General features: G+C 47.5%; 4 pseudogenes; all 4 read right to left on the bottom strand.

The window, feature by feature from the left end:
- Positions 1 to 15,943: 15,943 nt before the first annotated feature.
- Positions 15,944 to 16,062, bottom strand: LOC138659218 (5S ribosomal RNA; annotated as a pseudogene).
- Positions 16,063 to 16,529: 467 nt separating this feature from the next.
- On the bottom strand, positions 16,530 to 16,648 carry LOC138659385 (5S ribosomal RNA; annotated as a pseudogene).
- Positions 16,649 to 18,090: 1,442 nt separating this feature from the next.
- LOC138659217 (5S ribosomal RNA) lies at positions 18,091 to 18,209 on the bottom strand (annotated as a pseudogene).
- A 1,061-nt stretch (positions 18,210 to 19,270) lies between these two features.
- Positions 19,271 to 19,389, bottom strand: LOC138659175 (5S ribosomal RNA; annotated as a pseudogene).
- Positions 19,390 to 60,948: the final 41,559 nt, after the last annotated feature.

Below are 60,948 nucleotides of genomic sequence, written 5' to 3'. Positions count from 1 at the left end.
GTCAAGGCTGGTTCTGTAGTGCCAGTAGGCCCAGCTCCCCCTGTAGGACTGTTGGGGTTCGGTAACTGCGGCTGCCTCGCGGCCTAGCTGTTCTCTCCTCTCCTGTGGACCTTCGGGTCCACCACCTGGTTCCAGCACCGTCAGCTGGTTCCGGGCCGAGCCTTTGGCTTAGGTGCCTCCTCCTGGGTATCCGAGTTCCGCCAACGTCAGGCGGTCCTTGGTAGTGCTTTTAAGCGCGGGCACCTACAGCTTAGTAACCGGGTTCCAGCACCGTCAGCTGGTCCTCGGTCGTGCCATTGGCTCTTGCACACTGGGGCAACGCATCTGGGTTCCAGCACCGCCAGCTGGTTCTCGGCAGTGTTTTTGTCACGGGTACTCCCTCGTGCCCAGCCTGGTTCCAGCACCGTCAGCTGTTTCCGGGTACTGTCAAACTCACTGAGACACCTATGCGTTGCCCCGTCGTGTTGCGGTCGAGTTAGCCAACTCCAGGGTGCCTCCAGTTTAGGAGCTTCCTATGTGGGCTGCATGAATTGGTAGTCAAGGCTGGTTCTGTAGTGCCAGTAGGCCCAGCTCCCCCTGTAGGACTGTTGGGGTTCGGTAACTGCGGCTGCCTCGCGGCCTAGCTGTTCTCTCCTCTCCTGTGGGCCTTCGGGTCCACCACCTGGTTCCAGCACCGTCAGCTGGTTCCGGGCCGAGCCTTTGGCTTAGGTGCCTCCTCCTGGGTATCCGAGTTCCGCCAATGCCAGGCGGTCCTTGGTAGTGCTTTTAAGCGCGGGCACCTACAGCTTAGTAACCGGGTTCCAGCACCGTCAGCTGGTCCTCGGTCGTGCCATTGGCTCTTGTACACTGGGGCAACGCATCTGGGTTCCAGCACCGCCAGCTGGTTCTTGGCAGTGTTTTTGTCACGGGTACTCCCTCGTGCCCAGCCTGGTTCCAGCACCGTCAGCTGTTTCCGGGTACTGTCAAACTCACTGAGACACCTATGCGTTGCCCCGTCGTGTTGCGGTCGAGTTAGCCAACTCCAGGGTGCCTCCAGTTTAGGAGCTTCCTATGTGGGCTGCATGAATTGGTAGTCAAGGCTGGTTCTGTAGTGCCAGTAGGCCCAGCTCCCCCTGTAGGACTGTTGGGGTTCGGTAACTGCGGCTGCCTCGCGGCCTAGCTGTTCTCTCCTCTCCTGTGGGCCTTCGGGTCCACCACCTGGTTCCAGCACCGTCAGCTGGTTCCGGGCCGAGCCTTTGGCTTAGGTGCCTCCTCCTGGGTATCCGAGTTCCGCCAACGTCAGGCGGTCCTTGGTAGTGCTTTTAAGCGCGGGCACCTACAGCTTAGTAACCGGGTTCCAGCACCGTCAGCTGGTCCTCGGTCGTGCCATTGGCTCTTGCACACTGGGGCAACGCATCTGGGTTCCAGCACCGCCAGTTGGTTCTCGGCAGTGTTTTTGTCACGGGTACTCCCTCATGCCCAGCCTGGTTCCAGCACCGTCAGCTGTTTCCGGGTACTGTCAAACTCACTGAGACACCTATGCGTTGCCCCGTCGTGTTGCGGTCGAGTTAGCCAACTCCAGGGTGCCTCCAGTTTAGGAGCTTCCTATGTGGGCTGCATGAATTGGTAGTCAAGGCTGGTTCTGTAGTGCCAGTAGGCCCAGCTCCCCCTGTAGGACTGTTGGGGTTCGGTAACTGCGGCTGCCTCGCGGCCTAGCTGTTCTCTCCTCTCCTGTGGACCTTCGGTCCACCACCTGATTCCAGCACCGTCAGCTGTTTCCGGGCCGAGCCTTTGGCTTAGGTGCCTCCTGCTGGGTATCCGAGTGTTGTGAATTCTGTGGCTGAGTTCACTTCTGTGGTCACAAGTGGTATTGCAGTCTCTGGGCTTCCTCCCTCAGGTGTTTTGGTGAGCTCGTTGGCTGCCTTGCTATTTAGCTCCACCTGAGTCTGTCTTCCTTGCTCCTTGTCAATGTTCCAGTGTTGGATCTGAGCTACTGCATCTTTCCTTGGGCCTGCTGCTCTGCTAGATAAGTGCTTCTAGTTTGTTTTCTGTTTTTTCTGTCCAGCTTGCTATTAACTTTTGCTGGAAGCTCTGAGAAGCAAAGGGGTGCACCGCCGTGCTGTTAGTTCGGCACGGTGGGTCTTTTTGCCCCTTTGCGTGGTTTTCGTTTTAGGGTTTTTTGTAGACTGCATAGTTCTCTTTGCTATCCTCGCTCTGTCTAGAATATCGGGCCTCACTTTGCTGAATCTATTTCATTCCTACGTTTGTCTTTTCATCTTGCTAACAGTCATTATATGTGGGGGGCTGCCTATTCCTTTGGGGTATTTCTCTGAGGTAAGTCAGGCTTGTATTTCTATCTTCAGGCTAGTCAGCTCCTCAGGCAGTGCCGCGTTGCATAGGTAGTTGATAGGCGCAATCCACTGCTGCTTATAGTTGTGTGAGGATAGATCAGGTACTGCAGTCTACAGAGATTCCACGTCTCAGAGCTCGTCCTATTGTTTTTGGTTATTGCCAGATCTCTGTATGTGCGCTGATTACTGCACGCTGTGTTGCCTGATTGCCAGCCATAACAGTACAAGGAGCCCTCCTATGATTTCCAATAGAGGGAAAAAAGAAATCCTGACATCATTTTTTTTTCTTAGCTCTGTCTTCAGTCTTTTTTTTCCCCTAGACATTAGAGTGCTTCAGGACACAGCTGTGGACATGGATATTCAGGCTCTGTGCTCCTCAATGGATAATCTCGTTGTAAATGTACAAAAGATTCAAGATACTATTGATCAGAAATCGATGCTAGAACCAAGAATTCCGATTCCTGATTTGTTTTTTGGTGACAGAACTAAGTTCCTGAGCTTCAGAAATAATTGTAAGCTATTTTTGGCCTTGAAACCTCATTCTTCTGGTAATCCTATTCAACAGGTTTTGATTATTATTTCTTTTTTGCGCGGCGACCCACAGGACTGGGCGTTTTCTCTTGCACCAGGAGATTCTGCATTGAGTAATGTTGATGCATTTTTCCAGGCGCTGGGATTGCTTTACGATGAGCCTAATTCAGTGGATCAAGCTGAGAAAAATCTGCTGGCTTTATGCCAGGGTCAGGATGATGTAGAAGTATATTGTCAGAAATTTAGGAAATGGTCAGTACTCACTCTGTGGAATGAATCTGCACTAGCGGCTTTGTTCAGAAAGGGTCTCTCTGAAGCTCTTAAGGATGTAATGGTGGGATTTCCTATGCCTGCTGGTTTGAATGAGTCTATGTCCTTGGCCATTCAGATCGGTCGTCGCTTGCGCGAGCGTAAATCTGTGCACCATCTGGCGGTATTGTCTGAGAGTAAGCCTGAGCCTATGCAGTGCGACAGGACTATGACTAAAGTAGAACGGCACGAACACAGACGTCTGAACAGACTGTGTTTCTATTGTGGTGATTCTACTCATGCTATTTCTAATTGTCCTAAACGCACTAGGCGGTTCGATAGCTCTGCCGTTATTGGTACTGTACAGTCCAAATTCCTTTTGTCCATTACCTTAATGTGCTCTTTGTCATCATATTCTGTCATGGCGTTTGTGGATTCAGGCGCTGCCCTGAATCTGATGGATTTGGATTATGCTAAACGTTGTGGATTTTTCTTGGAGCCTTTGCGGTGTCCTATTCCGTTGAGAGGAATTGATGCTACACCTTTGGCCAAGAATAAGCCTCAGTACTGGGCCCAGCTGACCATGTGCATGGCTCCTGCACATCAGGAAGTTATTCGCTTTTTGGTACTGCATAATTTGCATGATGTGGTCGTGTTGGGGTTGCCATGGCTACAAACCCATAATCCAGTATTGGATTGGAACTCTATGTCGGTAACCAGCTGGGGTTGTCAGGGAGTACATGGTGATGTTCCATTTTTGTCTATTTCGTCATCCATTCCTTCTGACATCCCAGAGTTCTTGTCGGACTTTCAGGATGTATTTGAAGAGTCCAAGTCTGATGCCCTACCTCCGCATAGGAATTGTGATTGTGCTATCGATTTGATTCCTGGTAGTAAATTCCCTAAGGGTCGTTTATTTAATTTGTCCGTACCTGAACACACCGCTATGCGCAGTTATGTGAAGGAGTCCCTGGAGAAGGGACATATTCGCCCATCGTCGTCACCATTGGGAGCAGGGTTCTTTTTTGTAGCCAAGAAGGATGGTTCGCTAAGACCGTGTATTGATTACCGCCTTCTTAATAAGATCACTGTTAAGTTTCAGTATCCCTTGCCATTGATTTCTGACTTGTTTGCTCGGATTAAGGGGGCTAGTTGGTTTACTAAGATTGATCTTCGTGGTGCGTATAATCTGGTGAGAATCAGGCAGGGAGATGAATGGAAAACGGCATTTAATACGCCCGAGGGTCATTTTGAGTATCTGGTGATGCCGTTCGGACTTGCCAATGCTCCATCTGTTTTTCAGTCTTTTATGCATGACATTTTCCGTGAGTATCTGGATATATTCTTGATTGTTTACTTGGATGACATTTTGATCTTCTCAGATGATTGGGAGTCTCATGTGAAGCAAGTCAGAATGGTTTTCCAGGTACTGCGTGCTAATTCCTTGTTCGTGAAGGGATCAAAGTGTCTCTTCGGTGTGCAGAAAGTTTCATTTTTGGGGTTCATCTTTTCCCCTTCTACTATCGAGATGGATCCGGTTAAGGTTCAGGCCATCCAGGATTGGACTCAGCCGACATCTCTAAAAAGTCTGCAGAAATTCCTGGGCTTTGCTAATTTTTATCGTCGCTTCATCTGTAATTTTTCTAGCATTGCCAGACCATTGACCGATTTGACCAAGAAGGGTGCTGATTTGGTTAATTGGTCTTCTGCTGCCGTGGAAGCTTTTCAGGAGTTGAAGCGTCGTTTTTGCTGTGCCCCTGTGTTGTGTCAACCTGATGTTTCTCTTCCGTTCCAGGTCGAGGTTGATGCTTCTGAGATTGGTGCAGGGGCGGTTTTGTCACAGAGAGGTTCTGGTTGCTCAGTGTTCAAACCATGTGCTTTCTTTTCCAGGAAATTTTCTGCTGCTGAGCGTAATTATGATGTGGGCAACCGAGAGTTGCTGGCCATGAAGTGGGCATTCGAGGAGTGGCGTCATTGGCTTGAGGGTGCTAAGCATCGCGTGGTGGTTTTGACTGATCATAAGAACCTTACTTATCTTGAGTCTGCCAAGCGCTTGAATCCTAGACAGGCCCGTTGGTCGTTATTTTTTGCTCGTTTTGATTTTGTGATTTCATACCTTCCGGGCTCTAAAAATGTGAAGGCGGATGCTCTGTCTAGGAGTTTTGTGCCCGACTCTCCGGGGTTATCTGAGCCGGCGAGTATCCTCAAGGAAGGAGTCATTGTGTCTGCCATCTCCCCTGATTTGCGGAGAGTGTTGCAGAAATTTCAGGCTAATAAACCTGATCGTTGTCCGGCCGAGAAACTGTTCGTCCCTGATAGGTGGACTAGTAAAGTTATCTCTGAAATTCATTGTTCGGTGCTGGCCGGTCATCCAGGAATCTTTGGTACCAGGGAGTTGGTTGCTAGATCCTTTTGGTGGCCATCTCTGTCACGGGATGTGCGTGCTTTTGTGCAGTCCTGTGGAATTTGTGCTAGGGCTAAGCCCTGCTGTTCACGTGCCAGTGGGTTGCTTTTGCCCTTGCCAGTCCCGAAGAGGCCTTGGACACATATTTCGATGGATTTCATTTCTGACCTTCCCGTTTCTCAAAAAATGTCGGTCATTTGGGTGGTCTGTGATCGCTTTTCTAAAATGGTCCATCTGGTGCCCTTGGTTAAATTGCCTTCCTCCTCTGATTTGGTGCCTTTGTTCTTCCAGCATGTGGTTCGTTTACATGGCATTCCTGAGAATATTGTTTCTGACAGAGGTTCCCAGTTTGTCTCGAGGTTCTGGCGAGCCTTTTGTGGTAGGATGGGCACTGACCTATCTTTTTCCTCGGCCTTCCATCCTCAGACTAATGGCCAGACCGAACGAACCAATCAGACCTTGGAAACATATCTGAGATGTTTTGTTTCCGCTGACCAGGATGATTGGGTGTCATTTTTGCCGTTGGCTGAGTTCGCCCTTAATAATCGGGCCAGCTCGGCTACCTTGGTCTCTCCATTTTTCTGCAATTCTGGGTTCCATCCTCGTTTCTCTTCAGGACAGGTTGAGTCTTCGGACTGTCCTGGTGTGGATTATGTGGTGGACAGGTTGCAGCAGATCTGGACTCAGGTAGTGGACAATTTGACCTTGTCCCAGGAGAAGGCTCAGCTTTTCGCTAATCGCAGACGCCGTGTGGGACCCCGACTTCGTGTTGGGGATCTGGTTTGGTTATCTTCTCGTCATATTCCTATGAAGGTTTCCTCTCCTAAATTTAAACCTCGTTTTATTGGTCCGTATAGGATTTCTGAGATTCTCAATCCGGTGTCTTTTCGTCTGACCCTCCCAGACTCCTTTTCCATACATAATGTATTCCATAGGTCGTTGTTGAGGAGATACGTGGCACCTATGGTTCCATCTGTGGAGCCTCCTGCCCCTGTTTTGGTGGAGGGGGAATTGGAGTATATTGTGGAGAAGATTTTGGATTCTCGTGTCTCTAGACGGAAACTCCAGTATCTGGTCAAATGGAAGGGTTATGCTCAGGAAGATAATTCCTGGGTTTTTGCCTCTGATGTCCATGCCCCAGATCTTGTTCGTGCCTTTCATGTGGCTCATCCTGGTCGGCCTGGGGGTTCTGGTGAGGGTTCGGTGACCCCTCCTCAAGGGGAGGGTACTGTTGTGAATTCTGTGGCTGAGTTCACTTCTGTGGTCACAAGTGGTATTGCAGTCTCTGGGCTTCCTCCCTCAGGTGTTTTGGTGAGCTCGTTGGCTGCCTTGCTATTTAGCTCCACCTGAGTCTGTCTTCCTTGCTCCTTGTCAATGTTCCAGTGTTGGATCTGAGCTACTGCATCTTTCCTTGGGCCTGCTGCTCTGCTAGATAAGTGCTTCTAGTTTGTTTTCTGTTTTTTCTGTCCAGCTTGCTATTAACTTTTGCTGGAAGCTCTGAGAAGCAAAGGGGTGCACCGCCGTGCTGTTAGTTCGGCACGGTGGGTCTTTTTGCCCCTTTGCGTGGTTTTCGTTTTAGGGTTTTTTGTAGACTGCATAGTTCTCTTTGCTATCCTCGCTCTGTCTAGAATATCGGGCCTCACTTTGCTGAATCTATTTCATTCCTACGTTTGTCTTTTCATCTTGCTAACAGTCATTATATGTGGGGGGCTGCCTATTCCTTTGGGGTATTTCTCTGAGGTAAGTTAGGCTTGTATTTCTATCTTCAGGCTAGTCAGCTCCTCAGGCAGTGCCGAGTTGCATAGGTAGTTGATAGGCGCAATCCACTGCTGCTTATAGTTGTGTGAGGATAGATCAGGTACTGCAGTCTACAGAGATTCCACGTCTCAGAGCTCGTCCTATTGTTTTTGGTTATTGCCAGATCTCTGTATGTGCGCTGATTACTGCACGCTGTGTTGCCTGATTGCCAGCCATAACATCCGAGTTCCGCCAATGCCAGGCGGTCCTTGGTAGTGCTTTTAAGCGCGGGCACCTACAGCTTAGTAACCGGGTTCCAGCACCGTCAGCTGGTCCTCGGTCGTGCCATTGGCTCTTGCACACTGGGGCAACGCATCTGGGTTCCAGCACCGCCAGCTGGTTCTCGGCAGTGTTTTTGTCATGGGTACTCCCTCATGCCCAGCCTGGTTCCAGCACCGTCAGCTGTTTCCGGGTACTGTCAAACTCACTGAGACACCTATGCGTTGTCCCGTCGTGTTGCGGTCGAGTTAGCCAACTCCAGGGTGCCTCCAGTTTAGGAGCTTCCTTTGTGGGCTGCATGAATTGGTAGTCAAGGCTGGTTCTGTAGTGCCAGTAGGCCCAGCTCCCCCTGTAGGACTGTTGGGGTTCGGTAACTGCGGCTGCCTCGCGGCCTAGCTGTTCTCTCCTCTCCTGTGGGCCTTCGGGTCCACCACCTGGTTCCAGCACCGTCAGCTGGTTCCGGGCCGAGCCTTTGGCTTAGGTGCCTCCTCCTGGGTATCCGAGTTCCGCCAACATCAGGCGGTCCTTGGTAGTGCTTTTAAGCGCAGGCACCTACAGCTTAGTAACCGGGTTCCAGCACCGTCAGCTGGTCCTCGGTCGTGCCATTGGCTCTTGCACACTGGGGCAACGCATTTGGGTTCCAGCACCGCCAGCTGGTTCTCGGCAGTGTTTTTGTCACGGGTACTCCCTCGTGCCCAGCCTGGTTCCAGCACCGTCAGCTGTTTCCGGGTACTGTCAAACTCACTGAGACACCTATGCGTTGCCCCGTCGTGTTGCGGTCGAGTTAGCAAACTCCAGTGTGCCTCCAGTTTAGGAGCTTCCTATGTGGGCTGCATGAATTGGTAGTCAAGGCTGGTTCTGTAGTGCCAGTAGGCCCAGCTCCCCCTGTAGGACTGTTGGGGTTCGGTAACTGCGGCTGCCTCGCGGCCTAGCTGTTCTCTCCTCTCCTGTGGGCCTTCGGGTCCACCACCTGGTTCCAGCACCGTCAGCTGGTTCCGGGCCGAGCTTTTGGCTTAGGTGCCTCCTCCTGGGTATCCGAGTTCCGCCAACGCCAGGCGGTCCTTGGTAGTGCTTTTAAGCGCGGGCACCTACAGCTTAGTAACCGGGTTCCAGCACCGTCAGCTGGTCCTCGGTCGTGCCATTGGCTCTTGCACACTGGGGCAACGCATCTGGGTTCCAGCACCGCCAGCTGGTTCTTGGCAGTGTTTTTGTCACAGGTACTCCCTCGTGCCAAACCTGGTTTCAGCACCGTCAGCTGTTTCCGGGTTGTGTCAAGCTCGCTGAGACGCCTATGCTTGCCCCGTCGTGTTGCGGTCGGGTTAGCCAACTCCAGGGTGCCTCCAGTTTAGGAGCTTCCTATGTGGGCTGCTTGAATTGGTAGTCAAGGCTGGTTCTGTAGTGCCAGTAGGCCCAGCTCCCCCTGTAGGACTGTTGGGGTTCGGTAACTGCGGCTGCCTCGCGGCCTAGCTGTTCTCTCCTCTCCTGTGGGCCTTCGGGTCCACCACCTGGTTCCAGCACCGTCAGCTGTTTCTCGGCAGTGTCTTTTGCTCTTGTACCTTCTGCTCCCCATCCTGGTTCCAGTACCGTCAGCTGGTTCCGGGCAGAGCCTTTGGCTTAGGTGCCTCCTTCTGGGTATCCAAGTTCCACCAACGTCAGGTGGTCCTTGGTAGTGCTTTCAGGCACGGGTACCTCCTGCTTAGTAACCGGGTTCCAGTAACGTCAGCTGGTCCTCGGTAGTTCCATTGGCTCTTGGACCTTCGGCTACCCATCCGGGTTCCAGTACCGTCAGCTGGTTCTCGGCAGTGTCTTTTGCTCTTGTACCTTCTGCTCCCCATCCTGGTTCCAGTACCGTCAGCTGGTTCCGGGCAGAGCCTTTGGCTTAGGTGCCTCCTTCTGGGTATCCGAGTTCCGCCAACGTCAGGCGGTCCTTGGTAGTGCTTTTTAGCACGGGTACCTCCTGCTTAGTAACCGGGTTCCAGTAACGTCAGCTGGTCCTTGGTAGTTCCATAGGCTCTTGAACCTTCGGGTAGCCATCCGAGTTCCAGTTCCATCAGCTGGTTCTTGGCATTTTCTCAGCCTTCTTGTACCTTCTGCTACATTTCCAAGTTGAAGACCCTAACGTCGACGACCCTGAAGACCACCCCGATGACGACGACGACGACGGCGGAGACGACGACGGCGGAGATGACAACACTGGAGACGACGACCCTGGAGACGACGACATGGAAGACCGAGAAGCAGAAGAACAAGAGGCTGCAGAACAAAGAGCAGAAGAACATTAAGCATAACACTTAATATCAGAGCAAAAGATATTATCTAAATTATATGCAGAAGAAGACTAAGCAGTGTATGGGGGTGAGTCCGTTCCTCCTCGTGGTGCCCCTGGATAAAGCCTGATGCTGCAGGCCAAACTGAACTCGGACAAATGTAACTTTTGTGACTGGCAGAACGGAAGGTGTAATCTTCCAACTTTTATAGATAACAACTACGGGAATGCCTGTCACAAATGAGAATATGATGAAGAAGTAGAATAGGAAGAATAATAACAGTTGAATAAAATGAATATGTAGAATAGGAAGAATAATAATAGTTGAATAAAATGAATATGAAGAATGTATTAAAAAAAAAAAAAAGGTAAAGGATGAAGAAGAAGATGAATAAGGTGAAGAAGAAGTTGATGTCAAAGATGCTGATGATAATGAAGATGAAAGTGTGGGAAAAGTAAAAAAAAAAGAAGGGGAAGGGCGTGGAATAGTGAAACATCAATAGCTGACAAAATAAAAAAAAAATTTACATAGTCAATATGTCACTCCGAACGTCTTTAAAAAAAAAACAAAAACATACTATTCTATTTGATTGGGCTAAACCTCTATGACTTTAATGTCTCCGCCACCTCCCCAAATACATCCTGCATTATTCTTAGTTGTTTTCCTTCATGTAGAATGAACTTACAAGGAAAGAAAGGGTTTATTTTAATTCCGATATTTTGGTCCCATTGACTTGCATTGGGATCGGGAATCGGTATCGGCGATATCCGATATTTTTTGAATATCGGCCGATCCTATCCGATACCGATACTTTACGATATCGGAAGGTATCGCTCAACACTAATGAAAACTAAAAAGCATGGTAACGGTACCAGGAATTCCCAGCCAGTCTCCCATGCTGGTACTTGCCCAGTCTCAAGTAGCTTAGCATTTGCGATCTGACGAGGGAAGGCCCATTCAGCATAAAGAAGTAATTGACAGATAGGTCTGTAGCACAAATTTGGGTCTTTTCAAGCGGAAAAAAAATTGTAAGGGTAAGCTTTGATAAAAACAAAAAGCACGTCAATGGTACCAGGGATTCCCAGCTAGTCTCCCATGCTGGTACTTGCCCAGCCTCAAGCTGCTTTGCATTTGCGATCTGAGGAGGGCGGGCACATTCAGCTTAGAGTGACCATTGACAGATAGTTAGCACCAGTGCGGGTCTTTTCAAGCGGCAAAAAATCGTAAGGGTAAGCTTTGATAAAAACAAAAAGCACGTCAACGGTACCAGGGATTCCCAGCCAGTCTCCCATGCTGGTACTTGCCCAGCCTCAAGCTGCTTTGCATTTGCGATCTGATGAGGGCAGGCCCATTCAGCATGAAGAAGTAATTGACAGATAGTTCTGTAGCACAAATTTGGGTCTTTTCAAGCGGGAAAAAATTGTAAGGGTAAGCTTTGATAAAAACAAAATGCACGTCAGCGGTACTAGGGATTCCCAGCCAGTCTCCCATGCTGGTACTTGCCCAGCCTCAAGCTGCTTTGCATTTGCGATCTGACGAGGGCAGGCACATTCAGCTTAGAGTGACCATTGACAGATAGTTAGCACCAGTGCGGGTCTTTTCAAGAGGAAAAAAATCGTAAGGGTAAGCTTTGACAAAAACAAAAAGGCACGTCAATGGTACAAGGGATTCCCAGCCAGTCTCCCATGCTGGTACATGCCCAGCCTCAAGCTGCTTAGCATTTGCGATCTGACGAGAGAAAGCACATTCAGCTTAGAGTGGCCATTGACAGACAGTTAGCAACTCTGCGGGCCTTTTCAAGAGGAATAGAATCGTACGGGAAAGCTTTGATAAAAACAAAAAAAATGTCAATGGTACCAGGGATTCCCAGCCAGTCTCCCATGCTGGTACTTGCCCAGCCTCAAGCTGCTTTGCATTTGCGATCTGACGAGGGCAGGAACATTCAGCTTAGAGTGGCCATTGACAAACAGTTAGCAACTCTGCGGGCCTTTTCAAGAGGAATAGAATCGTAAGAGAAAGCTTTGATGAAAAAAAAAGAAATGTCAATGGCACCAGGAATTCCCAGCCAGTGTCCCACGCTTGTAATTGCCCAGCTTCAAGCTGCTTTGCATTTGCTATCTGACGAGGGTAATCACGTTCAGCTTAGAGTGGCCATTGACAGACAGTTAGCACCTGTGCGGGTCTTTTCAAGCAGAAAAAATCGTAAGGGTAAGCTTTGATAACAACAAAACATTGTGTGAACCGTGCCAGGGATTCCCTGCCAGTCTACCAAGCTGATACCTGCTCAGCCTCAAGCTGCTTTGCATTTGTGATCTGACAAAGGTAGGAACATTGAGCATAGTGCGGCCATTGATGAATTGTTAGCAACTCCGCAAGTTTTTTCAAGAGGAAGAGAATCGTAATGGAAAGCTTTGATGAAAACAAAAAAGCATGTCAACGGTACCAGGAATTCCCAGCCAGTCTCCCATGCTGATACTTGCCCAGTCTCAAGTAGCTTAGCATTTGCGATCTGACGAGGGCAGGCCCATTTAGCATAAAGAAGTAATTGACAGATAGGTCTGTAGAACAAATTTGGGTCTTTTCAAGCGGAAAAAAAATTGTAAGGGTAAGCTTTGATAAAAACAAAAAGCACGTCAACGGTACCAGGGATTCCCAGCTAGTCTCCCATGCTGGTACTTGCCCACCCTCAAGCTGCTTTGCATTTGCGATCTGAGGAGGGCAGGTACATTCAGTTTAGAGTGACCATTGACAGATAGTTAGCACCAGTGCGGGTCTTTTCAAGCGGAAAAAAATTGTAAGGGTAAGCTTTGATAAAAACAAAAAGCACGTCAACGGTACCAGGGATTCCCAGCCAGTCTTCCATGCTGGTACTTGCCCAGCCCGAGGCTGCTTTGCATTTGCGAGCTGACAAGGGAAGGCACATTCAGCTTAGAGTGACCATTGACAGATAGTTAGCACCAGTGCGGGTCTTTTCAAGCGGAAAAAAATCGTAAGGGTAAGCATTGACAAAAACAAAAAAGTACGTCAACGGTACCAGGGATTCCCAGCCAGTCTCCCATGCTGGTACTTGCCCAGTCTCAAGCTGCTTAGTATTTGCGATCTGACGAGGGTAATGACATTCAGCTTAGAGTGACCATTGATGGACAGTTAGCAACTCTGCGGGCCTTTAAAAGAGAAATAGAATCGTACGGGAAAGCTTTGATAAAAACAAAAAAATTGTCAATGGTACCAGGGATCCCCAGCCAGTCTCCCATGATGGTACTTGCCCAGACTCAAGCTGCTTTGCATTTGCGATCTGACAAGGGCAGGAACATTCAGCTTAGAGTGGCCATTGACAGATAGACAGCACCAGTGCGGGTCATTTCAAGCGGAAAAAAATTGTAAGGGTAAGCTTTGATAAAAAAAAAGCATGTCAACGGTACCAGGGATTCCCAGCCAGTCTCCCATGCTGGTACTTGCCCAGCCTGAGACTGCTTTGCATTTGCGAGCTGACGAGGGAAAGAACATACAGCTTAGAGTGACCATTGACAGATAGTTAGCACCAGTGTGGGTCTTTTCAAGCGGAAAAAAATCGTAAGGGTAAGCATTGACAAAAACAAAAAGGCACGTCAACGGTACCAGGGATTCCCAGCCAGTCTCCCATGCTGGTACTTGCCCAGCCTCAAGCTGCTTAGTATTTGCTATCTGACGAGGGTAATGACATTCAGCTTAGAGTTGCCATTGATGGACAGTTAGCAACTCTGCGGGCCTTTAAAAGAGAAATAGAATCGTACAGGAAAGCTTTGATAAAAGCAAAAAATTTGTCAATGGTAACAGGGATTCCCAGCCACTCTCCCATGATGGTACTTGCCCAGACTCAAGCTGCTTTGCATTTGCGATCTGACAAGGGCAGGCACATTCAGTTTAGAGTGGCCATTGACAGATAGTTAGCACCAGTGCTGGTCTTTTCAAGCGGAAAAAAATTGTAAGGGTAAGCTTTGATAAAAAAAAAAGCACATCAACGGTACCAGGGATTCCCATCCAGTCTACCAAGCTGATACCTGCTCAGCCTCAAGCTGCTTTGCATTTGTGATCTGACAAAGGTAGGAACATTGAGCATAGTGCGGCCATTGATGAATTGTTAGCAACTCCGCAAGTTTTTTCAAGAGGAAGAGAATCGTAATGGAAAGCTTTGATGAAAACAAAAAAGCATGTCAACGGTACCAGGAATTCCCAGCCAGTCTCCCATGCTGATACTTGCCCAGTCTCAAGTAGCTTAGCATTTGCGATCTGACGAGGGCAGGCCCATTTAGCATAAAGAAGTAATTGACAGATAGGTCTGTAGAACAAATTTGGGTCTTTTCAAGCGGAAAAAAAATTGTAAGGGTAAGCTTTGATAAAAACAAAAAGCACGTCAACGGTACCAGGGATTCCCAGCTAGTCTCCCATGCTGGTACTTGCCCAGACTCAAGCTGCTTTGCATTTGCGATCTGAGGAGGGCAGGTACATTCAGTTTAGAGTGACCATTGACAGATAGTTAGCACCAGTGCGGGTCTTTTCAAGCGGAAAAAAATTGTAAGGGTAAGCTTTGATAAAAACAAAAAGCACGTCAACGGTACCAGGGATTCCCAGCCAGTCTTCCATGCTGGTACTTGCCCACCCCGAGGCTGCTTTGCATTTGCGAGCTGACGAGGGAAGGCACATTCAGCTTAGAGTGACCATTGACAGATAGTTAGCACCAGTGCGGGTCTTTTCAAGCGGAAAAAAATCGTAAGGGTAAGCATTGACAAAAACAAAAAAGTACGTCAACGGTACCAGGGATTCCCAGCCAGTCTCCCATGCTGGTACTTGCCCAGTCTCAAGCTGCTTAGTATTTGCGATCTGACGAGGGTAATGACATTCAGCTTAGAGTGGCCATTGATGGACAGTTAGCAATTCTGCGGGCCTTTAAAAGAGAAATAGAATCGTACGGGAAAGCTTTGATAAAAACAAAAAAATTGTCAATGGTACCAGGGATCCCCAGCCAGTCTCCCATGATGGTACTTGCCCAGACTCAAGCTGCTTTGCATTTGCGATCTGACAAGGGCAGGCACATTCAGCTTAGAGTGGCCATTGACAGATAGACAGCACCAGTGCGGGTCATTTCAAGCGGAAAAAAATTGTAAGGGTAAGCTTTGATAAAAAAAAAGCATGTCAACGGTACCAGGGATTCCCAGCCAGTCTCCCATGCTGGTACTTGCCCAGCCTGAGACTGCTTTGCGTTTGCGAGCTGACGAGGGAAAGAACATACAGCTTAGAGTGACCATTGACAGATAGTTAGCACCAGTGTGGGTCTTTTCAAGCGGAAAAAAATCGTAAGGGTAAGCATTGACAAAAACAAAAAGGCCCGTCAACGGTACCAGGGATTCCCAGCCAGTCTCCCATGCTGGTACTTGCCCAGCCTCAAGCTGCTTAGTATTTGCTATCTGACGAGGGTAATGACATTCAGCTTAGAGTGGCCATTGATGGACAGTTAGCAACTCTGCGGGCCTTTAAAAAAGAAATAGAATCGTACAGGAAAGCTTTGATAAAAGCAAAAAATTTGTCAATGGTAACAGGGATTCCCAGCCACTCTCCCATGATGGTACTTGCCCAGACTCAAGCTGCTTTGCATTTGCGATCTGACAAGGGCAGGCACATTCAGCTTAGAGTGGCCATTGACAGATAGTTAGCACCAGTGCTGGTCTTTTCAAGCGGAAAAAAATTGTAAGGGTAAGCTTTGATAAAAAAAAAAGCATATCAACGGTACCAGGGATTCCCATCCAGTCTCCCATGCTGGTACTTGCCCAGCCTCAAGCTGCTTTGCATTTGCGATCTGACGAGGGCAGGCAGATTGAGCTTAGAGTGACCATTGACAGATAGTTAGCACCAGTGCGGGTCTTTTCAAGCGGAAAAAAATCGTAAGGGTAAGCTTTGATAAAAACAGAAAGGCACGTCTACTATACCAGGGATTCCCAGCCAGTCTCCCATGCTGGTACTTGCCCAGCCTCAAGCTGCTTTGCATTTGCGATCTGACGAGGGCAGGCACATTCAGCTTAGAGTGACCATTGACAGATAGTTGGCACCAGTGCGGGTCTTTTCAAGCGGAAAAAAATTGTAAGGGTAAGCTTTGATAAAAACAAAAAGCACGTCAACGGTACCAGGGATTCCCAGCCAGTCTCCCATGCTGGTACTTGCCCAGCCTCAAGCTGCTTTGCATTTGCGATCTGACGAGGGCAGGCACATTCAGCTTAGAGTGACCATTGACAGATAGTTAGCACCAGTGCGGGTCTTTTCAAGCGGAAAAAAATCGTAAGGGTAAGCTTTGATAAAGACAAAACAATGTGTGAACCGTGCCAGGGATTCCCTGCCAGTCTACCAAGCTGATACTTGCCCAGCCTCAAGCTGCTTAGCATTTGCGATCTGACGAGAGCAGACACATTCAGCTTAGAGTGGCCATTGACAGATAGTAAGCAACTCTGCGGGCCTTTTCAAGAGGAATAGAATCGTAAGGGTAAGCTTTGATGAAAAAAAAAGAAATGTCAATGGCACCAGGGATTCCCAACCAGTCTCCCATGCTGGTACTTGCCCAGCCTCAAGACGCTTTGCATTTGCGATCTGACGAGTGCAGGCACATTCAGCTTAGAGTGACCATTGACGGATAGTTAGCACCAGTGCGGGTCTTTTCAAACGGAAAAAAATTGTAAGGGTAAGCTTTGATAAAAACAAAAAGCACGTCAACGGTACCAGGGATTCCCAGGCAGTCTCCCATGCTGGTACTTGCCCAGCCTCAAGCTGCTTTGCATTTGCGATCTCACGAGGGCAGGCACATTCAGCTTAGAGTGACCATTGACAGATAGTTAGCACCCGTGCAGGTCTTTTCAAGCGGAAAAAAATCGTAAGGGTTAGCTTTCATAAAAACAAAAAGGCACGTCAACGGTACCAGGGATTTCCAGACAGTCTCCCATGCTGGTACTTGCCCAGCCTCAAACTGATTAGCATTTGCGATCTGACGAGTGCAGGAACATTCAGCTTAGAGTGGCCATTGACGGGCAGCTAGCAACTCTGCGGGTCTTTAAAAGAGAAATAGAATCGTACAGGAAAGCTTTGATAAAAACAAAAAAATTGTTAATGGTACCAGGGATTCCCAGCCAGTCTCCCATGATGGTACTTGCCCAGACTCAAGCTGCTTTGCATTTGAGATCTGATGAAGGCAGGCACATTCAGCTTAGAGTGGCCATTGACAGATAGTTAGCACCAGTGCGGGCCTTTTCAAGCGGAAAAAAAATGTAAGGGTAAGATTTGATAAAAAAAAAAGCACGTCAACGGTACCAGGGATTCCTAGCCAGTCTCCCATGCTGGTACTTGCCCAGCCTCAAGCTGCTTTGCATTTGCGATCTGACGAGGGCAGGCACATTCAGCTTAGAGTGACCATTGACTGATAGTTAGCACCAGTGCGGTTCTTTTCAAGCGGAAAAAAATCATAAGGGTAAGCTTTGATAAAAACAGAAAGGCACGTCAACGGTACCAGGGATTCCCAGACAGTCTCCCATGCTGGTACTTGCCCAGCCTCAAACTGATTAGCATTTGCAATCTGACGAGTGCAGGCACATTCAGCTTAGAGTGGCCATTGACGGGCAGTTAGCAACTCTGCGGGCCTTTAAAAGAGAAATAGAATCGTACAGGAAAGCTTTGATAAAAACAAAAAAATTGTCAATGGTACCAGCGATTCCCAGCCAGTCTCCCATGATGGTACTTGCCCAGACTCAATCTGCTTTGCATTTGCGATCTGACGAGGGCAGGCACATTCTGCTTAGAGTGGCCATTGACAGATAGTTAGCACCAGTGCGGGTCTTTTCAAGCGGAAAAAAAATGTAAGGGTAAGATTTGATAAAAAAAAAAGCACGTCAACGGTACCAGGGATTCCTAGCCAGTCTCCCATGCTGGTACTTGCCCAGCCTCAAGCTGCTTTGCATTTGCGATCTAACGAGGGCAGGCACATTCATCTTAGAGTGACCATTGACAGATAGTTAGCACCAGTGCGGTTCTTTTCAAGCGGAAAAAAATCATAAGGGTAAGCTTTGATAAAAACAGAAAGGCACGTCAACGGTACCAGGGATTCCCAGCCAGTTTCCCATGCTGGTACTTGCCCAGCCTCAAGCTGCTTTGCATTTGCGATCTGACGAGATAAGGCACATTCAGCTTAGAGTGACCATTGACAGATAGTTAGCACCAGTGCGGGTCTTTTCAAGCGGAAAAAAATTGTAAGGGTAAGCTTTGATAAAAACAAAAAGCACGTCAACGGTACCAGGGATTCCCAGCCAGTCTCCCATGCTGGTACTTGCCCAGCCTCAAGCTGCTTTGCATTTGCGATCTGACGAGGGCAGGCACATTCAGCTTAGAGTGACCATTGACAGATAGTTAGCACCAGTGCGGGTCTTTTCAAGTGGAAAAAAAATGTAAGGGTAAGCTTTGATAAAAACAAAAAGGAACGTCAACGGTACCAGGGATTCCCAGCCAGTCTCTCATGCTGGTACTTGCCCAGCCTCAACCTGATTAGCATTTGCAATCTGACGAGGGCAGGCACATTCATCTTAGAGTGGCCATTGACAGACAGTTAGCAACTCTGCGGGCCTTTAAAAGAGGAATAGAATCGTACGGGAAAGCTTTGATAAAAACAAAAAAAAGTCGATGGTACCAGGGATTCCCAGCCAGTCTCACATGCTGGTACTTGCCCAGCCTCAAGTAGCTTAGCATTTGCTATCTGACGAGGGCAGGCCCATCCAGCATAAAGAAGTAATTGACAGATAGGTCTGTAGCACAAATTTGGGTCTTTTCAAGCGGAAAAAAATTGTAAGAGTAAGCTTTGATAAAAACAAAAAGCATGTCAACGGTACCAGGGATTCCCAGCCAGTCTCCCATGCTGGTACTTGCCCAGCCTCAAGCTGCTTTGCATTTGCGATCTGAGGAGGGTAGGCACATTCAGCTTAGAGCGACCATTGACAGATAGTTGGCACCAGTGCGGGTCTTTTCAAGTGGAAAAAAATCGTAAGGGTAAGCTTTGATAAAAACAAAAAGGCACGTCAACGGTACCACGGATTCACAACCAGTCTCCCATGCTGGTACTTGCCCAGCCTCAAGCTGCTTTGCATTTGTGATCTGACGAAGGCAGGAACATTGAGCTTAGTGCGGCCATTGATGGATTGTTAGCAACTCCGCAAGTTTTTTCAAGAGGAAGAGAATCGTAATGGAAAGCTTTGATGAAAACTAAAAAGCATGACAACGGTACCAGGAATTCCCAGCCAGTCTCCCATGCTGGTACTTGTCCAGCCTCAATTAGCTTAGCATTTGCGATCTGTCGAGGGCAGGCCCATTCAGCATAAACAAGTAATTGACAGATAGGTCTGTTGCACAAATTTGGGTCTTTTCAAGCGGAAAAAAATTGTAAGGGTAAGCTTTGATAAAAACAAAAAGCACGTCAATGGTACCAGGGATTCCCAGCAAGTCTCCCATGCTGGTACTTGCCCAGCCTCAAGCTGCTTTGCATTTGCGATCTGACGAGGGCAGGCACATTCAGCTTAGAGTGACCATTGACAGATAGTTAGCACCAGTGCGGGTCTTTTCAAGCGGAAAAAAATCGTAATGGTAAGCTTTGATAAAAACAAAATGGCACGTCAACGGTACCAGGGATTCCCAGCCAGTCTCCCATGCTGGTACTTGCCCAGCCTAAAGCTGCCACCAATTGGTCAGGATTCACACCGTGACCGTCACGGGTTGGGGTGACTTTAGGCCAACAGACGGCTATCACATGTGCAGGGGGGCTTATCTTAGTTATCCCTCCACTGCTAACAATGTGATGAGAAAACACACACAAGGCTATTGACCTCTTAGTTTACAGCAGGGGCTTATTCTAGGTATCCCACAGCTTTCAATATACCACAAACTGCAGGGAGTTATGTATATCCCACTTACAGTTCCACTTAACACTTGCAGCTCTCTGGCGCCCCCTTACTCTCAGGTCAGATTAGATACTGCATCCTGGGTAATTAGTCGCCAGACAGACTGCCTGCTATGTACTGGCTATTGGGCACGGTGCAGCGACGCGATAACTACTCCCACTCAGGCAGGAACAATAATTATTAACGCCGCAGCCGCTACAACATAACCCAAAAGTCTGCACACTATCGGTATCACTGCCACCAGCTTCGATTAAAGGGGTCCGAAGCTAACCCAACACAGTAGAGTATTTCCCTTCAGAAGACAGGGTAAGTTTAGAGCAGGATGAACGAACTAATATTAAATATTATATCCCATAAAAATAATTAGGCAGTGCTTTATCAAAAATATTTTATAAAGATGTTACAAATGAGACAATTGCAAATATGTACAAGGGTAATTATAACATAAAGGGAATAAAGGAGAAAAGATAACACTTACATGTTCAAAGAATGGCAGGCAACCATACGTCCCAGCTCATTTGGACGTGCTGCTGGCTTCAGGAGCAGACAAGAAGTCAGGAAGAAATCTGAGCTGGGGAAGCCTGCCACAAACTTAATACCTTAAGGCTGTGACATCACAGAAAGGCTGGCTTATCCAGACCCTCCTCTCTCTACATTCTGAGTAAACTTTAAACTATTTTCTCTAATTTCTATAACTTCACTACAAAACACGTCATAGTTCTAACAAACCCATCAATCATCTCGGATTAACGTGAGCATTCTAATGAGATCAAATATGTCCTATCTGGGATACATATTTACAGAGAAAACCCTACTTCTTTACCAGACGGAGATAGAAGCCCGAGTTTCAAGGGATGGGTACATACACCGAGTGGGAATACGAATATATATTTTCGTGTTCTTACCGTAAACATGGTGCATAATATCATATAAAAACTGTTATGAAAAGGTAATTCAGAACCACAATGGACATAGAAGTTCAGAGCACACAAAGTGACCTGACAATTACCAAAAACAAAGGACGAGCTCTGAGACGTGGAAACTCTGCTGACCGCAATCCCTAATCCTATCAAACCACACTAGAGGTAGCCGTGGATTGCGCCTAACGCTCCCTATGCAACTCGACACAGCCTGAGAAACTAACTAGCCCTGAAGATACAAAAATAAGCCTACCTTGCCTCAGAGAAATTCCCCAAAGGAAAAGGCAGCCCCCCACATATAATGACTGTGAGTAAGATGAAAATACAAACACAGAGATGAAATAGATTTAGCAAAGTGAGGCCCGACTTACTGAATAGACCGAGGATAGGAAAGATAGCTTTGCGGTCAACACAAAAACCTACAAACAGCCACGCAGAGGGGCAAAAAGACCCTCCGCACCGACTAACGGTACGGAGGTGCTCCCTCTGCGTCTCAGAGCTTCCAGCAAGCAAGAAAAACCAATATAGCAAGCTGGACAGAAAAAATAGCAAACAAAAATAACACAAGCAAAACTTAGCTTATGCAGGATAGACAGGCCACAGGAACGATCCAGGAGGAAGCAAGACCAATACTAGAACATTGACTGGAGGCCAGGATCAAAGCACCAGGTGGAGTTAAATAGAGCAGCACCTAACGACTTAACCTCATCACCTGAGGAAGGAAACTCAGAAGCCGCAGTACCACTCTCATCCACCAAAGGAAGCTCATAGACAGAACCAGCCGAAGTACCACTCTCGACCACAGGAGGGAGCTTGGCCACAGAATTCACAACAGTACCCCCCCTTGAGGAGGGGTCACCGAACCCTCACCAGAGTCCCCAGGCCGACCAGGATGAGCCACATGAAAGGCACGAACCAGATCGGCAGCATGGACATCAGAGGCAAAGACCCAGGAATTATCTTCCTGACCATAACCTTTCCACTTAACCAGATACTGGAGTTTCCGTCTCGAAACACGAGAATCCAAAATCTTCTCCACTATATACTCCAATTCCCCTTCAACCAAAACCGGAGCAGGAGGATCAATAGATGGAACCACAGGTGCCACGTATCTCCGCAACAATGACCTATGGAACACGTTCTGGATGGAAAAAGAAGCTGGAAGAGTCAAACGAAAAGACACAGGATTAAGAACCTCAGAAATCCTATATGGACCAATGAAACGAGGCTTAAATTTAGGAGAGGAAACCTTCATAGGAATATAACGAGATGACAACCAAACCAAATCCCCAACACGAAGTCGGGGACCCACACAGCGCCTGCGGTTAGCGAAACATTGAGCCTTCTCCTGGGACAAAGTCAGATTGTCCACTACATGAGTCCAAATCTGCTGCAACCTATCCACCACAGTATCCACACCAGGACAGTCCGAAGACTCAACCTGCCCTGAAGAGAAACGAGGGTGGAACCCAGAATTGCAGAAAAACGGCGAAACCAAAGTAGCCGAGCTGGCCCGATTATTAAGGGCGAACTCAGCCAAAGGCAAAAAGGACACCCAATCATCCTGATCAGCAGAAACAAAACATCTCAGATATGTTTCCAAGGTCTGATTGGTTCGTTCAGTCTGGCCATTTGTCTGAGGATGGAAAGCCGAGGAAAAAGACAAATCAATGCCCATCCTAGCACAAAAGGCTCGCCAAAACCTCGAAACAAACTGGGAATCTCTGTCAGAAACGATGTTCTCTGGAATGCCATGTAAACGAACCACATGCTGGAAAAACAACGGCACCAAATCAGAGGAGGAAGGCAATTTAGACAAGGGCACCAAATGGACCATCTTAGAGAAGCGATCACAAACCACCCAAATGACCGACATTCTTTGAGAGACGGGGAGATCCGAAATAAAATCCATAGAGATATGTGTCCAAGGCCTCTTTGGGACCGGCAAGGGCAAAAGCAACCCACTGGCACGAGAACAGCAGGGCTTAGTCCGAGCACAAATACCACAGGACTGCACAAAAGAACGCACATCCCGCGACAGAGACGGCCACCAAAAGGATCTAGCCACCAAATCTCTGGTGCCAAAGATTCCAGGATGACCAGCCAACACCGAACAATGAACCTCAGAGATAACTTTATTCGTCCACCTATCAGGGACAAACAGTTTCTCCGCTGGGCAACGGTCACGTCTATTAGCCTGAAATTTTTGCAGCACCCGCCGCAAATCAGGGGAGATGGCAGACAAAATTACCCCCTCTTATAGAATACCCGCCGGCTCAGACAAACCCGGAGAATCGGGCACAAAACTCCTAGACAGGGCATCCGCCTTCACATTTTTAGAGCCCGGAAGGTACGAAACCACAAAGTCAAAACGGGAGAAAAACAGCGACCAACGAGCCTGTCTAGGATTCAACCGTTTGGCAGACTCGAGATAAGTCAAGTTTTTGTGATCAGTCAAGACCACCACGCAATGCTTAGCTCCTTCAAGCCAATGACGCCACTCCTCGAATGCCCACTTCATGGCTAGCAACTCTCGATTGCCAACATCATAATTTCGCTCAGCAGGCGAAAATTTCCTGGAAAAGAAGGCGCATGGTTTCATCACCGAGCAATCAGAACTTCTCTGCGACAAAACAGCCCCTGCTCCAATTTCGGAAGCATCAACCTCGACCTGGAACGGAAGCGAAACATCTGGTTGGCACAACACAGGGGCAGAAGAAAAACGACACTTCAACTCCTGAAAAGCTTCCACAGCAGCAGAAGACCAATTGACCACATCAGCACCCTTCTTGGTTAAATCAGTCAACGGTTTAGCAATGCTAGAAAAATTAGCGATGAAGCGACGATAAAAATTAGCAAAGCCCAGGAACTTCTGCAGACTCTTCAGAGATGTTGGCTGAGTCCAATCATAAATGGCCTGAACTTTAACAGGGTCCATCTCGATAGTAGAAGGAGAAAAAATGAACCCCAAAAATGAAATCTTCTGAACACCAAAGAGACACTTTGACCCCTTCACAAACAAAGAATTAGCACGCAGGACCTGGAACACCATTCTGACCTGCTTCACATGAGACTCCCAATCATCCGAGAAGACCAAAATATCATCCAAGTATACAATCAGGAATTTATCCAGGTACTCTCGGAAGATGTCATGCATAAAGGACTGAAACACTGATGGAGCATTAGAAAGTCCGAATGGTATAACCAGGTACTCAAAATGGCCTTCGGGCGTATTAAATGCTGTTTTCCATTCATCGCCCCGTTTAATACGCACAAGATTATACGCACCACGAAGATCTATCTTGGTGAACCAACTAGCCCCCTTAATCCGAGCAAACAAATCAGACAGCAGCGGCAAGGGGTACTGAAATTTGACCGTAATTTTATTTAGAAGGCGGTAATCAATACAAGGTCTCAGCGAACCATCCTTCTTGGCCACAAAAAAGAACCCCGCTCCCAATGGCGACGATGACGGGCGAATATGACCCTTCTCCAAAGACTCCTTCATGTAACTCCGCATAGCGGCGTGCTCAGGTACAGATAAATTAAACAGTCGACCCTTAGGAAACTTACTACCAGGAATCAAATCGATAGCACAATCACAATCCCTATGCGGAGGTAGGGCATTGGACTTGGGCCCATCGTATACATCCCGGTAATCAGACAAGAACTCTGGGACCTCAGAAGGGGTAGATGATGAGATAGACAGAAATGGAACATCACCATGTACCCCCTGACAACCCCAGCTGGACACAGACATTGATTTCCAATCTAATACTGGGTTATGGACTTGTAGCCATGGCAACCCCAACACGACTACATCATGCAGATTATGCAACACCAGAAAGCGAATATCCTCCTGGTGCGCAGGAGCCATGCACATGGTCAGCTGGGTCCAATACTGAGGCTTATTCCTGGCCAAAGGCGTAGCATCAATTCCTCTCAATGGAATAGGACACTGCAAGGGCTCCAAGACAAAACGACAGCGCCTAGCAAACTCCAAGTCCATCAAATTCAGGGCAGCGCCTGAATCCACAAATGCCATGACAGAATAGGAAGACAAAGAGCAGATCAAAGTAACAGACAAAAGAAATTTCGACTGTACCGTACCAATGGTGGCAGACCTAGCGAACCGCTTAGTGCACTTAGGACAATCGGAGATAGCATGAGTGGAATCACCACAGTAGAAACACAGCCCATTCTGACGTCTGTGTTCTTGCCTTTCAGCTCTGGTCAAAGTCCTATCGCACTGCATAGGCTCAGGTTTATGCTCAGATGATACCGCCAAATGGTGCACAGATTTACGCTCGCGCAAGCGTCGACCGATCTGAATGGCCAAAGACATAGACTCATTCAGACCAGCAGGCATAGGAAATCCCACCATGACATCCTTAAGGGCTTCAGAGAGACCCTTTCTGAAAATAGCTGCCAGCACACATTCATTCCATTGAGTGAGCACGGACCACTTTCTAAACTTCTGACAATAAATCTCTATCTCATCCTGACCCTGACACAGAGCCAGCAAACTTTTCTCTGCCTGATCCACTGAATTAGGTTCGTCGTACAGCAATCCGAGCGCCAGAAAAAACGCATCAATATTACATAATGCAGGATCTCCTGGCGCAAGGGAAAATGCCCAGTCTTGAGGGTCGCCACGTAATAAAGAAATAATGATCTTAACTTGTTGAACTGGGTCACCAGAGGAGCGGGGTTTCAAAGCCAGAAATAGTTTACAATTATTTTTAAAATTCAAAAACTTAGCTCTATCTCCAGAAAACAACTCAGGAATAGGAATTTTAGGTTCTAACATAGGATTCTGAACCACCATATCTTGAATATTCTGTACATTTATAGCGAGATTATCCATCAAAGAGAACAGACCTTGAATGTCCATGTCCACACCTGTGTTCTGAACCACCCTGATGTAAAGGGGAAAAGAAAGACAGAACACAGTGCAAAGAAAAAAAAATGGTCTCAGAACTTCTCTTTTCCCTCTATTGAGAAGCATTAGTACTTTGGGCCTCCAGTACTGTTATGAAAAGGTAATTCAGAACCACAATGGACATAGAAGTTCAGAGCACACAAAGTGACCTGACAATTACCAAAAACAAAGGACGAGCTCTGAGACGTGGAAACTCTGCTGACCGCAATCCCTAATCCTATCAAACCACACTAGAGGTAGCCGTGGATTGCGCCTAACGCTCCCTATGCAACTCGGCACAGCCTGAGAAACTAACTAGCCCTGAAGATAGAAAAATAAGCCTACCTTGCCTCAGAGAAATTCCCCAAAGGAAAAGGCAGCCCCCCTCATATAATGACTGTGCGTAAGATGAAAATACAAACACAGAGATGAAATAGATTTAGCAAAGTGAGGCCCGACTTACTGAATAGACCGAGGATAGGAAAGATAGCTTTGCGGTCAACACAAAAACCTACAAACAACCACGCAGAGGGGCAAAAAGACCCTCCGCACCGACTAACGGTACGGAGGTGCTCCCTCTGCGTCTCAGAGCTTCCAGCAAGCAAGAAAAACCAATATAGCAAGCTGGACAGAAAAAATAGCAAACAAAAATAACACAAGCAAAACTTAGCTTATGCAGGATAGACAGGCCACAGGAACGATCCAGGAGGAAGCAAGACCAATACTAGAACATTGACTGGAGGCCAGGCTCAAAGCACCAGGTGGAGTTAAATAGAGCAGCACCTAACGACTTAACCTAATCACCTGAGGAAGGAAACTCAGAAGCCGCAGTACCACTCTCATCCACCAAAGGAAGCTCATAGACAGAACCAGCCGAAGTACCACTCTCGACCACAGGAGCTTGGCCACAGAATTCACAACAAAAAACCCAACAAAGAATCTTTCATGAATTTTGGAGCCACTTTTCCAGTTCCAACTAGTGCAGGTGGGAGGGCCGAGGGACTTTCCTCCGAGCCTGGAATTTATGACCCCAGGGCAATAAAACCCCCTTCTAGCAAACAGTCCGTAGCCCAGAGAGAAACAAGGAGAGTCAGCTAGGGAAGGGGGGGTTTAGCCCACCTCATGAGCTGAAGAGCAACTAAACTTATATGATATTTCATACCATATCGTGACACCTCCCCCTTTTGGTGTGCGCTAGGGAGGCAGTACCCCACGGTATGCCTCCATGGGCACCTCAGTAGGTTCACCCTGGCGGGAGAGTCCATCTGCATTCCCATGCTCTTTGCCCGTTTTGTGTTCAATGGTGAAGTCAAACTGCTGAAGGGCAAGGCTCCAGCGTAGCAACCTGCCGTTGGTTCCACACATGGTGTTTAGCCAGCGCAGAGGGTCGTGGTCGGTCACCACAGTGAAGGTGCGACCGTACAAGTAGGGCTGCAAGCGCTGCAGGGCCCAGACTATGGCCAGGCACTCCTTCTCGATGGTGGAGTAGGCCACTTCCCTCGGAAAAAGCTTCCGGCTCAGGTATAACACGGGGTGCTCTTGGTCCTCCGAGTCAACCTGGCTGAGCACAGCACCAAGGCCAAACTCGCTGGCGTCGGTCTGCACCAAGTACGGTCGACTGCTGTCGACTGCTTTCAACACAGGGGCGTTGCACAGTGCGGTTTTCAACGCCTTGAAGGCCCCCTCACAGCCATCTGTCCAGTTGACGATGTGGGGTAGCTTCTTCCTGGTGAGGTCCGTCAAAGGTTTTGCCAGGCTACTATAGTGCGGTACGAAGCGCCTATAGTACCCTGCAGTGCTCAAGAAGGACATCACCTGTTTCTTGGACACGGGAGTGGGCCAGTTCACGATCACTCCCACTTTGTCAGGCTCTGGCTTCAGGCTGTTCCCGCCTACCCGGTGCCCCAGGTAGTGAACCTCCCTCATGCCCATCTGACACTTTCCCGGCTTGACAGTCAGTCCTGCTTGGTGAATTCGCCTGAGCACCTCCTCGAGATGCTGCAGGTGTTCCTTCCAGGAGGGACTGAAGATGGCAATGTCATCCAAGTACGCCACGGCGTACGTCTCCAGTCCCTGAAGCAGGAGGTTGACCATCCGCTGGAAAGTGGCAGGGGCATTCTTCATGCCGAAGAGCATGACCGTGGACTCGTACAGTCCAAAGGGTGTGATAAAGGCGGACTTTTCCTGCGCCTCGGGGCTCAAGGGAATCTGCCAGTATCCTCGACTCAGATCCATTATTGTTAGGTAATCTGCGCCAGCTAACTTCTCAAGCAGCTCCTCGATGCGCGGCATTGGGTGTGCATCGGAGGCTGTGATGGCGTTGAGCCCCCTGTAGTCCACGCAGAACCAGGTGGTCCGGTCCTTCTTTGGCACGAGAACTACAGGTGATGCCCACGCGCTCTTTGACCGTCGAATCACCCCCAGCTGTAACATCTAATCGATCTCTTGGCGCATAGTCTGCTGCACCTGGTCAGAGATTCGATAGGGTGTTCGCCGTAGTGGGGCGTGATTCCCGGTGTCCACCTCGTGGACTGCCAACTGAGTCCTCCCAGGTCGGTTGGAGAACATGACCCGGAAGGGTTCCAGTGTGGTTTGCAACTGCAACCGCTGGGATTCAGTTAACGAGGCGCTTACCTCCACGTCCTCGATGGACCCATTGGCCATGGCTTGGGCCAGCATGTCCAGGAGGGTGTCTTCCTCACCGTCTTCGGGCAAGCTGCAGACCGGTAGGATGAAAGGTTCATGTTCGTGATGAGCCTTCATCATGTTGACGTGAAAGGCCTTTCGCCTACCCCGAGCGTGGTCAAGCGTGACCACGTAAGTGACCGGGTTGAGCTGTTGGTGGACGACGTACGGGCCCTCCCAGGCTGCCTGAAGCTTATCCGATGGTACGGGGACCAGCACCCACACGTTTTGACCCACGTGGTAGGTCCGCTCCCGGGCGTTCTGGTCGTACCAGTGCTTCTGATCAGCCTGAACCTGCGTCATGTTGTCATGCACCAACTGCGTCAAGGTCTGCATCTTGTCACGGAAGCGCATGACATACTCCACTATGGACACTTCAGAAGGGTTCGGCTCCTCTTCCCAGGATTCTCTTACCAACCCAAGGGGTCCCCAGACTCGCCTGCCATACAGGAGCTCGAAGGGGGAGAACCCCGTCGAGGCCTGCGGAACCTCTCGGTAAGCGAACAGCAGGTGTGGAAGGTACCGCTCCCAGTCGCGCCCTTGAGTCTCAACCAGCATGCGTAGCATCTGTTTGAGGGTACCATTGAAGTGTTCACACAAGCCATTGGTCTGTGGGTGATACACACTCGATACCAGGTGCTTCAACTGCATTCTCTTACAGAGAGCCTCCATTAGGCGAGACATAAATTGGGTCCCTTGATCAGTAAGCATTTCCCTGGGAAACCCTACACGTGAAAAGATAGCCAACAGGGCATCCGCCACCTTATCTGCCCTAGTTGACGACAGAGCTACTGCCTCTGGGTACCGGGTAGCGTAGTCTACCACAGTAAGGATATATTGCTTTCCAGAGCTGCTGGGGACGGCCAGCAGGCCCACAATGTCCACCGCGATCCTCTGGAAAGGCTCCTCTATCACTGGCAAAGGGATCAGGGGAGCCTTAAGAGCAGGCCCCGCCTTCCCCACTCTTTGACAAGTGATACAGGAGCGGCAGTAGTTTGACACATCTGTCCCCATCTTAGGCCAATAGAAGTGTTGAGACAGCCGGGCCTTAGTTTTGCTGATCCCCAAGTGTCCAGCTAGCGGGATCTCATGGGCAATCCGCAACAACTCACCCCGGAATTGCTGCGGGACGACCAGCTGTCTTTCCCTCAACCACTCTTTTTGTGATTCTCCGGGTACTGTCTCCCGGTACAACCTTCCTCGTTCCCAGAACACCTTCTCCTTATCAGCCTCGGAGAAGTGCGTCCCGGCAAGTTGTCTCAAACTCTATAGGCTCGCATCTGTGTGCAGAGCGGCCTGAAACTCCTGGCTAGGGGAAGCCAGAAGCAACGTCAGGGTCCCTTCCCCACGGGAACCCTCTTGGACCTGCTCTGGGTCCACCTCTGGTTCAGTCACAGTAATGACTGAGGAGGGTCCGGAAGGCTGACAGTTACCTGCGTTCCGGGCACTCTGACTGCGGGTGACAGCAGCTACGTAGGCTGTCTCCCCGGGGGTTTCTACAGACCCATCAGCCGGCACTGCTATCGGCTCTACCTCCCCATCCACCCCCAACACTCCAGGGGCAGTGCTACTTATGGGCCAGTTACCTTCCTTGGTGGCACTGGTCATTTTCATGGCATCACCTTACTCACGGTTCCCATGCATCTCCCCATTTCCTGTAGCACCGACACTTGCCCCTGTTAGGGGTTCCTCAGCCGTCTCACTCCGCAGAGCGACGTGGCTGGGCACGCCTGTACCTATGGACACATTAACCTTCACAGAAAAATCATTATCAGGTTCAGCTGGCACAGGTACAACATTTTCACCATCAATCCTAGGAAAAAAATGGTTAATAGATGCATCATTACAAGATAAAGCATGGTCAGGTAACACATGTGATCTCCCATCATCATCATCATCAGGGTTAACGTTACCCTTATTAGTAGATTGGGGAGTGGTATCAGTGACGTAGTGGGCAACCAACCTCCCCAAATCAGTCCCCAACAAAACATCAGTGGGAAAATTATCAGACAGCCCCACTTCCTTCACCCCGCTCCCGGCACCCCAATCAATAAAAACCCGGGCCATTGGTAAGGGACAGCTGATGCCCCCAATCCCAGTGACAGTTAGGGTTTTCCCCGGAATGATTTCTTCAGGGGCCGCCAGTTCGGGTCGGATGAGGGTTCGTTCAGCCCCGGTGTCCTTGAGGCCTGTAGCAACATGGCCTCCCACAGTGACGGGCTGTACTGTTATGAAAGGCAATTCAGTACCACAATGGACATAGCGGTCAGAGCACATAAAGTGATCTGACAATAACCCAAAATCATAGAACGAGCTCTGAGACGTGGGAACTCTGCAGACCGCAATCCCTAATCCTCTCCAAACAACACTAGAGGCAGCCGTGGATTGCGCCTAACTCTGCCTATGCAACTCGGCACAGCCTGAGGAACTAACTAGCCTGAAGATAGAAAATAAGCCTACCTTGCCTCAGAGAAATACCCCAAAGGAAAAGGCAGCCCCCCCACATATAATGACTGTGAGTTAAGATGAAAAGACAAACGTAGAGATGAAATAGATTCAGCAAAGTGAGGCCCGACTTTCTTAACAGAGCGAGGATAGAAAAGGCAACTTTGCGGTCCACACAAAACCCTAAAGAAAACCACGCAAAGGGGGCAAAAAGACCCTCCGTACCGAACTAACGGCACGGAGGTACACCCTTTGCGTCCCAGAGCTTCCAGCAACAAATTAGACAAGCTGGACAGAAAAAATAGCAAACAAATAGCAAAGAAGAACTTAGCTATGCAGAGCAGCAGGCCACAGGAATGATCCAGGGAAAAGCAAGTCCAACACTGGAACATTGACAGGAAGCCAGGATCAAAGCATTAGGTGGAGTTAAGTAGAGAAGCACCTAACGACCTCACCAGATCACCTGAGGGAGGAAACTCAGAAGCCGCAGTACCACTTCCCTCCACCAACAGAAGCTCACAGAGAGAATCAGCCGAAGTACCACTTGTGACCACAGGAGGGAGCTCTGCCACAGAATTCACAACACTGTACGTTGTCAGACACCCTCCCAACCACACCACCCACCAAAAGAACTGCTGCATTAGGCCCTGGGGCCTTGGCTGGGGTGTTCTTCTGCTTGGCTGGGCAGTAGGTACTGATATGACCAGTCTGATTGCAGTCGTAACACTTGCGAAGTTCGGTGGTAGGTCTGGTGCTGTTGGCTACGGGGACAGGACCTCTGGTGTGCTGGCTGGCAGGGGTACTGGCGTTGGTTGCAGGCTTACCCCCTCTCCAGCTGGTGGTGACTGGCTTCCGCGCTTCCGATCTACGGTTGGCCTTATAGGCATCGGCAATCTGCGCTGCTTTCGTCACGTCTTTGGGTTCTCTGTCCATCACGAACTGTCGCACCTCAGCTGGGCAAAGATGAAAGAACTGGTCTTTGATCATCAGGTCTCGCAGCTGTGCAAAGGTGGTCACTGACAGTCTTTGGGTCCACTGGTCAAAGTGGGTCCCCAGTCCATGCACCACATCACTGTAACTGTCGTGTGGGCCACGTTGGAGGGTCCGGAACTTTCTACGGTACACCTCGGGTGTAAGCTGGTACTTGGCTGTCAGAGCCTGCTTGATGACCTCATAGTCACCATCTTGAGGGAGGGCAGCAAACGCCTCCAGAGCTTTACCTCTCAGCCCTGGTGTCAGGTATCGGGCCCATTCATCTATAGGCAGCCGGTACTGTCTGCAAGCTTTCTCAAAGGCCCGCAGAAAAGTGTCCAAGTCCCCATCCTTCTCCATAACAGGAAAGTGATCGGGCTGGGGCTTAGGTATCTGAGCGCCGCTGGGCTCACGTCTCTGGGCGGTGGAGGGCATCCCCCCCTGCAGGAGCATCTCCAGTTCATGTTCTCACTGGGCTTGGCGCTCGGCTCTCTCAGCCTCCCGCTCTGCTCTCTCAGCCTCCCGCTTGGCTCGCTGGGCCTGGGCCTCTCGCTCAGCTCGGGCCTCTCTCTCGGCTTGCTGGGCCTGGTCCTCCTGCCGGTATTGCTGAATCAGCTGCCGACGTCCCTCATGGTCGTCAGTGGGGAATTCTTTCAAGGCCGCCTGCAGGTGGGGGTCCAATTCGCCCGGATTGCTAACAGGGCCAGCATTCAGTGGTTGGACCTCTGCTGCAGCACCATGTTCGCTGGTGCTGGCTTCTGCGGCCTCTGGGCTCTGTGACCTGGCTTGGTCGGCTTCCCATTGCACCAGAACTGCGACCAGTTGGGCTTTGTTTTTGCCCGCAAAGTCAATGTGCTGTGACTTGCATAAGGCAACAAGGGTGTCTCTCGTCTGCTGCTCATAGAAGGTTTCTCCCCGCACAACCATGGTTGCCAAATAAAAGTTAGGATAGAAAAACGAAGAGAAAGGGAGGGGATAATTACCCGTACACAATTGTCTCAAGACTAATAAAACACTGAGTTCGTTCTCCAAACTTATTTGCGCAGAGTCCTCGCAAGAACTTTCTGCAAGTTTTTAGTGAGAGGAATAATTACTCAAACCAAATCACTAATGCTCTAAGATATCCCACCGCCTTGCCACCAAATGTCACGATTCCCCAGACCGCTGTCACCAATGGGTCAGGATTCACACCGTGACCGTCACCCCTACGTCACGGATTGAGGTGACTTTAGGCCAACAGACGGCTATCACATGTGCAGGGGGGCTTATCTTAGTTATCCCTCCACTGCTAACAATGTGATGAGAAAACACACACAAGGCTATTGACCTCTTAGTTTACAGCAGGGGCTTATTCTAGGTATCCCACTGCTTTCAATATACCACAAACTGCAGGGATTTATGTATATCCCGCTTACAGTTCCACTTAACACTTGCAGCTCTCTGGCGCCCCCTTACTCTCAGGTCAGATTAGATACTGCATCCTGGGTAATTAGTCGCCAGACAGACTGCCTGCTATGTACTGGCTATTGGGCACGCTGCAGCGACGCGATAACTACTCCCACTCAGGCAGGAACAATAATTATTAACGCCGCAGCCGCTACAACATAACCCAAAAGTCTGCACACTATCGGTATCACTGCCACAAGCTTCGATTAAACGGGTCCGAAGCTAACCCAACACAGTAGCGTATTTCCCTTCAGAAGTTAGGGTAAGTTTAGAGCAGGATGAACGAACTAATATTAAATATTATATCCCATAAAAATAATTAGGCAGTGCTTTATCACAAATATTTTATAAAGATGTTACAAATGAGACAATTGCAAATATGTACAAGGGTAATTATAACATAAAGGGAATAAAGGAGAAAAGATAACACTTACATGTTCAAAGAATGGCAGGCAACCATACGTCCCAGCTCATTTGGACGTGCAGCTGGATTCAGGAGCAGACAAGAAGTCAGGAAGAAATCTGAGCTGGGGAAGCCTGCCACAAACTTAATACCTTAAGGGTATGTGCACACGTCAGACTCCCCAAGTTTTTTCAACAGGAAGAGAATCGTAACGGAAAGCTTTGATGAAAACTAAAAAGCATGTCAACGGTACCAGGAATTCCCAGCCAGTCTCCCATGCTGGTACTTGCACAGCCTCAAGTAGCTTAGCATTTGCGATCTGACGAGGGCAGGCCCATTCAGCATAAAGAAGTAATTGACAGATAGGTCTGTAGCACAAATTTGGGTCTTTTCAAGCGGAAAAAAATTGTAAGGGTAAGCTTGATAAAAACAAAAAGCACGTCAACGGTACCAGGGATTCCCAGCCAGTCTCCCATGATGGCACTTGCCCAGCCTCAAGCTGCTTTGCATTTGCAATCTGACGAGGGCGGGCACAGTCAGCTTAGAGTGATCATTGACAGATAGTTAGCACCAGTGTGGGTCTTTTCAAGCAGAAAAAAATCGTAAGGGTAAGCTTTGATAAAAACAAAAAGACACGTCAACTGTACCAGGGACTTCCATCCAGTCTCCCATGCTGGTACTTGCCCAGCCTCAAGCTGCTTAGCATTTGCGATCTGACAAGGGCAGGCACATTCAGCTTAGAGTGGTCATTGACAGATAGTGATCAACTCTGCGGGCCTTTTCAAGAGGAATAGAATCGTAAGGGAAAGGTTTGATGAAAAAAAAAAGAAATGGTAATGGCACCAGGGATTCCCAGCCAGTGTCCCACGCTGGTACTTGCCCAGCCTCAAGCTGCTTTGCATTTTCGATCTGACGAGGGTAATCACATTCAGCTTAGAGTGGCCATTGACAGATAGTTAGCACCTGTGCGGGTCTTTTCTTTCAATGTTCTTTTTATTGAAAACATGTTTATACAATCATTATCAGTGAGTTAACGATAACATAAATCAATTTTAGAATATAGAGTATAATACCAGAATGTCACTTGTTACTAATTCTTTAAGTGCCATTTGGCCGGTATACATATACATTCTTACATACATAGTATCTTTTTGTCAAATCAAGTAAACTCTCTTCTTAGTCAAAATTTGATTGAAAAATCTGGTAAGAAGAAAAATCAACATGTACATTTGAGGAGAAGAAGAAAAGATAGAAGAAGAAAGGAAATGCAAGTTAGGGTCAGAAGAGTAGGGATGGGTGGGGGGGGAATTGATACCTGGGATGTTAGTATAATGGCTTAAGATGTTGTTTCTGCTATCTTTGAAAGGAAAGCTTGTTGTGTCCTATTGTTATGATAAGGTAATTCAGTACCACAATGGACATAGAGGTCAGAGCACATACAGTGACCTGACAATAACCCAAAAACATAGAACGAGCTCTGAGACGTGGGAACTCTGCTGACCGCAATCCCTAATCCTCTCCAACCACACTAGAGGCAGCCGTGGATTGCGCCTAACGCTCCCTATGCAACTCGGCACAGCCTGAGAAACTAGCTAGCCTGAAGATAGAAAATAAGCCTACCTTGCCTCAGAGAAATACCCCAAAGGAAAAGGCAGCCCCCACATATAATGACTGTGAGTTAAGATGAAAAGACAAACGTAGAGATGAAATAGATTTAGCAAAGTGAGGCCCGACTTTCTGAACAGAGCGAGGATAGGAAAGGTAACTTTGCGGTGAACACAAAACCCTACTAAAACCACGCAAAGGGGGCAAAAAGACCCTCCGTACCGAACTAACGGCACGGAGGTACACCCTCTGCGTCCCAGAGCTTCCAGCAAGCAAGAAAAAACAAATAGACAAGCTGGACAGAAAAAACAGCAAACAAAATAGCAAAGCAGAACTTAGCTATGCAGAGCAGCAGGCCACAGGAACGATCCAGGAATACTAGAACATTGACTGGAGGCCAGGATCAAAGAACTAGGTGGAGTCAAATAGAGCAGCACCTAACGACTTCACCACATCACCTGAGGAAGGAAACTCAGAAGCCGCAGTACCACTCTCCTCCACCAACGGAAGCTCACAGAGAGAATCAGCCGAAGTACCACTTGTGACCACAGGAGGGAGCTCTGGCACAGAATTCACAACACCTATAGAGGGTCCAAGGATTCCAGATATGATTAAAGTTTTCTAAATTATGATTGACTCTGGCAGCCAATTCTTCGATATGATATAGTTGTTCTATTTTAAGATGTAGCTGGGTGGCTGTGGGTATTGTCTTGGTGTTCCAGTGTAGTGGGATCAATGATTTCCCTGCTGCTGTGATGAATTGAGCTAATTTGTCAGCTGCTCTGTCATTTGTCCAAATTGGAATGTGCAGGAATATATTTTCGGGTCTACATGTAGTGTGCTTATTTAGTAGTTTATATATTATTGAATTAACCTCTTTCCAGAGGGGGGCTAAAGATGGGCAGGACCACCATATGTGTAAGTAGTTACCTTCTTCTATGCCGCATCTCCAGCAGTCAGCAGACGTAGCATGATGCCATCTTTGGATCTGCATGGGCGTGATATACCATATAGTGACTAGTTTAAAAGAATTTTCTTGGATTCTCACACATTTTGAGTGACCGTGTGAGTTCCTGTAGATGTGTTTGATTTGTGTGTCAGTAAAGGTGCAACCCAAGTCCTTTTCCTATCTAGCCAGGTAGGCGCGCTTCAATGTTATGTCTATTTTGATTAAGGATTGATATATAGTTGACAGAACCTTAGTAGGAGGTCTCAGTCCAGCACATAATCTTTCATAGTCGGTTAATGGTCTATTAAGATCGGCCTGGCGGCTATATTGATTTGTTATATGAGAGAGTTTTCTGTGCTGCAGGAATGTCAGGCCTGAGAGACCTGGGATTTTGTGTAATTCTTCTAATGATATAAGGACACCGTCTTCCAGTATGCGCTCTAATGGAATTTGTGTAGCTTGTTTTGGAAGGGAATCCAACAAGTCTGCGATTTTTGTTAAGGGGGATAAAGGTGGAGCCAAATTATGGCAATAATTTTCCCATACTTTAATTGTGGTTAAGGTGTGAATGTTTTTTATTTTTGGTGGGGCGAGGTCATCGTTTTGTCTGAGTAGTATAGAGTGCAAAGGGAGAGGTGACATTTCTTCTTCTATATTTAGCCATTGTTTGCTTTCAGTTTTTCTGATCCAGTTAATTGTTCTCGAAATGTGTGCTGCATGATAATATTTTATTATGTCCGGAGCGAACATTCCTCCCATCCCTTTTGGTAATGTTAGGGTTTTTGAATTAATCCGCGGTTTACTTTTCCGCCAGATATAACTAAAAAAAAGGGAATGCACTTTAGAGAGGAAGGATGAAGGGATTTGGATTGGGAGCATGTTAAATACGTAAAGAAACTTTGGTAGGATTATGCTTTTTAATATATTTTTTCTGCCTATCCACGACAGATGTGTGTCCTGTTGTGAATTCTGTGGTCAAGCTCCCTCCTGTGGTCATGAGTTGTACTTCGGCTGGTTCTGTCTATGAGCTTCCTCTGGTGGATGTAAGTGGGGCTGCGGCTTCTGAGTTTCCTTCCTCAGGTGCCGAGGTTAAGTCGTTAGGTGCTGCTCTATTTAGCTCCACCTAGTTCTTTGTTCCTGGCCTCCAGTCAATGTTCCAGTATTGGTCTTGCTCTCTCTCCTGGATCGTTCTTGTGGCCTGTCTGCCCTGCATAAGCTAAGTTTTGCTTGTGTTACTTTTGTTTGCTATTTTTTCTGTCCAGCTTGCTATATTGGTTTTTCTTGCTTGCTGGAAGCTCTGAGACGCAGAGGGAGCACCTCCATACTGTTAGTCGGTGCGGAGGGTCTTTTTGCGCCCTCTGCGTGGTTGTTTGTAGGTTTTTGTGTTGACCGCAAAGCTATCTTTCCTATCCTCGGTCTATTCAGTAAGTCGGGCCTCACTTTGCTAAAATCTATTTCATCTCCGTGTTTGTATTTTCATCTTTACTCACAGTCATTATATGTGGGGGGCTGCCTTTTCCTTTGTGGAATTTCTCTGAGGCAAGGTAGGCTTATTTTTCTATCTTCAGGGCTAGCTAGTTTCTCAGGCTGTGCCCGAGGCGCCTAGGTCTGGTCAGGAGCGCTCCACGGCTACCTCTAGTGTGGTGTGATAGGATTAGGGATTGCGGTCAGCAGAGTTTCCACGTCTCAGAGCTCGTCCTATGTTATTAGTAACTATCAGGTCACTTTGTGTGCTCTTAACCACTAGGTCCATTGTGGTTCTGAATCACCAGTTCATAACAGTGTCCTTCCAAGAGTGGAGGGTTTCGGTTGTGTTTCTCAATAGCTGATTGAAATTTAGTTCAAATAAGTCTTTGTCTGACGCGCACAGCTGTATACCCAAGTATTTAAGGCTTTTCGGTTGCCAAGGGAATGAATATGTTAGTTTAAGCTTATTTTCTACGTGTATTGGCAGGCCTAAATTCAAGAATTCCGATTTTGTTTCATTTATTTTGAAATTTGATAACTCGCTGAACTTTTCTAGGATAGCTAGTATGGCTGGGATGCTCCTCAGTGGTCTAGAGATTACCAACAAAAGGTCATCTGCAAACGCCGCAGTTTTGTAGTGGGCTCCCTGGATCTGCAGGCCTGTTATTTCAGTGCATTTTTGGATGGCTTGTAAGAGTGGTTCAATTGATAATACAAATAATAATGGGGATAGGGGGCAGCCCTGTCTCGTGCCGTTGTGAATCTGAAATGAGTCTGTCAATGATCCATTAAGTTTAATTCTAGCTGAGGGGCAAGAGTACATTCCCATGATGGCAGATATTGCTGATGGGGGAAAGTCAAATTGTGATAATGTTTCTTGCAGGAAAACCCAGTCGACCCTATCAAATGCCTTCTCGGCATCAATACTCATCAGTGCAATTGGTAGCTTTCTTAGTTTAGCAAATTGCATTAAATGTAAGATTTTGTAAGTATTGTCTTTCCGCTCTCATCCTTTGACGAATCCAGATTGGTTCAGGGAGATTAATTGAGGGAGCACCACCGCAACCCTGTCTGCCATCATTCTCGCATATATCTTCAGATCCGTATTTAGCAATGATATGGGTCTATAACTGCCACATTGTTCCGGATCTTTCCCTTCTTTATAGATCAGCGAGATTCTGGCTTCAAGTAGCTGCCGTGGCGCCACCCCCCCCTCCCGAAGACCATTACACATGTTGAGCAAATGGGGGAGCAAGATCTCAGAATTGGTGCTGTAGTAATGAGTCGAGAAGCCATCTGGGCCTGGTGCTTTCCCTTTAGGACACTTCGACAGGGCCGACCGGAGTTCCGCAAGTGTGAATGGCTTTACTAATTGAGCTTGTTGGGGTTTAGATAGGGTCGGGAGCTTTAAGCGTTTTAAAAAGGATTGGATATCTTGTTTCTTTTGGTTTTTTCTTTTTCTCCTTCTTCCGGGCGTAATTGGTATAGTGATTTATAGTAGGACAAGAATTCTTTCTCTATCTCGGAGTAGTTCTGGGTCTTTAAGCCTGATTTTGTTTTAATAAGATGGATGAATGTGCGGGCCTGTCTTTTTTTATTAGTGACATGGTTAGTTTTGAGGCCTTATCACCATGTACAAATATACGGTTTTTCCAAGAAGCAAAGAACTTAGCTGATTGCTCCCTTAGAATGTCTTTTAATCTTTGCCTCCTGGCTGTGAGTTCTGTCAGGGTTTGTGACAGTAAGGTTTTCTTATGTTGGGATTCTAAGTGTTTTATCTCTTCGTAACGAGAATCAATCTCCCTGCCTTTCATTTTATTCAAATAGGATGCTATTGATATAAATTCTCCTCTAACCACCGACTTATGTGCCTCCCAAATTATTAGTGGTGATTAGGGTTGAGCGAAACGGGTCGTTCATTTTCAAAAGTCGCCGACTTTTGGCAAAGTCGGGTTTCATGAAACCCGATCTGACCCCTGTGCGGGGTCGGCCATGCGGTACGCGACTTTCGCGCCAAAGTCGCGTTTCAATGACGCGAAAAGCGCCATTTCTCAGCCAATGAAGGTAAACGCAGAGTGTGGGCAGCGTGATGACATAGGTCCTGGTCCCCACCATCATAGAGAAGGGCATTGCAGTGATTGGCTTGCTGTCAGCGGCGTCACAGGGGCTATAAAGGGGCGTTCCCGCCGACCACCATGTTACTGCTGCTGATCTGAGCTTAGGGAGAGGTTGCTGCCGCTTCGTCTGAAGCAGGGATAGCGTTAGGCAGGGTCCATTAACCACCAAACCGCTTGTGCTGTAGCGATTTGCACTGTCCAACACCACCTTTGGTGTGCAGGGACAGTGGAAGCTACTTTTTTTTTTTTTTCCCTCAGCGCTGTAGCTCATTGGGCTGCCCTAGAAGGCTCCCTGATAGCTGCATTGCTGTGTGTACGCCGCTGTGCAAACCAACTGCTTTTTTCAAAGCACAAATCCTCTTGTTCCTTCCTTTCTGCACAGCTATCTTGTTTGTTTGTGCACACTTTTTATTTAATTTGTGCATCAGTTATTGCTGCCTGCCATACCTGGCTGAGATTACTGCAGGGAGATAGTAATTGAAGGACAGTTCCTTTTTTTTTTTTTTTTTTTGTGGGAGATTAAGATTGGCATTTCTGCTAGAGTGCCATCCCTGTCTGTGCCATCTCTCACTCAGTGGGCCATAGAAAGCCTATTTATTTTTTTGCTTGATTTAGGTTCTAAAATCTACCTGAAAAAATCACTACATCAATCAGTGGGAGAAAAATATTGGCCTCAGGGCTTGTGTGCCACTCCTGACTCCTGTGTGTGCCATCTCTCAGTCAGTGGGCCATAGAAAGCCTAATTATTTTTTCGCTTGATTTGGGTTCCAAAATCTACCTGAACAAATCACTACATCAATCAGTGGGAGAAAAATATTGGCCTCAGGGCTTGTGTGCCACTCCTGACTCCTGTGTGCATCATCACTCACTCAGTGGGCCATAGAAAGCCTTTTTTTTTTTTTGCTTTATTTGGGTTCTAAATTCTACCTGAAAAAATCAATAAATCAATCAGTGGGAGATTAATATTGGCCTTTGGGCTTGTGTGCCAGTCCTAAGCGTGCCATCTCTCTCACAAATAGTGGGCCATAGAAAGCCTATTTATTTATTTTTTTTTGGTTTTATAAATTCTCCCTGAAAAAAAAAGGGAGATTAATATTGGCCTTTGGGCTTGTGTGCCAGTCCTAAGCGTGCCATCTCTCTCTCTCAGATAGTGGGCCATAGAAAGCCTATTTATTATTTTTTTTATTGGGTTTATAAATTTTCCCTGAAAAAAAAAAAAAAAAAAAGTGGGAGATTAATATTGGCCTCTGGGCTTGTGTGCCAGTCCTGAGCGTGCCATCTCTCTCACAAATAGTGGGCCATAGAAAGCCTATTTATTTATTTTTTTGGTTTTATAAATTCTCCCTGAAAAAAAAGGGAGATTAATATTGGCCTTTGGGCTTGTGTGCCAGTCCTAAGCGTGCTATCTCTCTCTCTCAGATAGTGGGCCATAGAAAGCCTATTTATAATTTTTTTTATTGGGTTTATAAATTTTCCCTGAAAAAAAAAAAAAAAGTGGGAGATTAATATTGGCCTCTGGGCTTGTGTGCCACTCCTGACTCCTGTGTGTGCCATCTCTCAGTCAGTGGGCCATAGAAAGCCTATTTTTTGTTTTATTTGTTTTCTAAATTATCCCTGAGAAAATCATTTTATTTTATTTGGTTTCTAAATTCTTCCTGAAAAAATCATTTTTTTGTATTATTTTTTTTTCTAAAGTCTCCCTGAAAAAAAACAAACAAACAAATCAGTGGGAGATTAATATTGCCCTTTCAGCTTGTGTGCCAGTCTTGACTCCTGGGTGTGCCATCTCTCTCTCTCTCTCCAATTGTGGGCCATAGAAAGCCTATTATTTTTTTTGCTTGATTTGGGTTCCAAAATCTACCTGAAAAAATCACTAAATCAATCAGTGGGAGATAAATATTGGCCTCTGGGCTTGTGTGCCACTCCTGACTCCTGTGTGCGTCATCTCTCACTCAGTGGGACATAGAAAGCCTATTTTTTGTTTTATTTGTTTTCTATATTCTCCCTGAAGAAATGATTTTATTTTATTTGGTTTCTAAATTCTTCCTGAAAAAATCATTTTATTCTATTTTTTTTTTTTTCTAAAGTCTCCCTGAAAAAAAAAAAAAATCAGTGGGAGATTAATATTGCCCTTTCTGCTTGTGTGCCAGTCTTGACTCCTGGGTGTGCCATCTCTCTCTCTCTCTCCAATTGTGGGCCATAGAAAGCCTATTATTTTTTTAGCTTGATTTGGGTTCCAAAATCTACCTGAAAAAATCACTACATCAATCATTGGGAGAACAATATTGGCCTCTGGGCTTGTGTGCCACTCCTGACTCCTGTGTGCGTCATCTCTCACTCAGTGGGCCATAGAAAGCCTATTTTTTGTTTTATTTGTTTTCTAAATTCTCCCTGAAAAAATCATTTTATTTGGTTTCTAAATTCTTCCTGAAAAAATCATTTTATTCTATTATTTTTTTTTTCTAAAGTCTCCCTGAAAAAAAAAAAAAATCAGTGGGAGATTAATATTGCCCTTTCTGCTTGTGTGCCAGTCTTGACTCCTGGGTGTGCCATCTCTCTCTCTCTCCAATTGTGGGCCATAGAAAGCCTATTATTTTTTTTGCTTGATTTGGGTTCCAAAATCTACCTGAAAAAATCACTACATCAATCATTGGGAGAACAATATTGGCCTCTGGGCTTGTGTGCCACTCCTGACTCCTGTGTGTGGCATCTCTCACTCAGTGGGGCATAGAAAGCCTTTTTTTTATTATTTGGTTTCTAAATTGTCATTGGAAAAATCATTTTATGTTATTTGGTTTCTAAATTCTTCCTGAAAAAATCATTTTATTTTATTTTGTTTCTAAAGTCTCCCTGAAAAAAAAAATAAAAAATAAAAAAAAACAGTGGGAGATTAATATTAACATTTGTGCTTCAGTGACAGTCCTGCGTGTGTGGCATCACTCTCATTTGGTGCCACCAAAAACAGAGTGTGTAACATTGTGCCTGATTTTCGTTGTGGTCTCACCCACCTGTAAAGGGGTAGCTAAATCATACTGAAGTTATAGCTCACCGTGTAAGTTGTGTGACAGCAACAAATACCGTTAGTTTGGTTATGTTTTTAAAACAATGAGGATGTCTGGTGGAAGAGGTCGTGGCCGGGGGCGTTCATTGTCAGCTGGTAATGAGGGTAGTGGTAGTGGTGGAGCATCAGGTGGTCGTGGGAAAAAAAATATTGCACCAAAGTCTGGAGCTGTGGAGCCAGGTTCGTCGTCTGGCTACACAAGGCCTCGAACGCTCCCTTTTCTGGGAGTAGGAAAACCGCTTTTAAAGCCGGAGCAGCAAGAGCAAGTTTTGGCTTATCTTGCTGACTCAGCCTCTAGCTCTTTTGCCTCCTCTCGTGAAACTGGTAAATGTAAAAGCAGCGCGTCGTTAGTGGATGTTCACGGTCAGGGACAAGTCGCTTCCTTGTCCTCTTCAGCAAAAACAACAACAGAGAAGAATGCAGCAGGCGACACAACGGGTTACTCCATGGAGCTCTTTACAAATACCGTCCCTGGCTTAGAAAGTGAAGCAGTTAACAGTCCATGCCCATTACAAGTTGAATCTGACATGGAGTGCACTGATGCACAGCCACAGCCAGACTACTATGCTGGTCCTTTGACTCAGACCACAACATTGCCCTCGCAGGGTAATGATCAAGAATCAGACCCTGATGAGACTATGTTGCCCCATCACGAACGCTATACCACCGACCGACACGGTGACACAGACGAAGTTGCACACGAGCTACAAGAAGAGGTAATAGATGACCCAGTTCTTGACCCCGATTGGCAGCCATTGGGGGAACAGGGTGCAGGCGGCAGCAGTTCTGAAGCGGAGGAGGAGGGGCCGCAGCAGGCATCAACATCGCAACAGGTTCCATCTGCCAGGCCCGTATCTTGCCCAAAACGCGTGGCAAAGCCAAAACCTGTTGGAGGACAGCGTGGCCATCCGGTTAAAGCTCAGTCTGCAATGCCTGAAAAGGTATCCGATGCTAGAAAGAGTGCAGTCTGGCATTTTTTTAAACAACATCCAATTGATCAGCGCAAAGTCATCTGTCAAAAATGTTCAACTACCTTAAGCAGAGGGCAGAATCTGAAAAGTCTCAATACAAGTTGCATGCATAGACATTTAACCACCATGCATTTGCAAGCTTGGACTAACTACCAAACGTCCCTTAAGGTTGTAGCACCCTCGGCCAATGAAGCTAGTCATCAACGCAACATCCCTTCCGGCAGTGTAGGGCCACCATTTTCCGTACCACCTGCAGTATCTGTGCAGGTTTCTTTGCCAGGCCAAAGCAGTCAGGGTCAGGGAATCACCAGTTTCGTAGTAGGAAACACTGCATCTAGGGCACCGGCGGCAACAATACCATCTCCCACCGTCTCTCAGTCTGCCATGTCCACCGGCACCCCCGCTAGTTCTACGATCTCCAGCTATCCAGTCCAGCTCACCCTACATGAGACTATGGTTAGAAAAAGGAAGTACTTAGCCTCGCATCCGCGTACACAGGGTTTGAACGCCCACATAGCTAGACTAATCTCGTTAGAGATGATGCCCTACCGGTTAGTTGAAAGCGAAGCTTTTAAAGCCCTGATGGACTATGCTGTACCACGCTACGAGCTACCCAGTCGACACTTTTTTTCCAGAAAAGCCATCCCAGCCCTCCACCAGCATGTTAAAGAGTGCATCGTCCATGCACTCAGGCAATCTGTGAGCACAAAGGTGCACCTGACAACAGATGCATGGACCAGTAGGCATGGCCAGGGACGTTACGTGTCCATCACGGCACACTGGGTGAATGTTGTGGATGCAGGGTCCACAGGGGACAGCAAGTTTGGGACAGTTCTGCCTAGCCCATGGTCTAGGAAACAGTTGGCTGTAGCCGTTCGCACCCCCTCCTCCTCCTCCTCGTCCTCCTGCAGAAGCGAGAGCTCGTCCACAGACCGCAGTCCCACAACCACTCCATCCGCAGCTGCCACTGTTGCACACCAGGTCTCCCATTATAGGGCAGATACTGGCAAACGTCAGCAGGCTGTATTGGCTATGAAGTGTTTGGGCGACAACAGACACACCACGGAAGTTCTGTCCGAGTTCTTGCAGAAAGAAACGCAGTCGTGGCTGGGCACTGTAGATCTTGAGGCAGGCAAGGTAGTGAGTGATAACGGAAGGAATTTCATGGCTGCCATCTCCCTTTCCCAACTGAAACACATTCCTTGCCTGGCTCACACCTTAAACCTGGTGGTGCAGTGCTTCCTGAAAAGTTATCCGGGGTTATCCGACCTGCTCCTCAAAGTGCGTGGACTTTGCTCACATATCAGCCGTTCGCCCGTACACTCCAGCCGTATGCAGACCTATCAGCGTTCTTTGAACCTTCCCCAGCATCGCCTAATCATAGACGTTGCAACAAGGTGGAACTCAACACTGCACATGCTTCAGAGACTGTGCGAACAGAGGCGGGCTGTTATGTTTTTGTGGGAGGATACACATACACGGGCAGGCAGTAGGATGGCAGACATGGAGTTGTCAGGTGTGCAGTGGTCGAAGATTCAAGACATGTGTCAAGTCCTTCAGTGTTTTGAGGAATGCACACGGCTGGTTAGTGCAGACAACGCCATAATAAGCATGAGCATCCCCCTAATGCGTCTGCTGATGCAAAGTTTGACGCACATAAAGGATCAGGCGTCTGCAGCTGAGGAAGAGGAAAGCCTTGATGACAGTCAGCCATTGTCTGGCCAGGGCAGTGTACAGGACGAGGTAGCGGGCGAAGAGGAGGAGTAGGACGAGGAGGATGATGGGGATGATTATATTTTTAATGAGGAAGCTTTTCCGGGGCCACTGGAAATTGTTGGCGCGGCAAGGCCGGGTTCTGGTTTTTGGAGGGACACAAGTGACGTGGATTTGCCTGAAACTGCCCCTCAACCAAGCACAACCGCAGATTTGAGAACTGGAACTTTGGCCCACATGGCGGATTATGCCTTACGTATCCTCAAAAGGGACACACGCATTACTAAAATGATGAACGATGACGATTACTGGTTGGCCTGCCTCCTTGATCCTCGCTATAAAGGCAAATTGCAAAATATAATGCCACATGACAACTTGGAAACAATATTAGCAACCAAACAATCAACTCTTGTTGACCGTTTGCTTCTGGCATTCCCTGCACGCAGCGCCCGTGATCGTTCTCACACGAGCTGCAGGGGCCAGCAGACCAGAGGTGTTAGAGGGGCAGAAATCAGAAGTGGCGTTGGCCAGAGGGGTTTTCTGACCAGGTTGTGGAGTGATTTTGCTATGACCGCAGACAGGACAGGTACTGCAGCATCAATTCAAAGTGACAGGAGACAACATTTGTCCAGTATGGTTACAAACTATTTTTCATCCCTTATCGACGTTCTCCCTCAACCGTCATTCCCATTTGATTACTGGGCATCCAAATTAGATACCTGGCCAGAATTGGCAGAATATGCATTGCAGGAGCTTGCTTGCCCGGCAGCTAGTGTCCTATCAGAAAGAGTATTCAGTGCTGCAGGTTCAATACTAACAGAAAAAAGGACTCGTCTGGCTACCCAAAATGTAGATGATCTAACCTTCATTAAAATGAACCACAACTGGATTTCGAAATCTTTTGCCCCACCTTGCCCGGCTGACACCTAGCTTTCCTATGAAAAGATCTTGCCTGTGGACTATTCTGAATGACTTTTCCAATCTCGTAATTTTCTGCACCTGATTGTCCAGCATACGACATGTTTACACCTCACTAAATGGCCAAACTCCCCACACGGGGCCTTGGTATCGCCACTTGGCGCCAGCACCCGTGAGAGTGCTGTTTGTCTGAAGAGGTGGGTGTGCCCGCTTTTGGTCGATGGCACTGCCACTGGGTCCCTCATAGTACAATAAAGTGTCTCTGGCGGTGGTGGTGCGCACCCAACCGCACCCAACGTCAGACACACCGTTGTAATATGAGGGGCCCTGGGCCTGTACCGCCGGCCACAAGACAGTTCCCCTCCCAGCTCAAACAGTGCTCTACCACTTGCAAAATTATCTCTCACAGCTCCACCAATGTTTAGTCTATGCGCTGACATCCTTCAATGCCTGGCACTGACAATACCATTGTATTGACATTTTTGTTATGTTAGGCCTTCGAAGCCTGTCTGCGGTCCCTCCTTCCACTAGGCCTCCACTGACCATTGTACTGCTGCCCGTGTACCCCTGGAACCAATTTTAAATTGCCAACAGCCCTATTTTTTTATGTTAGGCCTTCGAAGCCTGTCTGCGGTCCCTCCTTCCACTAGGCCTCCACTGACCATTGTACTGCTGCCCTTGTACCACTGGAACCAATTTTAAATTGCCAACAGCCCTATTTTTTTATGTTAGGCCTTCGAAGCCTGTCTGCGGTCCCTCCTTCCACTAGGCCTCCACTGACCATTGTACTGCTGCCCTTGTACCACTGGAACCAATTTTAAATTGCCAACAGCCCTATTTTTTTATGTTAGGCCTTCGAAGCCTGTCTGCGGTCCCTCCTTCCACTAGGCCTCCACTGACCACACCACTGCTGCCCGTGTACCCCTGGAACCAATTTAAAATTGCCGACAGCCAGCCCAATTTTATTATGTTAGGCCTTCGAAGCCTGTCTGCGGTCACTCCTTCCACTACGCCTCCACTGACCACACCACTGCTGCCCGTGTACCCCTGGAACCAATTTAAAATTGCCTACAGCCAGCCCAATTTTTTTATGTTAGGACTTCGAAGCCTGTCTGCGGTCTGTTCTTTCTACTACTACTACACTGACCAGGCCACTGCTGCCCGTGTTCCCCTGGAACCAATTTAAAATTGCCTACAGCCATCTGTTATTATGTTAGGCCTTCGATGCCTGTTTGCGGTCACTCCTTCCACTAGGCCTCCACTGACCACACCACTGCTGCCCGTGTACCCATGGAACCAATTTAAAATTGCCTACAGCCATCTGGTATTATGTTTGGCTTTCGATGCCTGTCTGCGGTCACTCCTTCCACTAGGCCTCCACTGACCACACCACTGCTGCCCGTGTACCCCTGGAACCAATTTTAAATTGCCAACAGCCCTATTTTTTTATGTTAGGACTTCGAAGCCTGTCTGCGGTCCCTCCTTCCACGAGGCCTCCACTGACCATTGTACTGCTGCCCTTGTACCACTGGAACCAATTTTAAATTGCCAACAGCCCTATTTTTTTATGTTAGGCCTTCGAAGCCTGTCTGCGGTCCCTCCTTCCACTAGGCCTCCACTGACCACACCACTGCTGCCCGTGTACCCCTGGAACCAATTTAAAATTGCCGACAGCCAGCCCAATTTTATTATGTTAGGCCTTCTAAGCCTGTCTGCGGTCCGTTCTTTCTACTACTACTGCACTGACCAGGCCACTGCTGCCCGTGTTCCCCTGGAACCAATTTAAAATTGCCTACAGCCATCTGTTATTATGTTAGGCCTTCGATGCCTGTTTGCGGTCACTCCTTCCACTAGGCCTCCACTGACCACACCACTGCTGCCCGTGTACCCCTGGAACCAATTTAAAATTGCCTACAGCCAGCCCAATTTTTTTATTTTAGGCCTTCGATGCCTGTCTGCGGTCCGTTCTTTCTACTACTACCACACTGACCAGGCCACTGCTGCCCGTGTTCCCCTGGAACCAATTTAAAATTGCCTACAGCCATGTGTTATTATGTTAGGCCTTCGATGCCTGTCTGCAGTCACTCCTTCCACTAGGCCTCCACTGACCACACCACTGTTGCCCGTGTACCCCTGGAACCAATTTAAAATTGCCTACAGCCAGCCCAATTTTATTATGTTAGGCCTTCGAAGCCTGTCTGCGGTCCGTTCTTTCTACTACTACTACACTGACCAGGCCACTGCTGCCCGTGTTCCCCTGGAACCAATTTAAAATTGCCTACAGCCATGTGTTATTATGTTAGGCCTTCGATGCCTGTCTGCGGTCACTCCTTCCACTAGGCCTCCACTGACCACACCACTGCTGCCCGTGTACCCCTGGAACCAATTTAAAATTGCCTACAGCCAGCCCAATTTTTTTATGTTAGGCCTTCGAAGCCTGTCTGCGGTCCGTTCTTTCTACTACTACTACACTGACCAGGCCACTGCTGCCCGTGTTCCCCTGGAACCAATTTAAAATTGCCTACAGCCATCTGTTATTATGTTAGGCCTTCGATGCCTGTTTGCGGTCACTCCTTCCACTAGGCCTCCACTGACCACACCACTGCTGCCCGTGTACCCATGGAACCAATTTAAAATTGCCTACAGCCATCTGGTATTATGTTAGGCCTTCGATGCCTGTCTGCGGTCACTCCTTCCACTAGGCCTCCACTGACCACACCACTGCTGCCCGTGTACCCCTGGAACCAATTTAAAATTGCCTACAGCCATCTGGTATTATGTTAGGCCTTCGATGCCTGTCTGCGGTCACTCCTTCCACTAGGCCTCCACTGACCACACCACTGCTGCACGTGTACCCCTGTAACCAATTTAAAATTGCCAACAGCCCTATTTTTTTATGTTAGGCCTTCGAAGCCTGTCTGCGGTCCCTCCTTCCACTAGGCCTCCACTGACCATTGTACTGCTGCCCTTGTACCACTGGAACCAATTTTAAATTGCCAACAGCCCTATTTTTTTATGTTAGGCCTTCGAAGCCTGTCTGCGGTCCCTCCTTCCACTAGGCCTCCACTGACCATTGTACTGCTGCCCTTGTACCACTGGAACCAATTTTAAATTGCCAACAGCCCTATTTTTTTATGTTAGGCCTTCGAAGCCTGTCTGCGGTCCCTCCTTCCACTAGGCCTCCACTGACCATTGTACTGCTGCCCGTGTACCCCTGGAACCAATTTAAAATTGCCGACAGCCAGCCCAATTTTATTATGTTAGGCCTTCTAAGCCTGTCTGCGGTCCGTTCTTTCTACTACTACTGCACTGACCAGGCCACTGCTGCCCGTGTTCCCCTGGAACCAATTTAAAATTGCCTACAGCCATCTGTTATTATGTTAGGCCTTCGATGCCTGTTTGCGGTCACTCCTTCCACTAGGCCTCCACTGACCACACCACTGCTGCCCGTGTACCCATGGAACCAATTTAAAATTGCCTACAGCCATCTGGTATTATGTTAGGCCTTCGATGCCTGTCTGCGGTCACTCCTTCCACTAGGCCTCCACTGACCACACCACTGCTGCCCGTGTACCCCTGGAACCAATTTAAAATTGCCTACAGCCATGTGTTATTATGTTAGGCCTTCGATGCCTATCTGCGGTCACTCCTTCCACTAAGCCTCCACTGACCACACCACTGCTGCCCGTGTACCCCTGGAACCAATTTAAAATTGCCTACAGCCATCTGTTATTATGTTAGGCCTTCAAAGCCTGTCTGCGGTCCTTCCTTCCAATAGTTCTCCACTGACCAGACCAATGCTGGCCGTGTACCCCTGGAACCCAGCTGAAAGTGCATGTAGCCTCCTTTTTTTCTTTGTTTTATATTTAGAAAGCCCAGATGAACTACGCTGTGCAACGGTTCAAGCTACCCAGTCGACATTTCCTTTGCGAGAAAAGCCATCCCAGCCCTCCAGCGGCATGAAAAAGTCTGCATTGTCATAGCACTCAGGCAATCAAACAGTAGAAAGGTGCACCTGACAAGAGACGCATGGACCAGTAGGCATGTCCACAAAAAGTTACGTGTCCATTACGGCGCACTGGGTTAATGTGTTGGATGCATGGTCCACAGGGGACAGCCTACAAAGTCTGTCTGCAGTCCCTAATTCCTATTTTCCTCCGCTGACCACACCACTGCTGCCCGTGTACCCCTGGAACCAATTTTACAGTGTCTACAGCCTAATTTTGTTATGTTAGGCCTACTACGCCTGTCTGCGGTCCCTCCTTCCAATACTCGTCCACTGACCACACCACTGCTGCCCGTGGACCCCTGGAACCTATTTTTAATTGCATAGAGCATCCTTTTTTTAATAGTAGGCGTACAAAGTCTGTCTGCGGTCCACTATTGAAATTGTCATCCACTGCCCAGAGCACTGCTGCTTGTGTACCCCTGTAACTTTTTTAAGCTGCAGTGAGCCACATTTTTGGTTTAAGTCCTACTACCTGTGTCTGTCTGCGCCACTCAATTCAGCTGTGTTCCTTTGAAAAAAGCTGAGCGTCAATAGTCTTGTTTTCAGCCTCTAGGAATTTTAAAACTGCATTGGGGGTACAACTTTGGTAGGGCCTACTAACGGTGTCTGCCTCCCCAAGGTGTGCCCCAGGTTTCCTCGCCATTGCTTTGATCTTAATGCTCTCGTTTAGTAGTTGTTGGAAACTACACTGCATTAGGCCTACAAATTGGGTATGGGGTGTAGAGAGATGGTGTGTTCCACTCCAAGGTGTTCCCCAGGTTTCCTCTCCATTGCTTCGATCTTCATGCTCTCGTTTAGTAGTTGTTGGAAACTACACTGCATTAGGCCTACAAATTGGGTATGGGGTGTAGAGAGATGGTGTGTTACACTCCAAGGTGTTCCCCAGGTTTCCTCTCCATTGCTTCGATCTTCATGCTCTCGTTTAGTAGTTGTTGGAAACTACACTGCATTAGGCCTACAAATTGGGTATGGGGTGTAGAGAGATGGTGTGTTCCACTCCAAGGTGTTCCCCAGGTTTCCTCGCCAATGCTTCGATCTTCATGCTCTCGTTTAGTAGTTGTTGGAAACTACACTGCATTAGGACTACAAATTGGGTATGGGGTGTAGAGAGATGGTGTGTTCCACTCCAAGGTGTTCCCCAGGTTTCCTCGCCAATGCTTCGATCTTCATGCTCTCGTTTAGTAGTTGTTGGAAACTACACTGCATTAGGCCTACAAATTGGGTATTGGGTGTAGAGAGATGGTGTGTTCAACTCCAAGGTGTTCTTCAGGTTGCCATTCCTGAGCTTCGATCTTCCGGCTCTCGTTTAGTAGTTGTTGGAAACTACACTGCATTAGGCCTACAAATTGGGTATGGGGTGTAGAGAGATGGTGTGTTACACTCCAAGGTGTTCCCCAGGTTTCCTCTCCATTGCTTCGATCTTCATGCTCTCGTTTAGTAGTTGTTGGAAACTACGCTGCATTAGGCCTACAAATTGGGTATGGGGTGTAGAGAGATGGTGTGTTCCACTCCAAGGTGTTCTCCAGGTTGCCTTTCCTGAGCTTCGATCTTCCGGCTCTCGTTTAGTAGTTGTTGGAAACTACACTGCATTAGGCCTACAAATTGGGTATGGGGTGTAGAGAGATAGTGTGTTACACTCCAAGGTGTTCCCCAGGTTTCCTCTCCATTGCTTTGATCTTCATGCTCTCGTTTACTAGTTGCTGGAAACTACACTGCATTAGGCCTACAAATTGGGTATGGGGTGTAGAGAGATGGTGTGTTCCACTCCAAGGTGTTCCCCAGCTTTCCTCGCCAATGCTTCGATCTTCATGCTCTCGTTTAGTAGTTGTTGGAAACTACACTGCATTAGGCCTACAAATTGGGTATGGGGTGTAGAGAGATGGTGTGTTCCACTCCAAGGTGTTCCCCAGGTTTCCTCGCCAATGCTTCGATCTTCATGCTCTCGTTTAGTAGTTGTTGGAAACTACACTGCATTAGGCCTACAAATTGGGTATGGGGTGTAGAGAGATGGTGTGTTACACTCCAAGGTGTTCCCCAGGTTTCCTCTCCATTGCTTCGATCTTCATGCTCTCGTTTAGTAGTTGTTGGAAACTACGCTGCATTTGACGTACAAATTGGGTATGGGGTGTAGAGAGATGGTGTGTTCCACTCCAAGGTGTTCTCCAGGTTGCCTTTCCTGAGCTTCGATCTTCCGGCTCTCGTTTAGTAGTTGTTGGAAACTACACTGCATTAGGCCTACAAATTGGGTATGGGGTGTAGAGAGATGGTGTGTTACACTCCAAGGTGTTCCCCAGGTTTCCTCTCCATTGCTTTGATCTTCATGCTCTCGTTTACTAGTTGCTGGAAACTACACTGCATTAGGCCTACAAATTGGGTATGGGGTGTAGAGAGATGGTGTGTTCCACTCCAAGGTGTTCCCCAGGTTTCCTCGCCAATGCTTCGATCTTCATGCTCTCGTTTAGTAGTTGTTGGAAACTACGCTGCATTTGACCTACAAATTGGGTATGGGGTGTAGAGAGATGGTGTGTTCCACTCCAAGGTGTTCTCCAGGTTGCCTTTCCTGAGCTTCGATCTTCCGGCTCTCGTTTAGTAGTTGTTGGAAACTACACTGCATTAGGCCTACAAATTGGGTATGGGGTGTAGAGAGATGGTGTGTTACACTCCAAGGTGTTCCCCAGGTTTCCTCTCCATTGCTTCGATCTTCATGCTCTCGTTTAGTAGTTGTTGGAAACTACGCTGCATTAGGCCTACAAATTGGGTATGGGGTGTAAAGAGATGGTGTGTTACACTCCAAGGTGTTCCCCAGGTTTCTTCTCCATTGCTTCGATCTTCATGCTCTCGAGTAGTAGTTGTTGGAAACTACGCTGCATTAGGCCTACAAATTGGGTATGGGGTGTAGAGAGATGGTGTGTTCCACTCCAAGGTGTTCTCCAGGTTGCCTTTCCTGAGCTTCGATCTTCCGGCTCTCGTTTAGTAGTTGTTGGAAACTACACTGCATTAGACCTACATATTGGGTATGGGGTGTAAAGAGATGGTGTGTTACACTCCAAGGTGTTCCCCAGGTTTCCTCTCCATTGCTTCGATCTTCATGCTCTCGTTTAGTAGTTGTTGGAAACTACGCTGCATTAGGCCTACAAATTGGGTATGGGGTGTAGAGAGATGGTGTGTTCCACTCCAAGGTGTTCTCCAGGTTGCCTTTCCTGAGCTTCGATCTTCTGGCTCTCGTTTAGTAGTTGTTGGAAACTACGCTGCATTAGGCCTACAAATTGGGTATGGGGTGTAGAGAGATGGTGTGTTCCACTCCAAGGTGTTCCCCAGGTTTCCTCTCCATTGCTTCGATCTTCATGCTCTCGTTTAGTAGTTGTTGGAAACTACACTGCATTAGGCCTACAAATTGGGTATGGGGTGTAGAGAGATGGTGTGTTCCACTCCAAGGTGTTCCCCAGGTTTCCTGTCCATTGCTTCGATCTTCATGCTCTCGTTTAGTAGTTGCTGGAAACTACACTGCATTAGGCCTACAAATTGGGTATGGGGTGTAGAGAGATGGTGTGTTCCACTCCAAGGTGTTCCCCAGGTTTCGTCCACATTGCTTCGGTCTTCCGACTCTCGTTTAGTAGTTGTAGAAAACTACACTGCATTAGGCCTACAAATTGGGTATGGGGTGTAGAGAGATGGTGTGTTCCACTCCAAGGTGTTCCCCAGGTTTCCTCTCCATTGCTTCGATCTTCATGCTCTCGTTTAGTAGTTGTTGGAAACTACACTGCATTAGGCCTACAAATTGGGTATGGGGTGTAGAGAGATGGTCTGTTACACTCCAAGGTGTTCCCCAGGTTTCCTCTCCATTGCTTCGATCTTCAAGCTCTCGTTTAGTAGTTGTTGGAAACTACACTGCATTAGACCTACAAATTGGGTATGGGGTGTAGAGAGATGGTGTGTTCCACTCCAAGGTGTTCTCCAGGTTGCCTTCCCTGAGCTTCGATCTTCCGGCTCTCGTTTAGTAGTTGTTGGAAACTACACTGCATTAGGCCTACAAATTGGGTATGGGGTGTAGAGAGATGGTGTGTTACACTCCAAGGTGTTCCCCAGGTTTCCTCTCCATTGCTTCGATCTTCCGGCTCTCATTTAGTAGTTGTTGGAAACTACACTGCATTAGGCCTACAAATTGGGTATGGGGTGTAAAGAGATGGTGTGTTACACTCCAAGGTGTTCCCCAGGTTTCCTCTCCATTGCTTCGATCTTCATGCTCTCGTTTAGTAGTTGTTGGAAACTACGCTGCATTAGGCCTACAAATTGGGTATGGGGTGTAGAGAGATGGTGTGTTCCACTCCAAGGTGTTCTCCAGGTTGCCTTTCCTGAGCTTCGATCTTCTGGCTCTCGTTTAGTAGTTGTTGGAAACTACGCTGCATTAGGCCTACAAATTGGGTATGGGGTGTAGAGAGATGGTGTGTTCCACTCCAAGGTGTTCCCCAGGTTTCCTCTCCATTGCTTCGATCTTCATGCTCTCGTTTAGTAGTTGTTGGAAACTACACTGCATTAGGCCTACAAATTGGGTATGGGGTGTAGAGAGATGGTGTGTTCCACTCCAAGGTGTTCCCCAGGTTTCCTGTCCATTGCTTCGATCTTCATGCTCTCGTTTAGTAGTTGTTGGAAACTACACTGCATTAGGCCTACAAATTGGGTATGGGGTGTAGAGAGACGGTGTGTTACACTCCAAGGTGTTCCCCAGGTTTCGTCCACATTGCTTCGATCTTCCGACTCTCGTTTAGTAGTTGTTGAAAACTACACTGCATTAGGCCTACAAATTGGGTATGGGGTGTAGAGAGATGGTGTGTTACACTCCAAGGTGTTCTCCAGGTTGCCTTTCCTGAACTTCTATCTTCAGGCTCTCATTAAATTGTGGTTAAATGGAACAACTGCATTTGGCGTACTAGTTGGTTTGGGGCCTACTATCGGTGTCTGCCACTCCTTGCTGTTCTCCTGGTTTCCTGTCCTGAAATTCCATTTTCAGGCTCTCGTTAAGTAGTTGTTAATGTTAGACTGCATTTGGCCTACTAGTTGGGTTGGGGCCTACTATCGGTGTCTGCCACTCCTTGCTGTTCTCCTCCACTGAACAAAGCTGTCCCGCCTGTTTACTACGGTTGCCAATTTTGAACTGCATTTCGACTACTTACTGATTTGGGCCTACTCTCTGTGTCAGCCTCTCATTCCAGTTGTCCTCCACTGCAATGCCCCCTGGTTAGTCCTGTGTTACCAATTTTGAACTGCATTTAGCCAACTTTATTCTTTGGGCCTATATCTGTGTTTCCTCATCATCCTGCCCATTGCCCAGCCAGTGATAGATGAGTCTGCTGGTACATTGACCCATAACGCAAAATTCCCTGTGCACGCTACACAGCAAGATTGTGACCCTGCTGAAAGTCAGGTTCCTCTTCCCGCATACCATACCACCTTACACGGGGACAAAGAGGAAGGTGCAGATGAAAGTGCAGGTTCCTTCATCAGGTGGGGGGAGGAATACTAGTTGGCGACGTCACTGGCACAGGGTCTCTCATAGTACGCAAAAGTGTTGCTGCCGGTGGGAGGCGCCCCCGCCGTGCAAACACACCGCTGTACTTTGAGGGGCCCTGTGCCAGTGCCAATGCCAACGAGTGGACCCCCCTGCTTGCTCAGGATCACAGCACTTGCAAAGTTGAAATACTTACCTCTCCCTGCTCCACTGCCGTGACGTGGTCCAGATTTACTGGGCCCACTAATTACTTGAACCAGCCCTACCCCCCACAACTTTAGCCAAATGACCCCCAATTTCAAATGCCTTCCAATTATTATAAGCTAAATTACGATTGACAAGCTTCTGTAACAAGAATGGATGTTTTTGCCATTAAAATGGGCAGTGTAGGTGTTTTCCTGGCCTCCACTCACTGCCGACTATGCTCCCCTATTGACTTGCATTGGGTTTCGTGTTTCGGGCGATACCCGACTTTTCGCCATAATCGGCCGATTCCACTCGACTCGACTTCTAAGATAGTCGGGTTTCGCGAAACACGACTCGACTCTAAAAAGGTCAAGGTCGCTCAACCCTAGCGGTGATGTTTCCGCATTATTATTTATCTCAAAATATGTTGTTATGGCTTTTTGGATACGTATTTTGTTTGCAGCATTATCAAGTAAGGAATCATTTAGTTGCCAAGTTCTGCATGGGGAAAATTGCTTGGACAGCACTAGTTCAGTCATTACATAAGAGTGGTCAGAAAATAGGGATGAAAACTAAAAAGCATGTCAACGGTACCAGGAATTCCCAGCCAGTCTCCCATGCTGGTACTTGCCCAGCCTCAAGTAGCTTAGCATTTGCGATCTGACAAGGGCAGGCCCATTCAGCATAAAGAAGTAATTGGCAGATAGGTCTGTAGCACAAATTTGGGTCTTTTCAAGCGGAAAAAAATTATAAGGGTAAGCTTTGATAAAAACAAAAAGCACGTCAACGGTACCAGGGATTACTAGCCAGTCTCCCATGCTGGTACTTGCCCAGCCTCAAGCTGCTTTGCATTCTGACGAGGGCAGGCACATTCAGCTTAGAGTGACCATTAACAAATTGTTAGCACCAGTGCGGGTCTTTTCAAGCGGAAAAAAATCATAAGGATAAGCTTTGAAAAAAACTTAAAAGCACGTCAACGGTACCAGGGATTACCAACCAGTCTCCCATGCTGTTACATGCCCAGCCTCAAGATGCTTAGCATTTGCATTCTGATGACGGCAGGCACATTCAGCTTATAGTGGCTATTGACAGACAGTTAGCAACTCTGCGGGCCTTTTCAAGAGGAATAGAATCGTATGGGAAAGCTTTGATAAAACCAAAAAATATGTCAATGGTACCCGGGATTCCCAGCCAGTCTCCCATGCTGGTACTTGCCCAGCCTCAAGCTGCTTAGCATTTGCAATCTGACGAGAGCAGGCACATTCAGCTTAGAGTTGCCAATGACAGACAGTCAGCAACTCTGCGGGCCTTTTCAAGACGAATAGAATCATACGGAAAGCTTTGATAAAAACAAAAAGCACGTCAACGGTACCAGGGATTCCAAGCTAGTCTCCCATGCTGGTACTTGCCCAGCCTCAAGTAGCTTAGCATTTGCGATCTGACGAGGGCAGGCCCATTCAGCATAAAGAAGTAATTGACAGATAGTTCTGTAGCACAAATTTGGGTCTTTTCAAGCAGAAAAAAATTGTAAGGGTAAGTTTTGATAAAAACAAAAAGCATGTCAACGGTACCAGGGATTCCAAGCTAATCTCCCATGCTGGTATTTGCCCAGCCTCAAGCTGCTTAAGCATTTGCAATCTGACGAGGGCAGGCACATTCAGCTTAGAGTGGCCATTGACAGAGATTTGGCAACTAAGAGGGCCTTTTCAAGAGAAATAGAATCGCATGGGAAAGCTTTGATAAAAACATAAAAAATGTCAATGGTACCAGGGATTCCCAGCCAGACTCCCATGCCCAGCCTGAAGCTGCTTAGCATTTGCAATTTGACGAGGGCAGGCACATTCAGCTTAGAGTGGTCACTGACAGATAGGTAGCACCAGTGCGGGTCTTTTCAAGCGGACAAAAACCGTAAGGGTAAGCTTTGAGTAAAATAAAAAAATGTGTCTACAGTGCCAGGGATCACTCGCCATTCTCCCATGCTGGTACTTGCCCAGCCTCAAGCTGCTTAGCATTTGCGATCTGACAAGGGAAGGAACATTGGGCTCAGAGTGGCCATTGACAGATAGTTAGCAACTCTGCGGGCCTTTTCAAGAGGAATAGAATCGTAAGGGAAAGCTTTGATAAAAACAAAAAAAATGTCAATGGTGCCAGGGATTCCCGGCCAGTCTCCCATGCTGATGCTTGACCAGTGTCAGAGAAGGGATTTCCAACGTACTCAGGTGTTCTGTCTTTCAGGTACCTAAGCGACAAAGCAATAATCAGAGAGACATACGCTCGTTGTCTGTCCAAATAGTCTCTGATCCTTATTTTCAGTGCTGGGCTTTTAAAGGCCCAAGATCAACAGGAAATGTAGAGTTACATAATAAATTGGCGAAGACATGGATTATACAACAGCTTGTCACTTATGTCCTGGGATACAAGGTTGATTTCATAAGAGAAGAATGGGGGGGGGGGTGTTCTGCACATTTTTGTGGTTTTATGAGATGCTGGCTGAACATTCAACATTTTTGGGTGTTTTCGGACTAAAACAGAATATGGGCAACAACAACCAGACGTCCTTGACAGTTTCTGGGAATTATTGACCAAAGCTATGTAGGGTATCCGGGAAATCGTGCTAAATCAGACTCAGAAGATAACATTGTGCAAGACTTGTTTTTCAGCTATTTTTCAGATATTAAAAAGATGATTAACCATTTCTTTAACAATTCCCCTCTTTTTATCATATTCCTGTTACTCAGGTCTGCAAGATAACCCTACTTCATGAAATACATGGCTTATCCGGTGTATATCATGGGAAACCGACATGCTGTTTATCCATTCAAATTATACTTGTGGGTCAGACCTTCTGTTCCTTCTAACCCTATTTCTATCGAGGAATTATTATAAGGGGATAAAATAGATAATTTTTTATGACATAGAAATATAGACATTTTTATTAATATATTAAAATATGTGTTAGAAAATCTACTGAAGTTTGCTTGTTGCAGAATATGCATTCAGGTTGGAGTGCAGTTATTGAGGTAGTCATCACTTGGGTCTACTTTATTATCAAGGTGGTCATCACTTGAGTTTGACTTATCTCAAAGTCAGTATCGATTTTAGCTTTACGTTTACCTGGAAAACATTTGCAATTAGAACTGAGAATTTTCTTTTTTGCTTAACAAATAACTTTATCATCACTCCAATGATTAGTATCACTAAAGCTGCTTGAATTAGGAAATGAATTACACCCGATATCCATCCATCTATTCCTTTGAACAGGTTCACGGGGTTTATCCATAAGAGCCATTCAGGGAGGGGTAAATCATCCAGTGAATTAGCTTTTTGCACCCCTTCCCTTTATCATTTCAAGTTATTCTATATCAGGAGTAACTCTCATTAGTCCAGAAGGACCTATATAGCGGCAACAGGCAGGTCCTACCTCCTGACAGAAGCCTCCTTGAGAGGCTGTGAGATAATTATGTACTATAGAATGATGATTAATAATAACTATATGCTGTTTCATGTAGGCTGATTTAACATTTAGAGCATCAAATAAATAATCAGTTATACTATCAAAAATGTCACCTAGTCGATACATACCAACACATATTCATAAATGCCTACCTCTAGAAGCTGTATGAAATTAATTTGAGGTAGCTGGAGCAGGTACAATGGTCAGGCGGTGCACTTTTCCCACATTTAGGCATTCACAGACTACGCATCCCTATACAAATCTAGCAGCAGCACAATGGAATTCTGGGGTCACCCAATTAGCTTTTACCTGACTTACCATTGCGTCTTTGGACTGATGGGATAGTCCATGAGAGAGAGAGCCACATCATGGGGAACAGTGCCCTAGGAAGGCAGTACTTACTGTCCGCTCTCCTCAGTCCATCTTCTTCCTTCGTACATGAGTGCCTTTGCCATCCTTCTTTTTCCGCTGCAGAGGCCTGATCTACAGGCTCTGGAGTAGTTTGTAGGTCCATCCCCCTGGACACCTGCACAGTGTATATCTCTGCGGGGAGAGGTAGTAGTGCAGCAGCCTTTGCCGTAATGTCAGCTCTATTATTGCCTTCAGCTTCTCTAGTGCGCTCCTTAGTATGAGACTTTAATTATTGCAACTCTCTTGGGCAGTTCCAGTGCTCTCAGAAGCTGAGCTATACCCCCTCTGCTTTTTTAACGGGTTTACCAGAATAACCAATAAACTTTCTGCTCTTCCACATGGGACCCCAATCATGGAAAATGCCGAATGCGTGGCACTATCAGTAAATGTTCTGTTCTGCCATTATACATGCCTCAGCGAGTGCTTTCAATTCAGCCTCTCAGAGCAGACATCCTAGAAGGTAAAGCTTCACTTTTACCACCTCATGTTGGTCAACTATTGCACAACCTCTATGAGGTGCTATATCTTTGAAGAAAAACTGTGAACCATTTACATAAAGCTCTAGATTTACATTACAGATTGGTGGCTCTTGCATGTTGGCAAGTATTTGTGTTAAAACAGTACACCCATAACATTTCCCCCCGGATTTATGACGGTACAAACAGAAAGGGAGGTCATAACTTGGGATTCTAGTGCTGGGGCTGAGAGAATGGCTTCCTTCCGGTCCTTAAACCCCACTTTTGCTTCTGTGGTCAGTTGGTATGGCTGACCCTTGTTTCACATTAACAACACATCAAATAGAGGGTGCATGATTTGTGATGCAGAGGGAATCCATTCTCTACAGTAGCAGATCAGCCCTAGGAATGTTCCAGTGTACTTACGGAAGTGGGCACAATTGCTTAGCTTATTGCCTTTTACCCTTTCTGGTGTTATGTGTTTCAGCTGAGGTGAAATGCAGCGACCTAAGAAAACAACTTTTTCCTCTTTTTTTTTTTTTTTTTTTATTTATTTCGCTGTTTATCTCTTGAAACCTTAC

Source organism: Ranitomeya imitator, chromosome 1 (assembly GCF_032444005.1).
Source record: "Ranitomeya imitator isolate aRanImi1 chromosome 1, aRanImi1.pri, whole genome shotgun sequence".
In the NCBI taxonomy this organism is placed as follows: domain Eukaryota; kingdom Metazoa; phylum Chordata; class Amphibia; order Anura; family Dendrobatidae; genus Ranitomeya; species Ranitomeya imitator.
This window is presented reverse-complemented; position numbering and strand designations above follow the sequence as displayed.